The following is a 53,396-nucleotide window of genomic DNA, read 5'->3' on the forward strand; positions in this document are numbered from 1 at the left end:
AAGGTAGGGTTTGGTGGGCAGAATCAGATCACTGGGGAAGGAACTTTGAAGGTTACACCCGGCCCTGACTTTGGACTTCACTCCGCTTACTTACTGGTCCTCTGGGATGTGAACTGAACAGCCTCCCCTGCACACTCCTGCAGCTGGGAACTGAGCCATTCTGCCATGATGAACTGAAACTCTGTCAAAGTCAAAGCCATCCTTTCTTCCACTAAATTGCTCGCTTCAGGTATTAGATACAGCACAGTAGCCAACACGTGAGTCACAGTTTGGGTGGAGTCCAACTTAACCTATTCCGCTGTCTGTTGCCTTTGTTTTTGTTAAGATACTATTGTCAGCCAGGCGGTGGTGGCGCACACCTTTAATCTCAGCACTCAGAAGGCAGAGGCAGGCGGATCTCTGTGAGTTTGAGGCCAGCCTGGTCTACCAGAGCTAGTTCCAGGACAGGCTCCAAAACTACAGAGAAACCCTGTCTTTAAAAACAAAAAAGGTGCTATTGTCAAACCTAAGGTTATACAGATTTTCCTTATGCTTCATACCAAGAGGTTTATAGTATTGGTTCTTAGGTCTTCAATCCATTTGGAGTACATGATGCCAGATGATGCCAGGTGTCCAGCCTCATTTTTTTTTTTTTTTTTTTTTTTGATTTTTCAAGACAGGGTTTTTCTGCGTATCTTTGGCTATCCTGGAACTCACTCTGTAGACCAGGCTGGCTGGCCTTGAACTTGAACTCACAGAGCTCCACCTGCTTCTGCCTCCCAAGTGCTGGGATTAAAGGCTTGTGCCTCATTAAAGGCTCAGCCTCATTCTTTTGCATGTAGATCAGCTTTCCCAGTGCCGTTTGTTGACCTGTAGTTGCTTCCCTATTGGATAGTCTTGGTACTGTTAGAATTCATCAGCCGTGTGGATGTTTACCTCTGGTTGTCTGTGCCTATCTGTATGTATGTCGGGCCCACCGTTTCAGTTACTGTACCTTTAAAAGTTTTAGACTTAAGGATGAGAGTCAACTTTGCTCATTTTCCATATTGTTTTGGTTGCTTTTATGCAGCCAGACTTGAGAGTATGGTGAACACACACAAAACAGGGAAGCTCCAAAGTCATGCTCTCTTGTAGCTCTCCAACTTGAACTTTGTATTTATTTACCTTGTGTTTTATCTGTATGTATGGCTGTGAGTTGCCATGTCTGTGCTAGGAATTGAACCCAGGTCCTCTGGCAGAGCAGCCAGTGATCATAACCACTGAGCCGTCTCTCTGGCCCTGAGCTCTACCTTTTGAAGGAGTCAATGACTGTTCTCAGAGTGGGTCACACTGTACTGGACAAGTACGGCACCTGTATGCAGTCACACTATGGACAAATGGACGTGGCATAAGGAACCTGGGAAAACCCACTGGAGTTTTATAAAGGGAGCTGCATGAAAAGCGAACACTAGAGTCCTAGCTAGCCATGGCATAGCTTGCCGGTCAACTCAGCACTTAGGGAGCTAAGGTAGGAGGGTTGAAAAAAATCTCAAACCGGAAAATGAGGACAAGCCCCAATTCTGCACTAAAAAGCAATAGGCTCAGAGCTAGAGAGAGACCCATCTGGTAAAGACACCGCTGCTAAAGCACCCAGATCTGAGTTTAGGATCCCCACATCCCATAAAAAGCAGGTCCAGCAGCACGCATCTGCAACCCCAGCTCTGGGGAGGTGACTGTGTGGGGATCCCTGGAGCTTGCTGGCTAGCTGTTGTTCCGGGCTCAATGAGAGGGACAGAGGGTGACATCCAACAGCCCCTTCCACCTCCCCTCCACGTGCACAGTCACGGGTGTGTGCAAGTACACACACCCCTGAGTGTGCACAGATGAACAGGTGCATACACACATGCGTGAGTGTGCAAGCACACACACACACATACACAGCAGTGTTAGCTCTCCGAAGCTCTTCCCTCGTTCTTTTTATTTTCATTGATCTGTCCATGGGGGTTACATTACCTGCCCTGCCAGCCTCTCAGAGACACTCTGAGGCCCGATTGACAGAAGCATGCGACAGTCCTTGCAATACTGAGAAGTTTGCTAACTCAGAAGCTGTTACCATGTGCAAGGCTATTGATCTTCCATCTCTCCAGAGTCATGAAGCATTCTTGGTCAGGCCCTTGACAATCATTAAGCAGGATTTTCTGGTCATGAAAGTTCATAGATCCTCCAAGGTTCATCGCTAAGAGTTTCAGCTGACAGCTTCTTACTCGATCACCTCAGGGGACAACCAAGGAGCCACACTGTCACACAGCCGAGGAAAGAAGAAGCTCCTGGAGAAGCTGGGAAGCCAGGGAGAGGGAACTCCTGAGCATCTGCGGGAGGCTCCTGTTCCCTTCCTGACTGTGTGTGAGGAAGATTTCGATCGCATCTCCAGGCTGCCCTGTGCTGGCTGGGGGACAGGAGGACCTGTCCCAACAGGAGGTCTTACAAAGACACAATCAGTCCAAACAGCCAACACTGGCCCTTTGACTGTTGGCTTCAGAGTCATTGCCAGGGCTCCTGACAAGTCACTCTGGGCTCCTTGATAGGACTCCTGCCACCCACAGAAGTACAGAGAAATCCCTTCGTCCCTGCATGTTAACTAAGGAGGACAGATGGCCCTGTGATTATTCAGCCATATGTAGGTCAAGACTAAATGAATTAATAAGCAACTTAATTCTTAGCAGCCTCCATGAGCTTACGGGGGATCCCAGAACAAACAATTGCTGTCGTAGCCTGGGAAACCTGCATGGTGGGGAGAGGAAATGCATCTCCCCCAGCACACCAAGTCCCCTGACCCAGGAAGGAACATCTTTGCCTCTCTACCCTATGTGGCCTGTTACATAGCATTTGGGACGCTAAAGGGAGCCAACAGTTACACATTTTAGGTGTCCACTAACTGTCTAACTGCAGCTAGTAGGGGGGAGTCTCCGTCTCCCTCTCTCCCTTCCTCAGGGTGTCTTTACTATCTTTATATTAAGCTTCCTGTAACTGGTCACTTTAGGGCTAAAAACAACAGAAGTCAAGTTCCAGAGTCATCTAAACACAAACAAACAAAAAAACAAACACCAGCAAACAAAACAAAGACTACCAAAAGGCAGTGCCAAGGAAGGTGAGGCAAATCCTACCAAGAGTCAGGGAAACAGGAAACTGTCACGGGCTGGGACTGCTAAAGACAGAAACCAGCCAGGACTCCAAGGTCCTTTCAGAACAGGGGCCAGAATTAACTCGAGTTTTGTTTGGATTTTAGGCAGGTCCTGGGAGATAACGAGGCTGGCTCACGACTTTGAAGGCGGGAGGCAGAAGGTTGCGCCAGACACACGAGGGGCAGGAGTGGAACTCCTGCAATCGCCGCTGCCCCTCCCCCGCCACTTGATTCTGTCCTGTCCACATCTGCACTTTTGTCACTCCGTGCTGCTTAAAATACTTCACACATTCGCCGCCAACAGCTTAAGAATTTCTACAAAGGATGGCGGTGTGTGTGGCAGACGGATTTCGGGTGTCTGCCTCCTTCCTGTCTTTCCCACGTGCTTCCTGGAAAGAGCCCTGGCCAGAGACAGCATTTCGGGTCCTTATTTACAGTTAAACGGTCAACTACGAGAGAAGCCAAGTTTTGCCTGGACCATAACGTCCCTGATACTTCTTCCTCAAAATACCCTTGTTGTGACTCTCTGAGCTCGGGCTGTGTCGGCTCAGTATGAGTTAAGTCATTAATAGTTCAAACATAGCCACGATGGAAAAACAAAAATTGCAGAACAGCCGTTAAAATTGGTGTTTCTGGGAAACTGATTCTTGAAAGTGAGGATCTGCCGCTGCCACAGAGCACAGCAAGGATGTGTCTTCCGTGCTCTGGAAACTCTGAGAAGACGAGAAAACCCTACCTATTGAACCAGGTGTGGGGATGCATACCTGGAAGCCCAGCCAGCACTCGGGAAGTAGAGGCAGGAGGGTCAGAAGTTCAGGGTCAGTTCAGCTACTCAGCAACAGCAAGTTCAAGGCCAACCTGGGCTGTGTGCCACCAAAAAAGAAAAGAAAAAACAATTTTTACTATCAGCCAACAGCTTAGAACATATGCAAGTTCACCCAGGCTTCCTTACAGTTTATACTGTAACTCTGAAACTTCACTAAAATGACACGTACTAAAAAGTATGATGAGAACAAAGCCGGCTGGGATGGTCAAGACTGGGTGGTTCCTGCTTAGTCAGGGTATCTGCTAAAATTGGTTTCAACCTACATAGAGGAAAAGGCAGGTGCATGCTGACCTGTAGTAAAACCAATTTACAGAGGATAAAAGATAATGCACGTGCTGAGAATCAGCTATTGTTAAAGTTGTTGTAAAAGTTTTAAAATTTAGAAGAATTCCTAGGGCAAATTCTCAAGAGTGGACAAAATATGGAGTCAGGTGGTGGTGGCGCACGCCTTTAATCCCAGCACTCGGGAGGCAAAAACAGGCCGATCTCTATGAGTTCGAGACCAGCCTGGTCTACACGAGCTAGTCCCAGGACAAACTCCAGAGCTACAGAGAAACCTGTCTCGACACTCCCCCTCCCAAAGTATATATGCGGTTTCTGAAGAGCTGAAGTCCAAGCCGGAAATGAGTACCATACAGAGGGCCTCAGCTGGTGGGCAAGGCCCCGTGGCGAGCAGTCCCATCTGCCTCGGCATCTGAAGCCTCATAACAGCTCCCAGGCATGGAGAGGGGGTCAGCGGTTCAGACCCACGGAAACTGCCCTGTAGTCAGCTACTATGTTCAGTCCAGTAACGGTGGCTGAGCCTCCTGCTTCTGACAGGCAAGTGACCCGGACACAAACAAGGCAGGGAAAACAGTCCTAACTTATCTGTAGGCCAGTGCAATGACCTGGAGCTTTAAGTACGTTGATTTCACAGAACATCTAAAGCAGTGGTTCTCAATCTGGGGGTCATGACCCTTGGATCGCACAGCGGATATCCTGTATTATCAGTTATCGTCTTACAGTTCATAACAGTAGCAAAATTATAGCTATGAAGTAGCAATGCAATAACTTTATGGGTGGGGTCACCACCACATGAGGAACTGTATTAAATGATCACATCTAATACATATAATAAATAGGAAGGTTGAGAGCCTCCAATTAAAGGGGACGTCAGAAACTTCCCAGAGGACGTGAGCCATGCGCAGTGAGTGTCTAGTCTCGGCAGGTGTTTACATGGGGCTCCCCATCTGCATCCAGTGCTCTTGCTTGAGTTCTGACACCCCCCCCCCAAGATAAACAGGACTTTGTGAATGGAGGACAGGAACTTAGCACAAGGAGCCTGGACTCCACAGACAAGCCAAGCAGTTCCCAGCAGCTGTTAACTTCCCGCCGTACAATCTCAGGAGTTTGATAAGTCATGTGCACTGTTCTCTCAAAGAACCTCCAGGCCTGTGGGCTTCCAGGGGCCTTCTAAGCCCACACCTTAGATTATACTGCAAATCAATCTGGACATTAAACATCAGAGGACTGAGACAGCTATGTTATAATAAAAACCAAATACCTTAAAAACTGTGGGAGTGGTGGTGTACACTTGAGTGTGTGTGTGTGTGTGTGTGTGTGAGAGAGAGAGAGAGAGAGAGAGAGAGAGAGAGAGAGAGGGGGGAGGGGTATGTCAAGGCAGAAATTAGTTAAATTCAAGTGCAGTTTATACTATGTAGTGAGGCCCTGTCTCAAACCAACAAAACACCCACCCTGAAAACTGAGTTTGTAAACTCAGAACCACCTGGAAAATAAGAAAGCAATGGCACATTCTGGCTTAGATATGGACTGTTAGCATTCTACTAGGAAGTCTTTCTTCACTGGACAAGAGAAAAGACAGAATCACTGGAAGCAAGCCGGGGATGTATCTAGAGGTGGAGTATTTGCCTAGAAAGAGTGGCCCTGGCTCGATCCTTGGCACCATATTGTTAAAAAATTATTAAAAAGTCAAACTGGCAAGCAGTAGAAAACTATAGAAGGTTCCTTTAAAGCAGAATCTTATTCTTTTTTTTCTTTCCTATTTTTGGTTTTTCAAGACAGGGTTTCTCTGTAGCTTTGGAGCCTGTCCTGGAACTAGCTCTTGTAGACCAGGCTGGCCTCAAACTCATTGAGAACCGCCTGCCTCTGCCTCCTGAGTGCTGGGATTAAAGGCGTGCACCACCACTACCATGCCAGGATCTTATTCTTATTACTGTGCATGTGTGCAGGTAACCACAGAAGACAGAAGAAGGTGCTGAATACCCCAGGGCTGGAGGTTCCGGCACTCATGAGAAGCCTCATGTGGGCTCTGTTCACCTGTAAGGCTAGCTCCTACTTCATCACTGCAGCCTGAGACAGCTCTTCTTCTTAACCTTGGAACACAAGTTCTTCATACCTTAAGACCAGAAAAATAGTACTTCTGAGTAGTCTGGGATCCTCAGTAGCCAATAACAATGGAATAAAAATGGTCATTTTTGGTTCGTATTTTACCTTCTCTACTTCTGGAAAAATCAGGATTCTATTCTTTTCTAACCATTATATTCCCTGAGAGGACTTATCCAAATACCAGACAAGACTCTGCCAGAAAACACTAAACACACAAAAAAATAAAATCTTACCCATGAGCACCCAGTCTTGACTTCTGACTTGCAGCTGCGACACACCCTGCTGTTAGGCTCCCGCTGATGAGGGGACATCAGGCTACAGACTATAGCTTGTGCTTCAGAGCCCCAGCCCCAGGCAGGCCATTCGCCTGGCTAGGTTCCTCACGTTCCAGGAAGGACCTACTTGCCAATGATTTAATTACATGGTTTATGCTGGCCAGACATTTAAATGCATTGATCTGATAATCTTCTCCCCCTGTTTCCATTCCAAGAGAGTTAATCATAAACTCTCAAGTGGATGGACACAATACCAAAGCAAAAATTTTATCTGTTTTCTCTATCAATAATGAAATAGCTCAGAATAATTTGCTAATAACAGGGAAATATGTATTAATATTAGGAATTCAAGTCATGGATAATTCTGTATCACCACAAGATGGTGTAAGAGTTCAACACATACACACACACACACACCACACACCACACACCACACTCCCATATTATCATACATCACAGCGCTGACTTGCTCTACTCTGCCATCTAGTGGTTATATGATCGGGCATTATTCTATTGGATCTGTCTCCCACGCAAGAATAGACACAAGGAATTGATTGAGAGAAAAGACTGAGCACATAGAGGAACGTGGTAACATCACACCATAGCAGCAAGATGCTAAGAAAAGGCCAGGCTGGAATTTCAGCTGTCAAAACGAGCTCAGAAAAATCAAAATAGAATTTACACCAGACATGATCCCAGTACTTTGAGGAGGTACTTTGAGGTCAGGATTTCAAGGTCATCTTTAGCTACACACCTTGCTGGGATGGCAGGCGCGGGCCTCGTGCTTGTCCCAGGGAAGGAAAAGGATAGGATCTCAAGAGACTTGAACTGTGGATCTGATCACTTAGATTTATAGCCAGTTTATAGGATTTTCTTTTCATCGAGAGCCACTGCCTTTAAATTAAGGGGACATAATTTTAACTTTTGTCAAAAACTGCACTCCTTGGTGAGTAAGATGTCAGATAAATTAATCAAGGAAGATAATCATTCCCTTAAGAAAAAAGAGAAGGACATGATCAAGCAATCATGTAATAACAGAATACATAGGCAATGCAACTTCTCATTCAGACTCTGCTAAGTGTCTGCAGACCTCCACATGTTACCGTGGCATGTTTCCCTCCAAATCATAAAGTGTCTTAATCAACAATCCATCTTTTCCTTAGTTTAATGAGGGGGAAAATGTGTTGGTGATGCTTACAAACACAGAAGGAGTAACACCAATTTTGGTTTTTGCTTTTTTAAAAAGGTGTTTTATTTTCTTTTTCTTTTTTTGAGTGTTTCTGAATTTCTCAAAGTACATGTATACACAAAATAATATCATAAAATACGCATTACAAATTGACCACACTTTTACATCATTTCCTGAACAAATTTACTGGCTCAGAACCGCCCCCTGAAGAACAGAACCGCACCCTCTTAAGTCTACGCGAGCCCAGTTTGGTTTGTGCCCTCCCTACAGCACAGGTGAGTAAAAAAAACTCTGAGTGCTCACAGTTGCTTTCTAAGGTTGAAACTTCAAAACTGCGTTTGCAGTAAACACAAATCCGTGTTATTATTTATACACGACAACCTAATGAGAAGGCATTTATGAATCAACACTCCTGTCCTTTCTTTTTCATTTCTCTCCCAGCCTTCTCCTTCTTCCCTTGTTTTCTGTGAGGGTGCAGTCCAGGCCTCACAGTGCCAGCAAGCATCTGATCCCAGCTACAGCACCACCTCTGCCTACCATAGATTTCTTTCCCCCAGTGGTGAGGATTGAACTCGCGGCCGTGGAAATGCTTGGGAAGAGCCACTAAGTCACGGCCCCAGAAGTATGTTAATATGTAACTTATGAGAACAAGATAAGATATCCAGTCTGCTGAAAAAGAAAATAATAAATGTAGTGTGTTGAACCCAGCTGTTTCTGCCAGTGCGATACAGTCCTCGCGAATCATACTGTGTTCAGCACAAACAAACCTGAGAACTTCGCAGCCGGAACATCCTTAATAAAACATGATGACAATTGATGCTAGTAGAACTTGAATACTACAGCTTTGTAAATATAGCATGAATAAAATTTAAAAGTCAATTCAAATATTTCAAAATAATTTATTTTTTAAATTCCACAAAATAAAACTATTATTTACATCGGTTGCAATAGCACTAAGAATTAGAAATAAATTTGTTTCAACTCTTGAAGACAATTGTGAGCATAAGACAAAATTTAAAAAAAAAAACCTAAATGCTTCTCCTAGGTGAATGGTCATGTGACTGCTGACACGCCCACTGGCAGATATAAACAGCAGACACCTTCAAAACAAATTAATTTATTTACACAAGCATTCCAACAGAGCCCAGTTGTTTTCAGTTACATGTGCAAGATTTTGTAGAATCACAAAAGTCAAACTGTCTGAATCTACATACCCAACTTATGCCAATTCAGAAAGCTCCACGTCCACACAACACTGCGAAATCAGCCACATCCCAAAGCCCACAGGCCTCGCGACAATTACAGTCAGCTGTGCGTTGTTTTGTTAAAAAAAAAATCCTTCAAACTGCGTATGTACAGAAAAATATGTATCTTTCATATCCATTTCTGAACTTAAAACCTATATACAAAATCCTTCCTTGCTTTTGATACGTTCAGATCTGGACTGACAGTGACGATTTGACCCTAGAGTTCCATAGAAGAGACGAATACAGCGTACTGGATCTTCCGTAAGGAGGAGCAGGACTGTCAGCTGGTCCTTGTGCGCGCCTGTAAATGTACTAAAGGGATTTTGTAAATAATGGCCTTCGAGAAGACAGGAGGCCAAGGTGCAGGACTACAGGATCTCCTAAGGTCAATCAGACCTTGTTTGTGGAATTCATCTTGCCAGAAAAACAGACAACCATTTTTCTTCCTTTTTGTTTTCTGATTATCACAATTAAACATCAGGAGAAGCTAATGCTGATTTCAAGGACACGCGGCTTCTGTGTGAGGTCTACTTCCCCCACGGAGGCCGAGGCCGCTGTCACGGTGAGTTGTCCCTGGGAGCCAGAGGTTTCTCCGGCGCAGACGCAGGCTGAGCAGCAGGTGGTGGCGGTGTGGCGGATAGCGACGGAAGTCTGTGTCGAGTACTCTCCTCCCCAAGAGCAGATGAATGTCTTTTTCTTCCAAATTCCTCACTAATGGGTGGCTGCAAAGCAGGAAAGACAACAGAGTAGACACTTTCACTGCCCCCGCAGAGTCCAAGGCCAGGCTTTCCAGCCAGGGGCTCCCATGCTGCTTTGCAGCACACAGTGAATTCTCACAGCAACTCCAGGGTTAAATTGACGTTTCCTTGACAGGCTGGGATTAGCTGTTCAGTCTACGTAAACTTGAGACGCTTCTCTCACGTTTGGGGGAGTAAGCACAGAGGGGGGTTCGTCCCTCCAAGAAAACACTCGACTGCGTTGCAGTTCTACCCCCTTCCTTACCCTGAGCTCCTGTTCGGGACGCTCCGGTGTCTAATGGTTAACAGCTAAATGGGACCAGAAAGCAGAGAAAGGTGCCAAGCCAAACAGCCTCAAGCCGGTTTGACATTTCACCCAGGATCCCCGTGCTAGAGGACTAAACAGTATTATTGAGGATACTAAATCCAAACACCTTCAACCCCTTTAGACTGCAAGCAGTACTCAGTGCTGCGGGGTCTTTCTTCAGCTATAGATCCAACTGTATGAATACCATTAGGCTAATACTGTTGAATCTGAAAAACAAGTTAAAACGGTCATCTTCTCCTGCCTTCCGTTGTGCTTGTGGCTTACACTGCGGCATGAATGACGTCTTTTCTACGTTTCAGCCCCACCCCCACCCCATTCCCTCCTTTGCAGTTATTTTCTTGGTTTAATCTTTTTTGTTTCCATTTGAAGTCAAACCAGTTAAAGCACCTACCGATAACAGTCTTGCATTAATTTGCCAGGGATCTATCCAGGCCAGAGCTACAAGCACACTAGGATCAACCCTTACATTAATTTTTGTTTTTTTTTTTTTTTTTTTGGTTTTTCTGTAGCTTTGGTGCCTGTCCCCGGAACTAGCTCTTGTAGACCAGGCTGGCCTCGAACTCCCAGAGAAACGCCTGCCTCTGCCTCCCGAGTGCTGGGATTAAAGGCGTGCGCCACCACCGCCCGGCACCCTTACACTAATTTTATTATGAAGAAACTATAAATGCATATTAGCACAAGTTATAAAAATTATATGGACAAAAGCACATTACAAAGTAGGAAGTTTCTGCCAGGGAGTGATGGCCCACACTTTCAGTCCTAGCCCTCAGGAGGCAGAGGCAGGTGGTTCTCTGAGTTCAAGGGCTGCCTGGTTGACAGAGCAAGTCCCAGGACAGCCAGGGCTACACAGGGAAACCCCGTCTGGAACACTCCCCAACCCTACCACAGGTAGAAAGTTGGGGCTGGAGAGATGACTCAGCAGTTAAGAGCACTGGCTGTTCTGACAGAGGATCAGAGTTGAGACCCCAGCAGCCACATCAGACGGCTCACAGCCTCTTGTAGCTCCAGCTCCAGGGGCTCCCAAACTCTCTCCTGGTTCTGCGGATTGTCTCCATACACGTAGAAAAACCAGGGGCATCGCCTTGGTTAGGGGCCATCTAAGTATGGTTGCACATGCAAATTCAAATGCACGACAACTGTACCATTGTTTAAGACGTTTGCATTTGGAAAATTGTGTGTGTGTGTGTGTGTTTACTCACTCCATGTCCTCAGCTTTCACACAGATACTGGGGAATCTGATGCAAGCTTAGCAAGTACTTTACCAACTGAGCCATCTCCCCAGCCAGTTCCCAACTCTGGAAAATCTAAATGAAGACAATAATGATTTTTAAAAATCTATTTTTGTACCTGCTTTCAAAGTTTGATGTCAAAAGTGAAAAGTTAAAATTTTAAAATTAAAAACCAAAAGATTTAAGATCAAGATTATAAAAATTTGTTAAGTTATAAAGGTGATAAAAACAATAGGGGAAAGAAATTAAAACTTACATCAACACGGAAGTCTTCTAACTTCTTAAAACTACAGAGGTATTCCTGAAGTTTTGGGTCGACAGACTGTGTCTTAGATCGAGAATACTTCAAATAGGCCCAAAATTTTTCCAGTCCATATAGCTGGCCTTAAAAACCAAACAATATATGTTACATGGAACTACCAACTATGATCCCACCAGCAGTGTACCGCTTACAGTCCATTAAGACATAAGACATACACTAAATCAGCAAAGGTGGCAGCTAAGAGTCACTCGTCATTTGTTATATAACAGGCACAATTTCAGTTAATCTGACCCCCAAGTAACCGGACTGGTGAGGTGGTTCCTTATCTCTGCATTACAGATGGGAACGCAGGAGCTGGCAAGGTGGAAGAGCCAGCCTAAGTCACGTGGCTGCTAAGCAAGGGGAAGGGACTCAGAGCCTACACTCTGCACAGTAGAATTTTTGTCTGACAAGCACACCTACCTATGCTCCTGAGAAGGAGCACCAGTGAGCAGCCATGCTTATCAAGAAGTTAGTGTTGACATACAACTCCATAAGGTAGAGAACCTCACAGGCTGGGTAACACTTTGAGACCCAGCACTCGGGAGGCAGAGGCAGGAGGATCTCTGTGAGTCTAAGGCCAGCCTGGTCTACAGAGCTAGTTCCAGGACAGCCAGAGCTGCTACATAGAGAAACAGAAGAAAAAAAAAATCTTGCAGAAGGGGCTGTCTCACTAAATGGTGTCCTGGTGTCACACCTTTATCAAGAACGGTAACAGTAGGCAGGGTCTTAAGTGATTTGTCCTGAAGATAAAAATCTTCAAGTTCTTTTCTAAAACTGTGTGTGTGTGTGTGTGTGTGTGTGTGTGTGAACACGCACACACTGACTGTGTGCACACATGTAGGTTTGGGCCAAGACACTTGTTAGAGCGGATTTTCTCCCTTCACTACAGGGCTACAGGCTTGGTGGCAGTGCCTTTACCCAGGGTCATCTTGTCAGCCTTCCTTTCCATTTACTGACAGTTCAAGTCTACAGTTTCCAAAGACAGTGTTTGCTTTTACCAGATTCGTAGTCTTTTTTGGTTTCCTCTTGAAAATCCTTAAAAATTTCTTGTCTGAATTTTTTTTCCAGTCCATAACTATAAAACCTGAAAAGACACTCTAACCCATACCTGTGGAAAGGAAGAAAAAGGCATAAAACTGGCTTTGCTAAAATAATGCAAGCACCTCATAGTGGCATTTCCTACCTGGCACAACCCTTAGCCGAGGTCAGTAGTATTTCTTATTTTTTTTCTCTGACTCAGTGTCTCACTCTGTACTCACGGCTACCCTAGAACTCACAATGTAGCTGTAGCTGGCCCCGAACCTGCCAGCCTCCTGCCTCAGCACAAATTGATAAAGTGCAGGAGTGCTATTTCCTAAGAGTTGGTCAAAAGACTCCATGACACTGGAAATGTTTTAGATTTTTCTATTGAATATAATCTTTTGTCTGGAACGGTTCACATTTTTCATCTCTTCAACTATAATGGGCTAAGCTTAATTATAGAGCTCTGGATGTTAGAAAGTATATTCACAGCAGATCTATAACATCACTTAACAAATCAGAAGGGCATTTTCCCTGTTTCTTCCTTCATAACTACCTAGAGAATCTGGGACAAGTACTGAGGCTTCTGCCTTGGCAGCTCCCTTCTCTTAGATCAGCGCTCTGTGAGTAGCTACTGTAATTGTCTGCTCTGTCCCTTTAAGAGACAAGCCATGCCCACTCCCTTCCCGTCCACTAAAGCCTGCTGATCTTTAGCTTCCAGCCTTAGTCCCTTCCTTTTCATCTCCCTCTCGAAGAGGTAGCTTCTGTCTCTCCCTTCTCCCCACTTCTCCCCTTCCCCCTTTTGTTTCTCTCCCTCCATCCCTCTCTCTCTCTTTCTCTCTCTGCTCTTCTCCCCTTTCCCTCCCATAACCCACTAAATAAATATGCAACCTCACTCTGCATGGTGTGCCTATCCATGTCTCTGTCTCTCATCTGCCCGCGTGGCTCCCTGCCCAGGACCAGCCGCCTTTGGAGACTTGCGATGCTGTCTCGTGGTGTGCCCATCTGTCTTTCTCCTCGTGGGACTAGATGCTCCATCAAGGTCTCTCAGCCACCATGCAGCTCTCTGTCTGGGACTCACTGCCCCTTGTGGCTCACTATGGCCACTTGGGGAACTGCAGCTGTCCCTGCCTGGGATTGGCTGCTCTCGGGACCTGCAGCCCGCTGCCTGCTGCCACTTTGGAGACCTGTGGTGTGGTCTTGGGACCTGCTGCTTACTGCCTGCTATCACTTTGGAGGAGCTGTGGTGTGGTCTTGGGACCGCTGTCTGCTGCAGCCACTTGGGGATCCGCAGTATTTTACTTAATCCATTACAGCTAAGCTAAAGAATACTCTGTGAAGCAGCTGTGGCTAGGAAATGACACCCTGGGCATCAGCCAAGGAAAGGAGCCCAGGAAGACACTGCAGAGATGCCAACCCTGGAAATGCCTGCATGGAACTCTATGAGGGACCCGGGTTGGAGCTACCTGGCCAGATGGGTTTATAAACTTGCCCTTAGGCATTAACAAATGTTTGCTTTAATCTGAGTTTAGGGTTATTTACTGCACAGCAACATACAACAAATATAACCCGTATTCCATTCACGCTGAGGTTATTTTCAAAGTCAGACTACTTGAAATGATGTTTTTTAAAAGAATATTAGAAAGGGCATTAGGAAATATTTGACCTGTAATTCTCTTTTGCATCTTCCCAAGCAAGTTGTCTAAATTCCTCATACATTTTCCTGTTGAAGTGGTCTCTGAGGAAGAAGGACCAGAAACGAAAGAGGGTGTTCATTTCCTGTGACTGTCCAATTCCTAAGTGTTTTCTTTCTGGAAAGAGATAATACCTCAAAATGAAAAAACAAAACATGAGACAACTCTGAAACAGCAATTGAGATTCTGCTAAATAGAGGACCAACAATAAATCTATGACACACTACTCAAGTGATGAATACTTGTCAACAGTACAGCAAGAATGTACTAAATTCATTTACTATCATGTTTAAGCTATTAAAAAAAGCCACAAGAACTCAAGAACAATGGCAATGGGTTTTTGATCCTACTGCACGTACTGGCTTTGTGGGAGCCTAGGCAGTTTGGATGCTCACCTTACTAGACCTGGATGGAGGTGGGTGGTCCTTGGACTTCCCACAGGGCAGGGAACCCGGATTACTCTTAGGGATGATGAGGGAGGGGGACTTGATGGGGGAGGGGGAGGGAAATGGGAGGTGGTGGCGGGGAGAAGGCAGAAATCTTTAATAAATAAATAAACAATAAAAAGAACTGAACAAAAAAAAAACACAAGAAAATATAAACTAAAGGTACTTAGTTAGGACAAAATAAAAGGCTATCTTAGTAAGATATAAAGTGACAGTTTAAGTTTTAGAATCTCCTGCACATCAGTGCAGCTAGACAAAGGGCAGGCACCTTGTCATTTAGACTGAGTTCCCTACCATGTCAACACAGCTAGACGAAGCATCTTACCACTTAAACACCTTCGGCGATACTTGTGGTACACTTGCTGGGTGAAGCCGTTTTCCTTCAGCAGTTCATGAGAAGGATGCTGGAACTTTGGGAATGAGTGAGGCGTGCAGCTGCAGCCTCCTGGGAGTGGTGCACCTTCCGAAGGTGAACCATTGGAGCTGCTGTTTGAGGACAGGAAAAACTATCAGTGGCTCACCCAAAACCAGGGGACTGGATTCTCATCACCAGAACTCATGTGGATGCTGGGTGGACGCGGCAGCTGCCTGCACTTCCAGATTCAGAAGGCGGAGCCAGGAGATCCCTGGAGCAATTGCCTAGAAATATTAGCCATGTCAGTGACTCTTTTCTGGGCTTGACTAAAAACACCGGCTTCAATGAGCAAGGTAGAGAGGACATCCGCTTCCATCCTCCAAGTGCCTGGGTACGCATACCCACACCACAAAGGAGGAACAGAAAACTCCCCAAACATAAAGCAATGTGCGCTTCTATTTCTTCATTATTGACTGCCTGAGCAGTGTCGAGCCATGCTTATCTATGTACACATCTGGAGGCCCCAAACTGAGCCTATTTCCACCTTGTCTGAAGGTCAGAGAGGTCAGAGAGTTTGGGGCTGCTCAAAATTGTTGACAACTACTAGGGTTATGCATCCTGACCTAGGTGTGGTCACTTGGTTCTTTTGGAGATAAGATGGTCTATACAGATAGATCCACTTCACCCTGACCAATATTCAAGATATTCAAGAATACTTCTGCTCCTTCTTCTAAAATAGGAGGTTTGACCTTGGCAGTGGTGGCCTTCCAGAGACTTAGTCTATGGTGGGTTCACTGCCTTAACAACAGAATGCTTTGTCAAGAATTAATGACTTCATGGCTCAAGTATTGAAGCAAGTAACTGTTGTCCTTTGTATTATGTTAATGTAGTCTTTTGTTTTCTTCCCTCTTTTGTATTGGGGTATAAAAGTGTCTGGAAAATAAACACGGGTGAATTAAGCATTCAGTATATGCTGAGGGGCCCTCCCGGTTACAATCCTACTTCTTAGTGATTCTTTCTTATCTCTGTTCCTCCTACTTTACATTTTTTTAATCCTGGGGCCCCTACCCTGCTAAGTGGTATACTGTGGAAGCATGGTCTCGGACACAGAAGGTCCAAAACAGCATCACTCAGAACAATGCTACAAATTCACTAAAACTCTAAAATGAAGAAAAAGAAAAGGAAAAAAAAAAGGAAATTTAACAGCTCATTAACTCTTCCAGGTTGTTAATTTATTTGAGAATAGTTTTGTGGTTGTTGTCAACATTACAGTACTAGAGAAAACCTCAACTAGATTAAGATGAATGATGGAGATGAGAGATAAACTCAGATGGGGTAAAGCCAACAATCTCACGGTCACACCTGCATGTGCCTACATTAGTCTCCCGCCGAAGGACCGACCACCGCGGGCTTTCTTCCATATGACCCTGTAATTCAAGTGTAGGTCTTCTTCTGCCTCCACCTGGATTCACTATTCTTCATCTACCTTGCCACCAAGATCCTCCTAAGACAGCAAGCAACCCACATGGGCAATTCTCAAAGTGCAGGGAGCCCCTGGAGGCTACCCGAGAACCCTCCCAAAGCCAGCAAACCCAAACTGTTTCCATACAACACTAAGACATGGCCAGCTCTTTCGAGTGTGCTGGAATCTACCCTAACAGGTCAAAAGAAATGGTGTGGGCATAAGCTTGGGCTGTGGCCAAAGTTTATTCATGACTACAGTCTTCCCTACTGTGTGCCTGCAGTGATTTCATGACTACAGTCTTCCCTACTATGTGCCTGCAGTGATTTCATGACTACAGTCTTCCCTACTATGTGCCTGCAATGATTTCATGACTAGTCTTCCCTACTATGTGCCTGCAGTGATTTCATGACTACAGTCTTCCCTACTATGTGCCTGCAGTGATTTCATGACTAGTCTTCCCTACTATGTGCCTGCAGTGATTTCATGACTACAGTCTTCCCTACTATGTGCCTGCAGTGATTTCATGACTACAGTCTTCCCTACTATGTGCCTGCAGTGATTTCATGACTACAGCCTTCCCTACTATGTGCCTGCAGTGATTTCATGACTACAGTCTTCTCTACTATGTGCCTGCAGTGATTTCATGACTACAGCCTTCCCTACTATGTGCCTGCAGTGATTTCATGACTACAGTCTTCTCTACTATGTGCCTGCAGTGATTTCATGACTACAGTCTTCCCTACTATGTGCCCGCAGTGATTTTATGACTACAGTCTTCCCTACTATGTGCCCGCAGTGATTTCATGACTAGTCTTCCCTACTATGTGCCCGCAGTGATTTTATGACTACAGCCTTCCCTACTATGTGCCTGCAGTGATTTCATGACTATAGCCTTCCCTACTATGTGCCTGCAGTGATTTCATGACTATAGCCTTCCCTACTATGTGCCTGCAGTGATTTCATGACTATAGCCTTCCCTACTATGTGCCTGCAGTGATTTCATGACTACAGCCTTCCCTACTATGTGCCCGCAGTGATTTTATGACTATAGCCTTCTCTACTATGTGCCTTCAGTGAGAAAGAAACAGTAGCTTCACTTTTGGATGAATTAGCTTTATGACATCACAGCCTGAGGGCTCGTTTTTTTCTGTGTGACAAAGGCCTGGCAGCGTCAGCTTTGTGCGGTGGAAATACTCTGAAAACCTTCATCAGCGGCACACTTAAAGGCAGGATGGAGCTAGAGAGATGGCTAGGTAGTCAAGTGCATAATCTACCACCACCACACCTCGGATCTGTGAAGCCAGGCAAATCCTGGGTGCTCGTTGACCAGAATGTGGCCGAAATGGAGAGCTCCAGGTTCAGTGGAAGCCATCTCAAGACAGGAAAGGTGGGGAGTGGTGGGGACGACAGTGTTCATCTCTGTCCTCTACACCTGCATGCTTGGAGACACATACCTATACACATGCATAGCTGAGACAGGAAATTTTCGGGTTTTTTTCTGTATTTGTTTACCACAGTTTAAAGGTGTGTGACAGAAACACAATGCTATGTGGTCTGCAAGGGACAGATGCCCTGTGCTAAAGTGCTCACGTGATGAAACAGTGGCTTTCACATGGAGTACTGAGTTTTTAAAAAATACTTATTTATTCATGTGTGTGCACTTCCACGTGCTTGCCCCAGTGCACAGGCGGAGGCCAGGGGACAGCTCGCAGAAGTCTCTTCACTATGTGCAGCTTGGGATAGACTCAGATCACCAGGGCTAGCAGCAAGTGCCTTCATCTGCTGAGCTATCTCACCTGCCACAACACTGGATTAGAGCCACCAGTGATTACATTCTCCAGGCTTCATTATTTGTGAGATGTTGCCTTGACTTGGTCTTTAACTCAGTAAGAAAAATTACTAAGTATTCTCAATGATAAAACTTGAGTTTTTCAGCCAGGCGGGGGTGGCGCACGCCTTTAATCCCAGCACTTGGGAGGCAGTGGCAGGCAGATCTCTGTGAGTTTGAGGCCAGCCTGGTCTACAAGAGCTAATTCCAGGACAGGCTCCAAAGCCACAGAGAAACCCTGTCTTGAAAAACCAATAAAAAAAAAAAAAAAAAAAAAAAAAAAAAAACAAGTTTTCAAGCAAAAATAAGATTTTACAAATTTCATATTTTTTAAAAGATTTATTTATTTATTATGTATACAACATTCTGCCTCGATGTATGCCCGCACGCCAGAGCAGGGTGCCAGATCTCAGTACAGATGATTGTGAGCCACCATGTGGCTGCTGGGAATTGAACTCAGGACCTCTGGAAGAGCAGCCATTGCTCTTAACCTCTGAGCCATCTCTCCAGCCCCCCAAATTTCATATTTGTTAGAAGCTAATATCTAAAAGATTTTGCCTTATGGGCAGTGGTGGCGCACACCTTTATTCCCAGCACTGGGGAGGCAGAGGCAGGCAGATCTCTGTGAGTTCAAGGCCAGCCTGGTCTGTATGGTGAGTTCCAATATAGGTAGAGTTATTTCACAGAGAAATCCTGTCTCAAAAACAAACAAACAAACAAAAACCCCACAAAACAACAAAGCTTTTTCCCACAGATACCTAAAGACCTTTCTAATAAAATAATGATCTTTCTGTGCTTATGTTAAATATGTGCAATGTAAATTACCATGCTAAGCACTAGGCGTAAGCACATACTTCATTGGCATTGCATATCCAATGGTACACGGTCACCACCATCACTAACCCCAGACTCTCAGCACGTCCAACACTGCACCTACTAACCAGAACCCACAATGTGACCTCTGTTCCACTCCAGCTCTGGATCTGACCGTCTTACCTACTTTACGCCAGCATGAGAACACAGTGCATCCCTGCGTCCAGACCATCTCACTGTTTTCAAAGTCCATCCTTCTGCAAGGATCGAATTTCAGGGTACAGGAGTGTGGACCACTGGCAGAGTGCTTGTCTAGCACATCCAAGTCGCTGGGTTTGATCCAAGCAATATTAAGACAAGTTGGGGAGGAAAGGGTTTATTTGGCTTACACTTCAGCATTGCTGTTCATCACTGAAGGAAGTCAGGACAGGAACTCAAACAGGGCAGGATCCCGGAGGCAGGAGCTGATGCAGAGGCCATGGAGGGGAGCTGCTTACTGGCTTGTGTCGCATGGCTTGCTCAGCCTACCTTCTTTTTGAACCCAGGACCAACAGCCCAGGGATGGATGACACCACCCACCATGGGCTGGGCCTTCCCACATTGATCACTAAATGGGAAAGTGCCTTACAGCTGAATCTCACTGAGGCATTTCCTCAACTAAGCTTCCTTCCTCTGATGACTTTAGCTTATGTCAAGTTGACACACAAAAGTACACACACACATACACACACACAGAATACCTCTGGACAGACATCTAGGAGTAGTTTGGCTAAATCATACAACAAGTCTACATCTTGACACTTTGAGAAAATGCTGGACTCTTCAATGAGAGCTTCAGCATTTTATATTCCACTAGTGATGCAAGAAGATTCCAACTTGTCTGCATCCTCACAAACATTTCCAGAAAGGTTTGATACTTCTATAATCATCTTGGGTTATAACAAGACAGAACAGATTGGGTTGGCTTAAAACAACAGAAATGTATTCCCTTAAATTCTAAAGGCTAGAAGCCTGGAAACAAGAAGGCGGACAGAAAAGGTGTTCTCGTTCTTTTCTGTCAACTTGGTACAAACTAGAGCAGACTGGGAAGAGGGAACCTCCATGGCGGCCTGTAGGTAACTTTGTAGGGGCATTTCCTTCAGTAGTGATCAACGTTGGAGCCCCAGGCCCCTGGGAATTTGAAAACAAGCCAGTAAGCAGTGATCCTTTTGGTCTCTGTTTCCTGCCTTGAATGCTGTCCTGATATCACTAAGTGATGGACTATGACCCCAGAGTTGTAAGACGAAATACATCCTCCCTCTGCCAAGTTGATCTTGGCCAGTGTTTTATCACAGCAGAGGACAAACTAGGTCACTCCGAGTGGTGGCATACACCTGTAATCTCGGGACACAGGAGGTAGGGGCAGACGGCTCACACGATTAAGGCCAGCATGCTCCATACAGCATGTTCCCGACTGGCCTGGGCTCGTCACGAGTCCATATCTCAGAACCAATGGTGGGCAGAGAACTCAGTAGAACAGCAATTGCCTAGCGTGCTCAAGGCCCTGGGGCTTCATCCTCAGCGCCCTTCCATTTCCCCAAACAGAGCTGACTTCTGGCAAAACTTCTCTTGACTTGCGTGTGACCACCTTCTAGCTATGTCCTGTCTTCTGTTCAGACACAAAGAAATATACCTGCCGTGCCCACATCTTCGTACGACCTCTTTATAAGGGCATGTGCATTTTAGAACAGGAGTCTACTCTTTCGGCCTCATTCATTACCTCCTTAAACGCCCTATCACCAAAGACACTCAGATGATGGGTTAGGGCTTCAGTACACAGATTCTGGGGTACACAATTCTATTCACTTGACCTAGTGGTACCATGTGCTGAGTTGCCATGTGTACACCTTCTCTAGAGAAATATCCATTTAAGTTTTCTACACATTCTAAAATCAATCTGTTTTGTACTTTAACAGTGTATTTTCATTTCATTGTGTGTATCCACGCATGTGCATGTGGGGGTTGGGGTGAGTGGAGTCTAGAAGGGTCTACTAGCTCCTCAGGAGCTGAGTTATAAGCAGTTGTGAACCACTCGTAGGGATGCTGGGAACTGAACTTGTGACGGCTGTAAAAGCGGTGAACAGCCAGCCACTGGCCACTCACCCGGAAATTGGCTTATTTTTAACTTTATTGTACTTGTTGCTGTTGAGTTAAAAGAAGTCTTTATGTTCTGGACATAAATTCTTCACCAGATACAACACTCGAGTCAAGTAGGTAGCTCTATTGATGGCTCCCCTGCTGCACAGATGTTGATCATCTTGATATGGTCCATTCCCCCCCCCTTTTTTTCATCATCTGGGCCTTTATTGTCACACTCAAGGAAATGAAGACAAATCTACTGTCATGAGATTTTCCGTGCTTGAGTGACCAAGCATGTTACTTAATTTGATTTGCTAGCATTTCTGGGCTTCTCCTCTATTTCATTGGTCTGTGTATAGGTTACCGACCAAGGAAAGTTGTGTAGAATAAGCATTTATCTGGATGTCTGAAGCTGGACTTAGAGCTGTGAGCCACATGCCGTGAGTGCTGGGAATGGAGCTCTGGTCTTCGGCAAGGGCAGCGAGTGCTCTTCGCTGCTGAGCCGTCTCTTCATCAATGGAGAAACTTTCAAAGGTGGGAAACAATCGTTCTCACCTAATTACTATTGTTTAAAGTTAACTAATTTTTGTTTAAAGTCCGTTTTAGCTAGGCAGGGCTCACTGCAATCACACTGAATTTCATTTTTCTGTGAGGAAGCGATTGGAACATTGATAAAGAACGTGGCCAGTTTATAAATTCTTTGGGCATTACGGATGTCTTGGTAGTGTTATTCCCTTCCTACCCATGAATACGGAATGCCTTTGCATTTATTCAGGTCCTCTACATTTCTTTCACCATGTTTTTTATTTTTATTTTATTTATTTATTTTTGTTTTTTGTTTTTTTCGAGACAGGGTTTCTCTGTAGCTTTAGAGGTTGTCCTGGAACTAGCTCTTGTAGACCAGGCTGGCCTCGAACTCACAGAGATTCACCTACCTCTGCCTCCTATTTTTATTTTTTATTTTATTTTTTGGGGGTTTTTCGAGACAAGGTTTCTCAGTGTTGCCATGTTTTTAAAAAATACATTTTTTAAAAATTTATTATTATTGTGTATCTGTATAGGTGAATGCAGAGGTGTTATGGAGCATTTGTAGAGGTCAAAGCACAAGTTCATGGCCTCTGTTCTCTCTTTCCCCTCCACTGGTTCTAGGGACTGCGCTCGGATCACGAGGCTAGTGCGACAAGAACTTTCTGCACAGAGCCGCACCCTCCTCTCTCTCTCTCTCTCTCTCTCTCTCTCTTTTTTTTATTGAAAAACAAAATTTCCGTCTCCTCCCCGCCTCCCATTTCCCTCCCCCTCCTCCCACCTCTCTCCCCCTCCCCCCACTCTTTTCCCCCCTCCCTCTCCAGTCCGAAGAGCAGTCAGGGTTCCCTGCACTGTGGAAAGTCCAAGGTCCTCCCCCCTCCATCCAGGTCTAGGAAGGTGAACATCCAAACTGTCTAGGCTCCCACAAAGCCAGAACATGAAGTAGGATCAAAACCTTTGTCCTTGGCTTCTCATCAGCCCTCATTGTCCGCCCTGTTCAGAGAATCCGGTTTTATCCCCTGCTTTTTCAGCTCCAGTCCAGCTGGCCCCGCTTCTCATCACTTCCCACCCCTCCCCCACACTCGCCTCCACCGCTCTTACCCGCCCACACCTTTTGGTTTCGGTTTTTGATTTTTGAGACAGGGTTTCTCTGTCCTGGAACTGGCTCTGTAGAGCAGTCTCACTTCGAACTCAGAGATCTGCCTGCTTCTGCCTCCCCAGTGCTGGGATTAAACACGCCTGGCTATACAGAGTTATCTCATTGGTTTCATGGTTTAGTTTTTGATCCTTGGTTAGATTTAATTCCTAAATACTTAACTTTGGGATGCTAATATTAATGCAAATGCTTTGTAAATTTCCTTTTTGTATTGATCATTAGGGCTATACTGAGAAACAATGGAGTTTTTGTTGTTGTTGTTGTTGTTGTTGTTTTAGGCGGTATTTTTCAAAATCAACCTTAATAGTTTTCCTGTTGTCGTAGTTTGAATGTAATTGGCCCCTATACAGTCATAGAGTGGCACTATTAAGAGGTGTGGCCTTATTAGAAGAAGTGTGCCACTGTGGGGGCAGGCTTTGCCTTCTCCTAATGCTTAACCTACACCCAGTGTGGAGACAGACTCCTGCTGCCTGTGGATCAAGATGAAGAACTCTCAGCTCCTTCTCCGGCACCACGTCTGCCTGCACATTGCCATGATGACAATGGACTTAACTTCTGAAACTGTAAACCAGCCCCAATTAGATGTTTTCCCTTATAAGAGTTGCCGTGGTCTTGGTGTCTCTTCACAGCAACAGAAACCATAAGACACCTGCAGATTCCTTGCAATCACATTATCCATAAAAAGTTGTGCATCTTCCTTTCCAATTTGATGCATTTTGTTTCTTATTCATGTCTTCTGGCTCTGGCTGGAACCTTTAGTACAGTCAAAGATTAGCAAGGATTCCTTCCTGAGGTGGGAAGCTTTGTGTGTCTCCCTACTGAGTACAGTGCTGTGTACTTTTAGCACACTGGGGACACTTCCTTTTGTTTCTAATTTTCTGAGTTTGTAATCATGAAAGGCCCTATCAATTGAAATGACCATGTGTGCTTTTTGTTCTTTAGTTCTATTGATCTCATAGAGATTTATTTTCTTGTGTTACTGAGATGCCACTTTCTAGCCATAGTCAATAATTCTAATCATATGCTACTTAATTTTATTTGCTAGTATTTTTTTTTATGACTTTGGTGTCTAGCTAAATTGATGGAGGAAGGTTATTGGTTAAATAATAAAGAAACTGTCTAGGCCCATTTATAGGCCAGCCCTTAGGTGGGTGGAGTAAACAGACAGGATGCTGGGAGAAAGAAGCCGAGTCAGGAGTCGCCATGATTCATCCACCAGACACAGACGCAGGTTAAGATCTCCCTGGTAAGCCACTAGATCGTGGTGCTACACAAAACATTAAAAATGGGTTAATCTAGATATGAGAGCTAGCCAGTAAGAGGCTGGAACTAATGGGCCAGGCAGTGTTTAAAAGAATACAGTTTCCATGTAATTATTTCGGGGCATAAGCTAGCCATGCGGGCGGGCGGCCGGGTGCCGGGGATGCAGCCCTGCCGCTCTTACTACAACAGAGTGGCGCCCGGTTAATTTTGTTATATGTATATGTATTTCTGTTCTTAAGGTATTATGATTATGTAGTTCATTTAAAAATGTAATGTAAATATAGGTTGTTAATGGATAATCATCGATAATAATAAAGCTTGTAGTCATGTTAGTTAGATTTTCTAGATATACATAGATATATTTCAGATAGGCATTCTTCATATCTTTCAAAGGCTACAGAATATGGCATTTAAGTGTTTTAATAACTTAGGGCTTTTCATGACAATGAGACACGTCTGCTCCTGGCAGCACCAATCTACTTCAAGAGGAAGATGGGCATCGAAGAGGCTCCTTATGGAGTTTGATAGCCATTTGGGCATGAAACTGCTCATGCCTGGACTGTTGCATAAACTGGACACAGAAAACCCACAAAAAGAGGACTGCTAAACTTGCCTAAAGGTGAGATGGTTTTTCGGGGTTCCTGATTCATGAAAGAGTCTGCGAGACATTCTGCAGGACACAGCAAAAAGTGACTAAACTGTCTTTGGAATTTCCTGCTTGATAAAAATGTCTGCTGGATACTATGGGCCTGTAGGCTAAAGATGGATGCCCCAACGGTACAGAGGAACTTTGGGTGACTGTCCAGGCAACAAGATGTCTCTGTCATTTCTAGAGTTTGAAGTATCTTACTTCTTGTTTACTTAGGTAATATTATATCCTTCTAAAGTCTTTGATGGAGTTAAAAAATGGATAAATAGTTATAGTTTTCCTTAGTTATGATAAGAGATAAAATAGATATAAATATTGTAACTGTAATTCTTGCTTGATAACTGTTTTGCTATATGTAATCTTACTATGTTAAAATAAAAGCCTTTTTTTTTGTTTAAACAGAAAAAGGGGAAATGATGGAGGAAGGTCATTGGTTAAATAATAAAGAAACTGCCTAGGCCCATTTATAGGCCAGCCCTTAGGTGGGTGGAGTAAACAGACAGGATGCTGGGAGAAAGAAGCCGAGTCAGGAGTCGCCATGATTCACCCACCAGACACAGACGCAGGTTAAGATCTCCCTGGTAAGCCACTAGATCGTGGTGCTACACAAAATATTAAAAATGGGTTAATCTAGATATGAGAGCTAGCCAGTAAGAGGCTGGAACTAATGGGCCAGGCAGTGTTTAAAAGAATACAGTTTCCATGTAATTATTTCGGGGCATAAGCTAGCCATGCGGGCAGGCGGCCGGGTGCCGGAGATGCAGCCCTGCCGCTCTTACTACAACACTAAATAAGAGACAGTGGCTTGTAATTTTGTTTTCTTTAAGTGCATGATAGAATTCACTGATGTAGCCATTTGGTCCAAGACTTTTATTGGAAAGTTTCTGATTATCAAGTCAATGTCTTATTACAAGTCAGTTGAGATTTTACTTCTTCCTAATTCAGTCAAAAGTATTGTTACAGTTTGGATGATGAGTGCTTCCAAAAGCTTCATCTCCACTGTGGTGCTCTTGGGAGGTAGGGGAACCTTTTAGAGGTTGAGTTAAATTGAGAGTCTTTAGGTCATGATGGGACCCGGGCCTCCTCTTTTCTCTCTTTTACTTCATGACCATGGGGAAATGGCTTTGCTCTGTCATGTGTTCCTGCCATGATTTGCTTGTTGCCTGTGTCCAACAGGTCCAGCACAGGCCCACAGCACAGGCCCATGGCACAGGTCCACCCAAACACAAGGCTGTGGAACGTCCAAAACCGTGGGCTCAGATCAACCTTTTCTCTTCCATCATTATTCTTTGTGGACACAGAGCTGTGCTCAGTGCTCTCTTCCAGTATAACCTCTGAAAGATTAGCAGCAGTGTGGGCATTTCCTTCTTAGTGGGGATGAGTGGGAGCCAGGAGGACATCAGGTGTCCTGCTTTGTCCCTCTCTGCCTTATTCCCTAGAGACAAGGTCTGTCACTGAATCTGGAGCTAGGCTGGCTGCCAGCAAGCTCTGGTGTGACTGTCTCCCTCAGAGACAGTGCTGGGGTTACAGAAGGGCAGCCACGCCCAGCTGTACATGCGGGTTCTGGGGATTCAAACGCGGGTCCTCATGTTTGTGCAGGGAGTGCTTTTGCCCATTAATCCATCTTCTAAGTCCCTTCTGTGCTAACTTTTATTTTGGATATTTCTATCTTTATCTTTTGTCAATTCTGTCGATCTCTTTAAAGAGTCAATACTAAATTCTTGATTTTCTCTATGGTTTTTATATTCTTTTTCTCTTTTTCTTTCCTTTCTTTCTTTCTTTCTTTCTTTTTTTCTTTTTTTGTTGTTCTTTTTCAAGACAGGGTTTCTCTGTGGTTTTGGAGCCTGTCCTGGAACTAGCTCTTGTAGACCAGGCTGGCCTCGAACTCAGAGATCCACCTGTCTCTGTCTTTTGAGTGCTGGGATTAAAGGCGTGCACCACCACCACTCGGCTTTTGTTTTTATATTCTGTTGCCATTCTTTACTTTCTTATTTCTTTTTTATCTTTGGGATTAGCTTGGTGTTTTTTAGTGATAAAACATATATTTTCATCAACACTTTGAGAAGTCCATACAATGTATTTTTTTTTTTTTTTTTGGTTTTTCGAGACAGGGTTTCTCTGTAGCTTTGGAGCCTGTCCTGGAGCTAGCCCTTGTAGACCAGGCTGGTCTCGAACTCACAGAGATCCACCTGCCTCTGCCTCCCGAGTGCTGGGATTAAAGGCGTGCGCCACCACCACCCGGCTAATGTATTTTGATTATATGCACCCTCCACTTCAGCAAGGGGGACAGGGAAGAGCAAATAGAATGGTGAAAGGGGCTGGGACTGGGACTCAGTTGACAGTGCTTGCCTAGTATGAGTGCACAGGGCCCTGGGTTCAGTCCCTAGCACACACCTGCAATCCCAGAACACAGGAAGTAGAGGAATGAAGTCAGAAGCTCAGGGCTAGTTACTCTCAGCTATGTGTTGAATTTGAGGCCAGCCTGAGTTACATAAGACCTTGTCTTTTTTTTTTTTAATATTTATTTATTTATTATGTATATAATATTCTGTCTGTGTGTATGCCTGCAGGCCAGAAGAGGGCACCTTAAAAAAAATTCAGCAAAGAAAATTGAGTTTACATAGTTTGAAACATCGCAAGATGGATACCAAAAGCAAAAACAAACAGAAGTCAGCAGTAACTATCTTGTGTTCGGTCAAAATTACCTAATGGTAATGCAATAGCGAGAGCCAGAGCCAAGCTCAGGGTCACAGTTGGCACCACCACGGAATGGACTTTAAAATGATTGTCTGTCATTAAAGACTGAAGATCTGTTCCCAGGTGGGAACCTCAAATCTCAGCACTTGGGAGATCTGAGTTCAAGGACAGCCTGCATAGTGAGTTCTAAGCCAACCTGGGCGCGCGCGCGCGCACACACACACTCCGCCTAATGTAAACAGTGAGTACCACATGTAAACAAAGAACTTGCTGAGGAGAAAATAGTATGTTTGTTTAAACATAGGTCAAAAGTATTCAAAGTGACTATAACGAGGAGTAGGAAGTTAACACCAGATCCAAGGGCACTGGGACATAAATGGTGACATCTGTGCTGTGCATCTGAAATAAAAGCCCCACGAGGTGAAGAGGGGCTGGACAGACGGCTCAGAGGTTAGGATCATTCATGGCTCTTACAGAGGACCCAGGTTCAGCTCCCAGTACCCACGTGGTGACTCACAACTCCCTGCTCCAGGTGAACCAAGCCATTTGCTGGTCTACAGGGACCCCTGTACATGGTACAAAGACACACTCAGACACCTATACATACAAACAAAAAATAATTTTAAGACATACTGAAGACAGTAGAAAATTTTCTAACTGAATATAACAAGCCAGTACTGAAACTATCAAAGAAGCGTAACAGGATAAATGCTGTGTGTGGACAAATGTGTGTGTGTTTGTGTAACTGCAGATGCCATGGAGAACGGGACAGAGTCACGTTTGGTGGGTCATAACTGCAGTGCACATGTGGAGACTGAGGTCTGAGCACAACCTGCTCTGACTGTCCCATAGAGTGCGACAAAAGCAAGACAAGAATCGTGACTACATAAAATGACAAGTTTCAAAAACACAGCAAAACACCCCAATAAACAAAAGAAAACCCTGGTGGCTACATCAGTATCTGACAAGGCAGCTCTCAACAGGAGATACTGCCAAGGACAGTGGGAAGTGCACCTAGTGGGAACACAGCGTAGCAGCGTGTGGACAGTCACATTCATCACCACCATCCATATTTGTGGCAAACTGTGGGGTGAGACAGGGAATAGACGAGTTACGAATGTTAATTATTAGCAAGAAAAATATAATATGATCAAATTTGACTCTTAGAAACTCATTCACCTGGCGGCACATACCTTTAATCCCAGAACTCAAAGGCAGAGGCAGGCAAATCTATGTGAATTCAAGGCCACCTGGTTTACAAAATGAGTTTCAGCACAGCCAGATCTACACGGAGAAACTTGTTATGATTTCAGTCACAATAAGGCTGACACTTCTGGGTTCTAGGGCCATGCGTGGGCGAACAAGCCCTCAGGTAGAAGGGCCTAATGGCTCCAGGGATGTTAAAGCCCCCTCCACGTGACCCACATGTGGCATGGCAGCTTTTAAAAGCTGGACTTCCCAGACCTGTAACCCCCTCTAATAGCTCCTAAGTAGGTCTGTTGTTCCATGTTTCCTTCTCACCCACACCAGACACAAAAACCACATTCTACTGAAATTGCCCTTTCCCTACTGATCTCTAACCACAGTAAAGCAAAGCAATCCACACCAAACCAAAACAAACAAAAAACCCAACCCACTCATGGATTAAAGTCCTTCAAAAGCAGCGTCCTTACCATCTGGTAAGGACAATGTATTTAAGGAGGGCCGTGTTAAAAGCACTCTACATAGGTATTCAGAAACATAGGCTTCAAGACCGAATTGAAGATGAAATCCTTAGCACTTGTTTGAGAAAGTTAATCATTCCTGGGGCCTGTCAAATGTCTGAGCAGAATTTAATGTGAAGAAAATGATCGGACAGTAATTCTGAAACTCTCTACTATAAACATGAAACAGGCTTTAATTTCTTATATTCATTGTGTGTCCAGGTGCACCTACCCACGATACTAGAGGACAGATAAAGAGGACCTGGCTTGCGTTCTGGGGGCTAACCTTGGGTTGTCAGACTTCACAGCAGGCACGTTTACCCGGGGGCCATCTCAGGGGCTCATGGGTAGGGTTGAAATAAACAGCATGGTAATACGGTAATGGCTTATAGCTTCACCTGTCGTTGCAGTAAATAATGGTCTTTGTTGCTGTTTTTTCGAGACAGGTTTTCTCTGTTTTAATAGCTCTGGCTGCTCTAGAACTTGCTTCATAGACCAGGCTGGCCTCGAACTCTCAGAGATACGCCTGCCTCTGCCTCCCGAGGGCTGGGATTAAAGGCATGCGCCACCACGGCCTGGCAAATAATGGTCTTTTTAAAGTTAAAACTAAAAAGAAGAAAATACATCCTGCTAATAGATTATCTGTTTCTTCTCAAGAGAAAAACAAAATTCAAAATATCTGTTTCTATATTTTTAAATACAGTTTGGGTAGACCGTTTAACACAAAAATTCTCTTAGCACCTTCCATGAATCTACTGACTATTATGAAGAACTAGGCTCTAAGGAAACTTCCCAACACACCACTTGGGGGGAAGAACTGAAATGGAAAACAGGCTGAGCCCGAGTCTTCTCTCTGCACCCCCCAACCATCTTGAAGTCTCTCCTCCAAGTGCTTCCTGAAGAGCGCTGCTCCTCCCACCCTCCATGGTTGCTCGGTTGTAGAATTCTCTACATGTTAATTTTCAAAGCCTTCCAAACAGCAACTTGGTACCCTTCTCCAGAAACTTGAAATGAGAGCACAAGACAGTGTGTGACAATCAGGTACCTGACAGAGGGTGGTCTTGGCCCATGGTTCCGGGAATCCATCACCCACCCAACGTGACACTCTAGAGGGGGGTTGGTGCTGAGACTCGTCTTCCTCTTTCGTGGACTCTAAAGGGAAAGAAGTCAAACATGGCAATTTCTTTTGGTAGTATGAGCTTCACAAGGAAATTAAAAGCCTCTGCTGTCAACCAGCTCACACATTCACACTGCAGGTGGCACATTGTGAAATCACATGAAGTCACAAACCCCAAACATCTCACACACAAGTTACAGAGCTTAACAAGGAGGACCCTGACTCGGGAGGGGTAACTGGCTAAAGGAAATCAGCACAGAATGATTCATTACACTCTGACTTTTATCACGTGAGCCTGTGTGAGGAGGTCCTGCTCAGTCTGAGAAAAGATCACTACGGTAAGGACCATTTTGAAGGGACTTGCTGCAGTTTGGAGAGGCCTCCCCTCGCGCTGCTGGAGGCACGCAAAGCAGGCCTCACATTTCTGGTCGTTTGTACCTTTCCATCGATGGCTCTTGGTTCTTTGACAACAGGATAAAATCTCGGTGTTCTGTTGGGACCTTGCAGCCGAGGCCTTCGATGTGCTTTGGAAGTCCATGCAGGATGAGTCCTGGGAGATGCAGGAACTGCAGAGGGCATTGCATCAGTCTCTGCGGCCGAAGCCATTTCTGCAAGATCAAACAGCTTCTAAGCTCATTTGTCAGTCAAATCTGCAAAGTAGCTCTTGAAATTATTTAGATACTAAAAAGAAGATTTTACTTTGGCAGCAAAGACAAATCTGCAATTGTCTAGGCACAAGAGATTTTTCATCAAAGCATTTCAAATCTCTTAAAAAGAATTAAAAAAAAATACTTGGTAACTGTTACCTGGTTTTACAACGCAGCGAGCAGGCGAGATGGTTGGCCTTCTACCAAGGCTGATGACCTGAGCTCTGCTGCACAGTGCATATGGTCCAGGAGAGGACAGAGGACCACAAGCTGTCCTCTCCGTATGTATGCTGTGGGGGTGTGCACCCACACACATGCACAAACACATAAATAACACAACTTAAAGGAAGGCTCAATCCCTATTGTCATGTAGACTTCAATTTCCTTCTTGCTTCCCCCACCCCCAAGATAACTAAGCTCTAAAACGTGTGTGTGTGTATATATATACACACACACACATATATGTATGTATACACACACACATATATAATTATTTTCCCAATTGACTTTGTATACAGGACATTATACTTTGTTTCATTTTCTAAGGTGAGCATGTCTGTTTCTCCAGGGTTTATATGAAAGGAAAGCAGGTCTTGGGACTGTCCCCAGGCTGACCACCTCACCACTGTCTACAGTGGCTCACCAGCTGACACTCACCAGCAAGCAGCACAGCAGACTTTTGCCAATCTCACCCCCAAGTCAAAGCCAGTTTTTCTTCAGACAAGCACTTTCCCACCACAGGATCGGAATGTTATTTGCATATCCTGGTAGGTATAGTGACCTTGAGGGTGTTAGCACAGACCTAAGGTCAGATTCCCCTTCCCTGAGCTTATCACTGGCTATCCTTTGGCTATTTTTCTATTGCACTGTTTGCCTTGGTGATTTTGGTAAGACAAGTGAGCAAAAAGATGGACTGAGTACCAGTGGCGAACAATGCAGACACTCTCTATCTCTGTGTTCTTGTGATCCACGCCCGTTTCTTCTTTTAGCCCACAAATACTATCAAGCACTTACTATCTGCATATACTCTGCAAGTTTGTCAACTCAAAACTGAATTTAAGCCGGGCGGTGGTGGCACACGCCTTTAATCCCAGCACTTGGGAGGCAGAGGCAGGCGGATCTCTGTGAGTTCGAGACCAGCCTGGTCTACAAGAGCTAGTTCCAGGACAGGCTCCAAAACCACAGAGAAACCCTGTCTCAAAAAACCAAAAAAAAAAAAAAAAACTGAATTTACCTTCACCCCACTATTCCTAAGATTTCTCTCATGTTCACCAGTTGTTCTGAAGAGCCATGAGACCCGCCTCCACTCAGAAGCCATCTTTCCTGATTTGCTCCATTTATTCCCATTCTCTGCTTCAATTAGGGTTTCCCAAACAGCTGTCCTGCTTGCTTGATGCATAGTTTTCCCTTCTCTCTGAAAGTCCTGTTCTTCGTCTTGTGTACAGCCAGCTGGCTCTGTTTCAGTGCCCAGCACACATCTGGGTGTGTGAGACACTGCTTAGGCGCCCCTTGCCGGCAGAGTAGATACTTTCTGTGCCCCCCGGCACTTTATCCAGATGTTGCCCTGTTACAGCTTGGATCTGGAATATCTCCCAGAAGTCCAGGCGTAAACGGCATGGTACTCAGATGGACACTGGTGAAAACTACCACAGACGCAGAGCTTCCTGGAGAGTCGCGTCTCACAGAGCCGTGCCTCTGTCCCTCCCCTTTCTGGGCCTCCCATGCCCCATGAGGTGGAAAGGCCCTTTGCTCCCAAACTCCCACCACAGGTCCAAAGGCAACAGGGCCAAGTGACAATGGACTGAATTCTTGAAACTCTACGCCAAAATTAAATGCATCTTCTTATAAGTTTCTCAAATATTTTGTCATAGCGTTAGAAAGCTGAGCCACAGCTTCAGGTTAGGCCACTGATGTATACTCCTATCTGTCATCTCAGGAGACCCCTGGAAACAGACTCACTGAGCACCAGGGAGAAGGAACGGTAACGTAATTCAGTTGTGTATCACACAATCATGAAAATCAGAATGAGCTTATACTAGAACAATGTCAAATCAAGCACCGAGGTGAAAGAAATGCCAAATCTTTAGGATCAGCAACATCCCGCAACAAATAAGCTCCCTAGGGCCGTATAAGACCTCTGAGAGAGTCCCACCGATCAGGTGGGTCTGCCCAAGGAAGTAATGACTCAAGTGATGCACAACATAAGCCTTGGGAATCCTGAGCCTCGAACCCAATACCACTAAATTATTAGAAACACACATAAGAAGGGAATGAGAACAAATTAAATGATAACAACAAAGGTCAAAGGACAGGGACAAACTAGGAATCCCACCAATCATCAGCAATGTAGCAGCTAAGCCATGGCTGCGGCCGGTTCTAAGGAAGCAGGACACGAGTTCCACAACGAAATGGTAAGGCTCAGGTATACTCAAAGGTGGCTGGGATTCCAACTCAATATTCTGAAAACTGACAAACTGAACCAGAGCAAGGGTTTGTCACTTACTTTCCTACAAAAATTTACTTTTATTATCATTCTGCAACGTATGAAGAAGTATTTCCAGGACAATGCGGCTAGGAAAGTATGGGGTACCAGAAACAGACGGTGAAGGCTAGTCAAGATAAAGAAAGAGCACCAAACAAACCACCAACACTGATGGACATCAGGTCAGACTGACAAGTGGAATCCCATAGGCTCTCTCCTCCATTTCAGCTGTATCTGAATATTTCAAAGATCAAATGATAAAGGTCTTGTAACTACAGTCAGGTACTTTATGTAGGGGTGAGGGTATGGGGCTTTATGTAGGGGTGAGGGTTTGGGGCTCAGGGGACCACTTGGAGTCGGTTCTTCCCATCACACAAGACTGAACTCAGGTCATCAGAATTGGCAGCAAGCACTCTTTACCCATCTCCACTGCCCAACAAAAGTAAAGTCTTTTTTCATTTATCAACTTGATTCTAGATTAATATCAATTTAATATGCCAATAAGAATAGATATAGCAATTTAATGAAGACTAAGATCTATGTTTTTATTTTAAATTTGTGCAGCCCATTATTTATAATGATATAAAATTATGACTAGTTCATTTTAAATGAAATATTTATGGCAGGCATTAAAATACCATTAAAAATTTGCATATATAAGGATTGGAGGGATGGCTCAGTAGTTAAGAGCACTGGCTACTTCTAGAGGACCCAGGTTCAATTCCTAGTGCCCACATGGCAGTTTGCAGCTACCTGAAGCTCCAGTCGCAGAAGATCTGTCACCCTGTTCTGGCCTCCATGGGCAGCAAGCACATATGTGGTACATAGACATACATGCAGATCAAACACACATACAGATAAAGAAATCATTTAAAATATGCATAAATAAAAGAGAACAAGCACATGCTAATGCTTCATTGAGCGCTAGCCTGGCAGAACAGATCAGCAGGAAGCGGGTTCTCAACACAGTGGCACTGTTGTGCATGGAGGCGTTGCTGATGTGCAACACAGCATTTACTGAAATTCAAATGCCTTCAAGTAGATACATTTTTTAAAAGATTTATTTATTTTAGGTATATGAATGCTCTATCTGCATGTAAAACTTTATGTCAAGAAGAGGGCAATAGATCCTACTCTAGATGGTTGTGAGCCACCATGTGGTTGCTGGGAATAGAACTCAGGACCTCTGAAAGAGCAGTCAGTGCTCTTAACCACTGAGCCATCTCTCCAGCCTAAAGCAAATGAATTTTAGTGAGAGGTAAATTATACTTCAAAAGAGCTATAAAAACAAATCAGGCCACCTGCTCTTCAGAACACCACATTACAAGCCATCTACCATCCTTCCAGATTTTGCTAAAAGCTCATGAAGGAATATCTTGTAAGCTAAATAGTGGCTAGCAAAACATGGTCCTAAACAACACCCTGAGATGGGAATTTGTCAGCCGGGTGCATCTGGATTTGGCCCATAACCCACTGGACCAGGAATTTGATGTGGAGCCCCATTTTAACTAGTTTCCCAGTGAATAACAGAATGCTTGCTAAATCTAAGGGCCGCTGAGCCTACTCTCCACAAGGCGAGAATTTCCAAAATTCACCCCCACCAAATCGAAGTACAGCTCAGTGTAATCCCTTCCCACACTGTTTGCTGTTCCCCATAGGAGCTGTCTTGTACAACAGCAACACCGTATTCACGGGAGACAGAGACTTCAAAGGTTTTCTGTTTGTCAGTTTGTTTTTAAATCAATAAAGGTGTCACTAAAGCCAAGTTCAGCAAATGCCAGAGTGTAAATACTTTTGGCTTTCGGTCAGGAGACCTCTGTTAAGACAGCTCAGCTTTGCCTCTGTGTCATGAGACTAGCCCTTAGTCCTAATAATGGAAGGTTATGACCAGCTACCATAGGTCAGAATATACTGACCACGAGCTGAACTAGAACAGCCAGTCACACTGGCTTATTTTCTTCTTATATCCCAACAAAAGTCCCATATCTTCCACCACCCGCCACCCCCATCCTCTCTTCCCTCACCCAATCCTCCACTGTTTCTCTTCAGATACAGGTGGGCATCCCTTGGATATCACCAGCCATTGTATATCAAGTTGCAATAAGAATAGACGCCTCCCCTCCTATTAAGTCTGGACGAGGCAACCCAGTAGGGGGGAAGGGTCACAAAAACAAACAACAGAGTCAGAGAAAGGCCCTGCCTTCACTGTTATTTGTCCCACAAGAGGACCAAGTGACACAATTGTAACATATGTGCAGAGTGCCTACGTCAGTCCCTTCCAGGCTGTCTGGTTGTGGGTTCAGTCTCTGTAAGCCCCTATGAGTGTCCAGGTTAGTTGGTGCTGTGGGTTATCTTGTGGTGCCCTTGACACCACTGGGTCCTGCAATCCTTCCTCCCCCTCTTCCGCAAGGTTACACAAACTCTGCCTAATGTTTGTCTGTGGGTCTCTGCATGTTTCCATCAGTGGCTGGGTGAAGCTTTTCTGATGACAGTTGGGATAGGCACCAATCTATGAATATAGCAGAACATCATTAGGGATCATTTAATTGACTTTTTTCCCATTAGTGTTTGGTTCTATCCTAGAGCAATGGAACCTCCCAGGAATCTATGAGGTGACTCTAGGTAAGACTACTAGCAACAGGGATTATGGAGCCTGAACCAGCCTCTCCTGAAACCAGGCCAGACTTTCAGTGGAGGGTCTGGAACCCCAACCCATCCACAAACCCTTCAACCTGTCCTGCCTACAAGATGTGCTGGGGTAGAGATGGAGCAGAAATTGGCAGAGCTGGAAACTCATACCCAAAGAGGTAGCTCCCCATGAGGGCTGGGACTCAGTAGCAGGGTACCCCAGAGACACAGGATGGACTTTACTTAAATAACAACAAAAATTTTGCTCAGTGGTGGTGCACACCTTTAATCCCGGCACTCAGGAGGCAGAGGCAGGAAGATCTCTGTGAGTTTGAGGTCAGCTTGGTCTACAGAACTAGTTCTAGAACAGGCTCCAAAGCTACAGAGAGAGAAAGCCAAAAACCAAAAAAAAAAAAAAAAAAAAAACCCAAACAACAACAACAACAACAAAAAAAATGAAGTTATGACTATACTGTATTTATTCAATAAAGTATAGGGTAGCATGAGGATCCAGTCAAACTTTTAGAATAGAAAACCACAACTGCTGATATTAAAAATATCAAGTAATGCTCTAAAGAAGAAAGGACTGGCTGGGCAGTGGTGGCGCACGCCTTTAATCCTAGCACTTGGAAGGCAGAGGCAGGTGGATCTCTGAGTTTGAGGCCAGCCTGGTCTACAACAGCTAGTTCCAGGACAGCCAGGACTGTTTTTACACAGAAAAACTCTATAGAGAGACAAAATGAAAGGAGGGGGGGAGGGAGGGAGGGAGGGAAAAAGGGAGGGAGAACAACCATTAAAACCATTAAACACATACGTAGACATATTTCTAAGTTCAAAAGACATCAAAAAATTAGAAACAACCAACAGAATGCAGGAGAAAGGAAAAAAAAAACAACTCAGGGAATAGAAACAAAGAAATAAAAATACAAACCTAATATTAAGCAGAAAGAGAGTTCAAGCACTTGATATGTCATGTTTGATTGTTATTCATGGAGGAATGGATGGGGGTGTGGAGGCAGAGAAAAGGTGGGGAGAGAGACTGGGTGGAGAAGACAGAGGGGAAACTGTGGTCGGGGTGTAAAATAGTGATAATAATAAAAATCATTAAGAGAGAGAATGCATTTATGTATACACGAGGAAAGATGGAATTGGGAGAGGAGAGAAATTGAAGGCAAAGAATAGGAGGTGGATTGGATTTAAGCATGTTATATGCACATATGAATATTAAATATTAAATAAAAAGTATAAACCTAGATACCAACACATTTATTACATTAAAAGTACTAAGTATTCTAGGTCAGTTGGCACATGACTTTAATCCCAGAACTTGGAAGGTATAAGGAGAATCTCTGAGTTTGAGGCCAGCCTGGTCTACATAGTGGGTTCCAGGATATCCAGGGCTATGTTGAGATATCTTATTTCAAAAACAAAGAAAAAATGAATGAAAAGTAAGTACTCTAAATATACCAACTAAAAGGTTGAAAATGAACATTATTTAGTTATATGATACTAATAGAATGAAGAGAAGAGATTTCAACTTATCCTCAGAAATAAATATAACAGGCAGACAGAAAATGAATTCATCAATACCAGTAATCAACTAGATCAAGTAGAGATCATAGAGCAGTCCACTAAACAACAGCATATAGCTCCATGGTGGAGTGATCCCATAGCATGTGAGGGGGCGTGGATTTAACCCCAGGAAAACATGCAAGCACACAAGACAGACTGCTATGGCCACGAAATCACTGAAATAATGTAGAATATGTTCTTCATAATAAAATAATGAATAAAAAATAAGATTGTCATAAAAAAGAAAAATTTCCAATTGCTTGGAAATCAAATAACACATTCCTAAATAAAGATGAAAGTCAAAATCTTAAAATATTATAGAAATCATTACAAATGAAAATAAATACACTATTATTAATGTTTGATGGACTGCAGATACTTTATTATTGGGAAGAAAACAGAATTAAAAGTTTTCATTAGAAAAAATATTCTACATTCAGTATTTTAAACTTCTCCCTCAAAAAAAAAAAAAAAGATCTGAAAACACTCAAACTAAGAAATTTAAAAAAAAAACATTGAAATATTTGATAGGTCAAAAACATTTTTAATTACAAAAATATTAGGAACTAAATGAAAATGAAAGCATATCCTTTTAAAATTGGTGAAATTCATTTTGCTTAAAAAGGAGTTTGCAGCACTGGGTGATCTCAGCATCGGACCCCGTCCTCCATACACTCTGACACAGGACAAGGTGAGGAGCGAGACAAACCCCATCGGCAGAGAGAAGGGAGTAAGACCAGAAACTAATAGGGCCACAAGAGCGAGCAAAATAAACCAAGAAAAACTAAGAAGTGGAGATTAACAAATAACAGGGATTCAAAGGAGACACCCTGTCTCCTGGGACAGGAGCTGGGGCACAGCTAGACAGAGGATAGGCCTCCTGTTCAATGCCCCATGCTGCACACTCAAAGTCAGGAATGTCTTCACCAGCACAGAGGTGCGTAGCTGAATCTCAGATTCTCAATGGGCTAAAGCAGGTGAACTGCTCATGCAGAAGAGGTCAAGCTGAGCTTGACTAGGCAGTGAGAATCCCATGTCACAATAAGAGTCAACACGTCCTTGTGTGTGGAAGAGCTTTAGTGTCAAGCCTATCATTCCTCTCTATCAAACCTGTGGGAACAGAAAACAAGTTCAATGTGACTACAGCGATACAGCTTGTAAAATCCAGAAGGTGGTCTGTGGCCCAGTTGCAGCTGGGGTCTGCACTGAACTCTGTGGCACAGATTGCCACTAGGGCCCATACGGAGGTCCTGGATCTGGGCTTGAGCCTGCGGCTTGCTTGGACTCTGGGGGACATGTCACAGCAGGGGCCATATAGACATGGGTGGTCTGTGTTGCCATCCAGGGCCATGTCATTTGGGCCTAGGCTGCTTCTGAGGGTCATGTCTGGGTCTGTGGCCCTATAGTAGCCAGGGACCAGACATGTATGCGGCTCCTGTTGCCACCAAGTGCCACAAGGATGCTCAGAATCAGATCAGCCACCTGAGTCCAGGTTGATATCTGAGGGTCAGGATACATCAAGATCTGAGTGGTCTGAGCTGCTACTCAATGTCATGGTGACATCTGGGCCAGAGCTGCAGCTGAGGGCCGTATCAGGGTCCGTGGCTCTACTATAGCCATAGGACCTGCTGGAGATAGTGAAGGGGCTGGTTTGGTAGAATGATTACAGGGAGGCCACAGGATATACCAGAGGAGGTCTGGTGAGGATCCAGTGAGAATGATGAACCAGAAATCAGAGGCCTTGAGCTAGACCAGCAAAGCTGACGAGACAAAGGGTATACTATATGGCACACTTATTAGCATTCAGGCACCTGCACTGCCTGCCCTGGTAGGAATGAGCATGTGCTTGCCAGTACTCAGGCAGTACTCTGGCCTACTAAGGGTCCTGACTACTTGATTGCTCTCTGTGTGCATGTGCTACACCTACATCTAAGAGACAAGTTCAGCCTGCCACCTCTCTCTCTGCCTCTCTCTCCAATGCTCCTGTATTCAGAGGCCAGTCTCTGCCTCCCCTCCCTCTTTTCTCATCCCTTCCCCCAATAAAAAACGCTCCACGTGAGCCCTGTTGTATGATGGCATCTGCTGTCACTCTTTCTGGGCCATACTTTATTTCTTTATTTCTTTATTCTTTTTTAATTAAGATTTCCACCTGTTCACCGTTTCCCATTTCCCTCCCCCTCCTCCCACATATTGCCCCCTCCCCCCACTCCCCTCCCCCTACCCCCACCCCTCTTCTCCTCCCCCCACTCCATTCCCCCTCCCTCTCGATACTGAAGAGCAGTCCAAATTCCCTGCCCTACAGGAAGACCAAGGTCCTCCCACTTCTATCTAGGTCCAGGAAGGTGAGCATCCAAACAGGCTAAGCTCCCACAAAGCCAGTTCATGTATTAGGATCGAAACCTAGTGCCATTGTCCTTGGCTTCTCATCAGCCTTCATTGTCGGCCATGTTGAGAGAGTCCAGTTTCAACCCATGCTTATTCAGTCCCAGTCCAGCTGGCCTTGGTGGGCTCCCAATAGATCAGTTCCACTGTCACAGTGGGTGGGTGCACCCCTCGTGGTCCTGACTTCCTTGCTCATGTTCTCCCTCCTTCTGCTCCTCATTTGGACCTTAAGAGCTCACACCGTTGCTCCAAATTGGGTCTCTGTCTCTATCTCGATCCATCGCCAGATGAAGGTTCTAAGGTGATATGCAAGATATTCATCAGTATAGGATAGGGTCATTTCAGGTTCCCTCTCCTCAGTTGGGGCCATACTTTAAATCATAACATTGGTGCCATGACCTTGGCAAGCTATCCCAGCGCTTTCTCCTGCCCACCTGGACCTTGGAAACTGGTCCACATATGACAGGCTGGGCCAATTCACCCAACACCGAGATGACTGGTGAGCCACCCTTCTCTGGCCATTCCCCACGACTGAGGATTCAGCTCTCGACCATGGTTTCTTGCCTCCTGAACAAACCCTGGTACCAGGCAACCACATGTCTCTCTCTTGGGGCTCAGCACACCATGGCTTGTGGCTCCTCAATTTCTATCCTCTCTGAATTCCTAGGACACTAGGAATTGCAGGCCCTTGGATATTATTTCTCTACCTCACTTGTATGAACTGTGTCTTCCACTATACCTCCAAGAGCTTCTAAACTCATCTGCCTCTGCAGAAAGATCTGGCCCAAATATACCTGAGATATCAGTCCAAATGGCTACTTCCTAGCACCCTTTATCCCAATATTTTACAGGACATTTACAATATTCTGCCAGTGATCTGAGAGATGGAAGGGGGTGCCCTATTTTCAACCTTTATCTTATTTTTGCTCTAAGCCCTCTCTCTGTTCTTTCTCCTATCAAGCTACATTCCCCCTCCCTTTCATTAAGCAAACTCAAATAGAAAAAAAAAAAAAATAGGGTCTTATAACTCTAGCTCCGCTTCTTTCGTTAAAGAATTCCAATGTTAGTTTCTGGAGCAACAGCCTGCCTCTGCCACATGTCACCAGATCCCTTTCCACCATCAGCTATGTGACACGTGCACACTTTAAAAGTGCCCGTCGGGCTAAGCTCATTCTGTCTGTCTCCTGCCTTTTACTCCTTTGTCCCTAATTTCCTTTCACCAACTCTGTTGCATGTTTGTTTAATGGCATGCCTTGGGGGGCCTGCCAAAGGCACCTGCTTAACTAGGGCACCCACCTGTTCCACCTGCAACAAATCTGTTTCTCATTTACTGGCAGTTTCACTTTCCACTCAAGACTGGCGATTGGGTGTCTGGCAGGGTTACCTGCCTCTGACCATTCCCCTGGACGGGAAGCTTCATTTCTCAAGCACAGTCCTCTCCTTGCCTTCTGGCTTTTCTCAAAGTCCTGGTGCCAGGCAACTGTGTCTGCCTCAGGCTCAGAGCCCTCGGCCCCTATTCTTGCATGATGATGTATTGAACAACTTGTGCCCATTCAAAATGATACTCCCTGGATCTGTCTGGGCAACTGTGAGGCAATCAATTCCTTAGTGTCCTGTTGCCCATATAGTCTGCAGAGGGTCTCTCTCTCTCTCCTCTCTCTCTCTCTCTCTCTCTCTCTCTCTCTCTCCCTCCCTCCCTCTCTGCTGCTGGATTCAGTTCCTGTTCCCCACTTGTGCAGAGGACTATGATCTGAGTCTACCCCTAAATAAAGAATCCTTGATTATACTCAATTCTGAGCTAGTGTGGGACTACTTCACAGCATCCATCTATACCACACCCACCACCCACAAGCCCCCTTTCTCCTGTTCTCACTTCACCCTGGGATCTTTCCCTTGTCAATTTTCCTTGCCTTTCCAGGAGCCAGCCTTAACAGTTTGGTACAAACTTTTTCTGTTTTTACCCATGGAATGGCTATTTTGGTTTCGTTACTGAGCCCATTATGATAAAAATGTTTTATTTTGATAATAGTAGAGCTTCAATTAAAAATTATTATTTTCAAAGCTAAACCTGATAGGAAAGTCCTAGTCTTCTGGAAGCTGCTAACTTATTGTAGACTGCTAACGAACACAAATTAATAGTCAGTCATTCTTATAAATGATCAAATTCTTTAACTGCAGTCATGCTAAGTACTGATGTAATTAAGTACAGGGATAAGCCTTACTTAGTCCTCCGTGCATATTTTCAGGGTTGGAGCTTAAAACAAGTAACTAGAAACAAAGTTTATCTACTTAGATATAACTAATAGACAGTCCTCAAATACTCAGAGATCTGTAGAATGTGGCATTTAAAACGTTTAATTAAAAAGCTTTACATGATAGAGAGACACGCCAGCTCCTGGCAGCACCCCTATCTCCTCCAAAGAAGATAGATGGGCACAGGAAGTTCCACCTGGAACTTCAAATTTGGCAACGTCAGCCAGCGAGCAAAAACTGTCTTTCACCTCAACTGCTGTCAAAAGCCTCTGCAGACCACGAGCAACAGGACAATAGGGAACTGATTGCCTCACAGTTGCCTAGACAAAGGTTGGCTGGTCCTCCACAAGTTCCAACTCCACAGGAAGTCTATAAGATATTCTGGGGCCTGGCAGGCCTAGACCTGTCAGCCAAAGACAGGTTCTGTTGCCCTGAGACCTCTGCCCTCAATGACTACGAAGGACCCTGGGGTGGCTGTCATTTTAATCACTAACTCAGGTACAATTATCTTCCTCAGAGCTCTGATGCTGTTTGATGGCTAAGCTAGAGGTAGCTTTGTCAATTCTGCAGCAGCAACCAAGGTTTCAGCTGCCTTCTCGGTTCTCTGTGTAAAATTCAGGTCACAGGCCTCACTCTCCTAGAGCTAATAGTAAGTCTAGACACAGTTCACCTCGTTACCAGACTCAAAAAAAGAGATAAAGTCACAAAACAGATTTGAGTGTAACTTCTTCCCACTCCTTTGTTAAAGGAACTTGCTTTGCTGTGACTGCCCTCAGTGGTCTGCCACCTGCATCTCCTAGGGAGTTAGATAGAAGGAGCTTTAAGGCTGGTTTATGTGAAGGTAGGAAGGGTGAAGTGGTGATGAGGACAGTGATCTGAGATGTATAAGAGAATAAAAGGTTTCAGATTTCTTCCCCTCAATATGCTATGATCATATTAAGACTCCAAAGTTCATAGTGTCAGCAACAATAATCAAAGGAATTCTAATAAGCCATTAATGTAGCTCTGGCAGAGGACTAAACACAATACTATGTGATCATAGCTACAGGATGAAGATTTAAAATTTCCTTTATTGTTTTCTAATTATAGACTTAAAAGGTGTTTTTCATTGTGCTAAAAACATCTGTCAGCCAGACGGTGGTGGCGCACACCTTTAATCCCAGCAACTTGGGAGGCAGAGGCAGGAGAAGCTCCAAGAGTTCGAGGCCAGTCTGCTCTACAAGAACTAGTTCTAGGACAGCTACAACTGTTAGACAGAGAAACCATCTCAAAAAAAAAAATTGTCACAGTTTTCTAGATAGAAGAAAAAATGTTAATGCTTTCAACCAAAATCATTTCTGGCATGAGTATATTGCCAATTTTACAACATAAATTCCAGTATAGGTTATAAACAGTGGAAATGTTAATGTGTCTAAAACATATCTTCACAAACTAAAGCATTTTTTATTAGTTAAAAAATTACCAATCTAAGTTCCCATTCCCTTCTCCCCCCCCCATTCCTTCTAAATACCCCTCCCCCCATCTAATCCTCAGGTCCAAGGCCCTCCCTACTACATCTAGGCTGAGCAAGGTATCCATCCAAAGAGAATAGGATCCCAAAAAGTCAGTACATGCAGTAGGGATGAATCTCCAACCCCCAAGTGGGTCTATGTTTTCTTTGGGTTCACCTTATTACTTACCTTCTCTAGGATCATGAACTATGGGCACAATGTCCTTTGTTTATAGCTAGTATCCATTTATGAGTGAGCACATACTATATTCATCTTTTTGGTCTGCGTTACCTCACTCAGGATAGTGTTTTCTAATTCCATCCATTTGCATGCAAAATTCAACATGTCATTGTTTTTTTTTTTTTTTAAATCACTGAGTAGTACTCTAATGTGTAAATGTGCCATATTTTCTTTATCCATTCTTCAGTTGAGGGGCATCTAGGTTGTTTCCAGGTTCTAGCTATTACAAATAATGTTGAACAAATGCTTTTGTAGTATGATTGAGCATCTTTTGGGCACATGCCCAAGAGTGGTATTGCTGGATCCTGAGGTAGGTTGATTGCCAATTTTCTGAGAAACCTCCATACTGATTTCCCAAGTGGTTGGTTTGCATTCCCACCAGCAATGTATGAGTGTCCCCCTTACTCCAATACTCTCCAGTATAAGCTATCATTGGTGTTTTTTTTTTTTTTTACTTATTTATTTATTTTTATTCTTTTTTAATTAAAATTTCCACCTGCTCCCCATTTCCCATTTCCCTCCCCTCCTCCCAAATATTGCCCTCCCCCCACTTCCCTCCCCCTATCCCCACTCCTCTTCTCCTCCCCCCACTCCATTCCCCCTCCCTCTCGATACTGAAGAGCAGTCCAAATTCCCTGCCCTGCGGGAAGACCAAGGTCCTTCTATCTACGTCCAGAAAGGTGAGCGTCCAAACAGGCTAAGCTCCCACAAAGCCAGTTCATGTATTAGGATCGAAACCTAGTGCCATTGTCCTTGGCTTCTCATCAGTCTTCATTGACCGCCATGCTCAGAGAGTCCGGAATCAACCCATGCTTATTCAGTCCCAGACCAGCTGGCCTTGGTGGGCTCCCAATAAATCAGTTCCACTGTCACAGTGGGTGGGTGCATCCCTCGTGGTCCTGATTTTTTGCTCATGTTCTCCCTCCTTCTGCTCCTCATTTGGACCTTAAGAGCTCAGACCGTTGCTCCAAATTGAGACTCTGTCTCTACCTCGATCCATCGCCAGATGAAGGTTCTAAGGTGATATGCAAGATATTCATCAGTATAGGATAGGGTCATTTCAGGTTCCCTCTCCTTAGTTGCCCAAGGTACCAGCTGGGGACATATTCCTGGACACCTGCGAACCCCTCAAGAGTCAAGTCTCTTGCCAACCCTAAGATGGCTCCCTTAGATAGGATATATACTTCGCTGCTCCCGTATCCATCCTTCCTATATCCCAACCATCCCAATCCTCCGAGCTCCTCCCATCCTCCCCTTCTCATATTTCTCATCCCATTTCCCCTTTGGCCCATGCCACCTCACCCGCAAGTTCCCAGTTTTTGCCCTGGAATCTTGTCTACTTCCCCCTCTCCATGGCCATTCTGACAGGTGTTAAGATGGTATCTCAGAGTTGTTTTGATTTGCATTTCCCTGATGGCTAAGGATGTTGAACATCCTTAAGTATCTTTTGGCCATTTGAGATTCTTCTGTTGAGAATTCTCTGTTTAGTTCTGTACCCTATTTTTAAATTGGGTTATTTAGAATTTTAATATCTAATTATTTTAGTTATTTATATGTTTTGGAGATCACTCCTTTGATGTGGGGTTGGTGAAGATCTTTTCCCAGTCAGTAGGCTGCCTTTTTTGTCTTACTGTGTCCTTTGCTTTACAGAAGCTTCTCAGTTTCAGGGGTCACTTATGTATACTATCATATCATCTGCAAATAACGAAAGTTTGACTTCTTGCTTTCCAATTCGAATTCCCTTGATCTCCTTTTGTTGTCTTATTTTTATTACTAAAACTTCAAGAACTATGTTGAAGAGATATGGAGAGTGGATAGCCTTGTCTTGTTCCTGATTTTAGTAGAATCACCTTGAGTTTCTCTCCATTTAATTTGATGTTGGCTGTCAGCTTGCTGTATATTGCTTTTATTATATTTAGATATGTTCCTTGTATCTCTGATCTCTCCAAGACCTTTATCATAAAGGGGTGTTGGATTTTGTCAAAACTCTTTTTCAGCATCCAATGAAATGATCATATGTTTTTTTTCTTTCAGTTTATTTATATGATGAATTACATTGATAGATTTTCATATGTTGAACCAGCCCTGCATCTCTGGGATGAAACCGACTTGATCATGATTTTTTTGATGCGTTCTTGGATTCAGTTTGCCAGTATTTTATTGAGTATTTTTGCATCCATGTTCATGAGTGTTTAATTCTCTTTCTTGGTTGAGTCTTTGTGTGGTTTTGCTATCAGGGTAACTGTAGCCTCGTAAAAAGAGTTTGGCAATGTCCCTTCTGTTTCTATTATGTGGAACACTTTGAGGAGTATAGGTATTAGCTCTTGGAAGTTCCGGTAGAATTTGACACTAAAACCATCTGGCCCTGGGCTTTTATAGGTTGGGAAGTTTTTGATGACAGCTTCTATTTCCTTGCATTTAATAGGTCTATTCAAATATCTCACCTGGTCTTGATTTAATTTTAGTAAATGGTATCTATCTAAAAAATTGACCATTTCTTTTACATTTTCCAATTTTGTGGAGTACAGGTTTTTGTAGTAAGACCTAATTATTCTCTGAATTTCCTCAGTGTTATTTTTTATGTCCCCCTTTTCATTTTTGATATTGTTAATTTGGATGCTCTCTCTCTGCCTTTTGACGAAACAGCTCTTTGTTGCATTGATTCTTTGTATTGTTTTGTTTCTATTTTGTTGACTTCAGAGCTCAATTTGATTATTTCCTGTCTTCTCCTCCTCCTGGGGTAGTCTGCTTCTTTTTGTCTTAGAGCTTTCAGGTATGCTGTTAAGTCACTAATGTGAGCTTTCTGTTTTCTTTAAAGTGGGCACTTAAGACAGGCGGTGGTGGCGCATGCCTTTAATCCCAGCACTCGGGAGGCAGAGGCAGGTGGATCTCTGTGAGTTCGTGGCCAGCCTGGTCCACAAGAGCTAGTTCCAGGACAGGAACCAAAAAAAGCTACGGAGAAACCCTGTCTCGAAAATATAAATAAATAAATAAATAAATAAATAAATAAATAAATAAATAAATAAAGTGGGCACTTAGTGCTATAAACTTTCTTCTTAGCACTGCTTTCATAGTATCCCATAGGTTTTTGATATGTTGTGCCTTCATTTTCACTGAATTCAAGGAAGTCTTTAATTTCTTTATTTCTTCCTTATCCCAGGGGTGGATCAGTAGTTCACTGTTCAATTCCCATGAATTTGTAGGCTTTCTGAGAGTAGTATTGTTAAATTCTAACTTTAGTCCCTGGTGATCCAATAAGACACAGGGTTACTCCAATATTTTTGTATTTGTGAAGGTTTGCTTTGTTACCGAGTATGTGATCAATTTTAGAGGTTCCATGAGGTGCTGAGAAGGTATATTCATTTGTGTTTGGGTGGTATGTTCTATAAATGTCTGTTAAACCCATTTGAATCATAACTGCTGTTAGTTTGTTTATTTCTCTGTTATGTTTATGTCTGGCAGTTCTATCCAGTGGTGAGAGTGGAGTGTTGAAGTCTTCCACTATTAGTGTGTGGGGTTTGATGTGTGATTTAAGCTTTAGTAATGTTTCTTTTACAAATGAGGGTACCCTTGTATTTAGGGCATAGGTGTTCAGAATTGACACTTGATCTTGATAGATTTTTGCTGTGACGTATATGAAATGTCCTTCTTCATCGCTTTTGATTACTTTTAATTTGAAGTCTATTTTGTTATACATTAGGATAGCTTCATCAGCTTGTTTCTTAGGTCCATTTGATTGGAAAATCTTTTCCCAACCCTTTACTCTCAGGTAATGTCTGTCTTTGAAGTTGAGGTGTGTTTCTTGTATGTACCAGAAGAATAGATGATAAATGGAATGAGAAAGAAAAGAGAGAAACATCACCCATCGCAACAGCCACAAACAATATAAAATATCTTGAGGGTAACTAACCAAACAAGTGAAAGACCTGCATGACAAGAACTTTATGTGTTTGAAGAAATTGAAGAAGATAGCAGAAAATGGGAAGGGGAAATAGACAAGATCTCCTAAGTAAATTGGAAGCATGGGGGAAGGGTGGGTGGGGGAAGAGGAGCAGGATCAGGAACCTTGGGCAGGGAAAAGAGCTGTCTTGATAGAGGAGCCATTACAGGCTTAGCGAGAAACCTGAAACTAGGGAAATTCCCAGGAATCCACAGAGAATCTAAGCAATAGTGGAGAGGTTGCCTTAACTGCCCTTCCCCTGTAATCAAGACTGATGACTGCCTTGTCATCACAGAACCTAACTTACATCCAATAAGTGATGGAAGCAGATGCAGAGATCCACAGCAAAACATTGGGACCTGGACTCCAGCTGGAGAGAGGGAGGAGCAATAATGAGCAAAGGGGTCAAGACCTTGATGGGGAAACCCATAGAAACAGCTGACTGAGCAAGTGGAAGCTCACTGACTCTGGGCTGACTGCTGGGGAACTCGTATATGACCAAACTGGGCCCTCTGGATGTGGGTGACAGTTGTGTGGCTGGGGCAGTTTGTGGGACCACTAGCAGTGGAACCAGTTTTTATCCCTACTGCATGAGCTGGCTTTCTGGAGTCTGTTCCCTATGGGGGAATATCTTCCTTGGCTTAGATACAGGGAGGAGAGCCTTGGTCCTGTCTCAAGTGATGTGGCAGGCTTTGTTGATTCCCCACGGGAGGCCTCACTCTCTGAGTGAGTGGATGGGAGTGGGATGAGAAGGTGGGGGTAGTGGGAGTAGAGGAGAGAAAGGGAACTGGGATTGCCATGTAAAATAAGATTTTTCTAAAAAGAAAACTTTTATTACTTTTATTATTATGTATTAATTTATTATGTGTGTGATGTGTTTAGGTGTGCATGGTAAACAAGGGCCAGAAGACAATGTTAGGGATTTGATTCTCCCCCACCTCTGTGTGGGTTCTGGGATCTAGTTCAGCTTGTCAGGCTGGTGTACAAACACTTTATCCACTCAGCCATCTCATCAGGAAGTCTTTTTACCTTAAAAATTTGCTCCTCTCTCTTCAGTTTCTTTAGCTGTGCAGAGGAGACATGATCTGGGAACACAGTATGCCCGCAGAATTGGAGATCTCGACCAGCTATACTCCAGACAGGGCTGATATTCAGAATTTACAAAGAACTTCAGAAATTAAATACAGAGGTAATAAAACTACCAGCCAATAATCTGGGCTAACAAATTAAACAGGCAGTTTTCAAAAGAAGAAACATAAACAGCCAAAACCTATTTAGTAAGTGTTCAACATCTGTAGTCAGCAGGCACATGTAAATTAAGATTACTTTTGAGATACTGGAGTGGTTGTCATGAAGCAAACAATCAAGAGGATGTGAGAAAAGAGCTTGTTCACTGCTGGGGGTGGGGAGTGCAAATCAATAGATGTTATGGAAATGAGATTGGAGTGTCCTCAGAAAGTTAAAGCCAGGGCTGGAGAGATGGCTCAGAGGTTAAGAGCACTGGCTGCTCTTCCAGAGGTCCTGAGTTCAATTCCCAGCAACCACATGGTGGCTCACAACCATCTGTACTGAGATCTGGCGCCCTCCTCTGGCGTGCGGGCATACATCGAGGCAGAATGTTGTATACATAATAAATAAATAAATCTTAAAAAAAAAAAAAGTTAAAGCCAGAACTACCCCATTAAAGAGAACTGCCCAGTTCTCCCAATTCTGGGCGCATACCCTGAGAATTGTACATCTGGCCACAGAGATATCCACATATCCATGTTTATTGGTGCTCTGTGTACAGCAAGAAATGGAACCAGCCTAGATGAGTGTCAACAGAGAAGCAGATGATGAAATTTGGCACATATGTAATTACAAAATCTGCTGGAGTAGATGGAATTGGCAATGCACAGAATTATGTGAGGGAACCCAAACTCAGGGAAAAGTACACGTCTCCCTCCTCTGTATACTCACGATGTATACGTGTACATCTTAAGAGACAGCTGTAGGAAAGGACAATATTTGGGGATGAGGAAGGCAAAAAAAAAATGAGCTGTGAAATAGGATATAAAGCTAATTTTCTCCTAGCTTCAACTCATAACTTTTCCTTTGTGGCTGAAGAATGCATGCAACAGTCATAACTGAAATAGTTCACTGACATGTTCACGGTTTGGGACTATGTTTTTGTTAGAGTGGCTACCTTAGCTATGTGCTGTTCTCGTTTGTGAGTTCACTAAAATGTGATGCTTTGGGAACTCATTCACTTCACAACTGTTTGGGTACCGGCCCATCACGGCATGGCACTACATGTGGACTGACAAGCGCAGACAGGAAGCGTGCTCCCTCTTTGCTAGTAGTCTGTTTCTGTGTGCTCGACAGAGCAAAGGACCGAGGTGGCTATATTACTGTGAGTGTTCCCCAAATAAACAGTTGTTCTCCTTTATTCTGGGCTCTCATGGACAGCCTTAATCACATCTACCGTGACTTAAGTCTCCTTTGCTATCAGCAGCAGCACTGGCTTTCAGTGCTGTTCAGTACAGTACACATTTACTTCCTCTTCTCACAATTCATTCTTCCCTCCTTCCCATATTTTGAGTTTTGTCTATTTGCAATTGCTCCTTTCTTATTTTCTTTAAGGAAGATATGCTATAAAAATTTCTCCCAAATTTTGTTTGCCTGATGATATTGTTATTTTACATCTAGTTCAGTTTACTTGTTTAGGAAGCTTTGTTATAATTGATATGGTAAAAGTTACCTATTTTTTTCCTTTTTATTTTTTCATTACACATACCAATCCAAATTCCCACTCCCTCCACTTAACCGTCCGCCTCATCCCCCATCCACTCCTCAGAGAGCTTTGCGGTAGGTCCAAGGCCTTCCCTACTCTACCTAGGCTAAGCAAGGTATCCATCCAAAGAGAATAGGTTCCCAAAAAGCCAGTAAAAACAGTAGGGATAAATCCTGGTGCCACTGACAGTGGCCCCTCAGTCTGCCCCAGCCATGCAACTGTCATCCACATTCAGAGGGACTAGTTTGGTCCTATGCTTGTTTCTTCCCAGTCTGGCCGGAGGTGGTGAGCTCCCATTAGCTCAGGTAGAATGTTTCAGTGGGTGTGCCCCATCGTGGTCTTGACCGCTTGGCTCATATCTCACTCCAGTGCTCCGATGTGGGTCTCTGCCTCTGTTTCCATCAGTTGCTGGATGAAGGTTCTATGGTGACATTTAAGATATTCATCAGTCTGACTACAGGGCTAGGCCAGTTCTGGCACCTCGAGGAGACCTTGAGGGAATGGATAGTTGAGATGGAGGAAGGGCACAGATGAGAGCAAGGAAAGAGATACCTTGATTGAGGGAGCCATTGTGGGGCTAGAAAGAAACCTGGCTCCAGAGAAATTCCCAGAAGTCCATAAGGATGACCCTAGTGAAGACCCTAAAATGTATTTTATTTTAAGAACAAGACTGGAAGAGCCGCTAGGAAGTCTGGACTCTTTCATTGTATACTTTTATGCTCCTTTTGTAGTTAACCCATCACTGATCATTTTGTGCCCCTTTGATTGAATGCCATGCTGACAGAGATCTTTTCTGTGCATGATGTTGAAGAGCGTTGAAAGAAGTCTGTAATTAACTGACTCACATTCTTTTATCTTTAAATGGCTAAACATGGAGATGAAGTTTATATATTTAAATTTAATTTAAACATACTTAAGGAATAACACTATATATGATGTCTGTACACTAAATTTTAAGCCATTTATTCACCAGCATCTTTAGGAATTCTTAGAAATGGGGGCTGGAGAGCTGGATCAGAGGTTGAGAGCATTGCCTGTTCTTCCAGGGGTCCTGGGTTCAATTCCCAGTGGCCACATGGTGGCTCACAACCATCTGTAATGGGGTCTGGTGCCCTCTTCTGGTCTGCAGGTATTACACACAGACAGAATATTGTATACATAATAAATAAATTTAAAAAAAAGAGAATTCTTAGAAATGCTTGTATTTTATTCTAGCCACGGTAGCATGGCCTATGAGACTGTGTGCGCCATGTGCATACAGGAGACCACCACATGGATGCTGGAACCAAACCTAGTTCTAAAAGAACAGTTTGTATTCTTAGCTGCTATCCCATTTCTCCAACCCTGCACTCACTTCTTGTAGGTCAGGGTTGTGAAACAGATGCAATCTTTGGAAATAAATTACTAATTTTGGCAAAACCAGACTACAAACTCATATAGGAACAAAACTAAATAAAAATAAATTTTAAAGGAAAAGATGTGATATAAATACGGTAACTATTTCCACTCCTCATTCTCCCTTGGGGCAACAGTGATCTGCTGCCAATCAAATGGTCAGGTGCAGTTCTGGAGAAGCACATAGTAAGTGAACTAGTGACTAAAACCATCCCTTCCACTGTCACAAACAAAGAATTTGCAAAGCCGAACTCATTTAGGTGGCTGTTGATTCTTTACTCTCAAGGGTGTGTGAGTGTCTCTCTCTCTCACATCTCTTAGAGCAATTATCATTCTGCTGCCTCCTCAGCTCTACCCTTAGTATTGAAAATGTGAGGCCTCCATGATGGTATTGGCTTCAGGAAGGTGGATGAAGGCACCATCAAGCTCATCAAACCTTGGGAGTTGACCCCTTTAGAAGCAGTTTTTTCCTCATCCTGGTGTGTAGAAAACAGCTCCTGATGGTTCCTGAAGCCTGCAAGATTTGCTAGAAGAGGTGTCTCTTGGGTCTTTAGAGAATATGCTTTCAGGGGCTGAAGAATGGCTCAGAGGCTAAGAGCACTGATTGCTCTTCCAGAAGTCCTGAGTTTAACTCCCAACAACCACATGGTGGCAAAAGCATTCCTCCTGGACTATCGTGTGACCTGGGCTTGTTAGCTAAAGGATGGAAAGGAGCTTGGCAAGTAAGCAGTTATGAAGACACTACAGGGTAACCCATGTGCAGGAGACTGAGAAGCTCCAAGGCCACAGATCCTGCCTTGGCCATTACAGCTACTGCATGGAAAAAGCAGGACTGAAAGGAGGGAAAGACAGGGTGGAAAAACAAAAAAACCAAAATCATGTTCTCGGGTTTTGTACAAAACCTTGTCTAAAAGCAAGCACTATGTCAAGAACTTACCAGTACATTAATTTATTTTCTAGGCTGAAAAGGGGAACTGGAAAACAAGAGAGCAAGAGAATAAATGAGTGCAAAGAACCTATGGGGAAAATGCTATGAGAAGATGCATGGCGGTGGGATGCACAGGAAGGACCAGCACCTAAAGCTGC

At 44.1% G+C, this 53,396-nt stretch overlaps 1 protein-coding gene across 1 annotated transcript; it reads right to left on the reverse strand.

Moving 5' to 3' along the window:
- Positions 1-8,759: 8,759 nt before the first annotated feature.
- LOC130865770 (la-related protein 1B-like) lies at positions 8,760-31,114 on the reverse strand. The gene is made up of 7 exons (XM_057756735.1): positions 30,947-31,114; positions 30,437-30,543; positions 15,145-15,302; positions 14,346-14,490; positions 12,658-12,767; positions 11,612-11,739; positions 8,760-9,783 (listed from the first exon to the last, which is right to left on the reverse strand). The coding sequence occupies exons 1-7, from the start codon at positions 31,112-31,114 to the stop codon at positions 9,619-9,621; spliced, it is 981 nt and encodes a 326-aa protein (XP_057612718.1). The 3' UTR covers positions 8,760-9,618.
- Positions 31,115-53,396: the final 22,282 nt, after the last annotated feature.

This window comes from Chionomys nivalis, chromosome 24 (genome assembly GCF_950005125.1).
Source record: "Chionomys nivalis chromosome 24, mChiNiv1.1, whole genome shotgun sequence".
Lineage (NCBI taxonomy): Eukaryota > Metazoa > Chordata > Mammalia > Rodentia > Cricetidae > Chionomys > Chionomys nivalis.

Excerpts from the sequence above, each read along its gene's own strand:
- LOC130865770 (XM_057756735.1), bottom strand. The coding sequence starts at position 31,114 with ATGGCTTCGGCCGCAGAGACTGATGCAATGCCCTCTGCAGTTCCTGCA. Across the intron at positions 30,544-30,946 it reads CAAGAGCCATCGATGGAAAG|AGTCCACGAAAGAGGAAGAC; the intron begins GTACAAACGACC and ends CTTTCCCTTTAG. Across the intron at positions 11,740-12,657 it reads CAAAAAAGACTACGAATCTG|GCCAGCTATATGGACTGGAA; the intron begins GTAAAAGCAAAC and ends TTGGTTTTTAAG.